This window comes from Coregonus clupeaformis, unplaced genomic scaffold (genome assembly GCF_020615455.1).
Source record: "Coregonus clupeaformis isolate EN_2021a unplaced genomic scaffold, ASM2061545v1 scaf0991, whole genome shotgun sequence".
NCBI classification, from domain to species: domain Eukaryota; kingdom Metazoa; phylum Chordata; class Actinopteri; order Salmoniformes; family Salmonidae; genus Coregonus; species Coregonus clupeaformis.
The window spans coordinates 16,408-88,496 of NW_025534445.1; the positions used below are offsets into that span (position 1 = coordinate 16,408).

At 43.7% G+C, this 72,089-nt stretch overlaps 20 non-coding genes across 20 annotated transcripts; 10 read left to right on the forward strand and 10 right to left on the reverse strand.

Annotated features, from left to right (window-relative positions):
- Positions 1–20,781: 20,781 nt before the first annotated feature.
- Positions 20,782–20,853, reverse strand: trnag-ucc. Its single transcript has one exon. It is a non-coding gene; the product is annotated as a tRNA-Gly (tRNA).
- Positions 20,854–21,797: 944 nt separating this feature from the next.
- trnap-ugg lies at positions 21,798–21,869 on the forward strand. The gene has a single exon. It is a non-coding gene; the product is annotated as a tRNA-Pro (tRNA).
- A 312-nt stretch (positions 21,870–22,181) lies between these two features.
- Positions 22,182–22,253, reverse strand: trnag-ucc. Its single transcript has one exon. It is a non-coding gene; the product is annotated as a tRNA-Gly (tRNA).
- Positions 22,254–23,196: 943 nt separating this feature from the next.
- On the forward strand, positions 23,197–23,268 carry trnap-ugg. Its single transcript has one exon. It is a non-coding gene; the product is annotated as a tRNA-Pro (tRNA).
- Positions 23,269–23,580: 312 nt separating this feature from the next.
- On the reverse strand, positions 23,581–23,652 carry trnag-ucc. Its single transcript has one exon. It is a non-coding gene; the product is annotated as a tRNA-Gly (tRNA).
- A 951-nt stretch (positions 23,653–24,603) lies between these two features.
- trnap-ugg lies at positions 24,604–24,675 on the forward strand. The gene has a single exon. It is a non-coding gene; the product is annotated as a tRNA-Pro (tRNA).
- Positions 24,676–24,987: 312 nt separating this feature from the next.
- On the reverse strand, positions 24,988–25,059 carry trnag-ucc. Its single transcript has one exon. It is a non-coding gene; the product is annotated as a tRNA-Gly (tRNA).
- Positions 25,060–26,022: 963 nt separating this feature from the next.
- On the forward strand, positions 26,023–26,094 carry trnap-ugg. The gene has a single exon. It is a non-coding gene; the product is annotated as a tRNA-Pro (tRNA).
- Positions 26,095–26,406: 312 nt separating this feature from the next.
- Positions 26,407–26,478, reverse strand: trnag-ucc. Its single transcript has one exon. It is a non-coding gene; the product is annotated as a tRNA-Gly (tRNA).
- A 950-nt stretch (positions 26,479–27,428) lies between these two features.
- trnap-ugg lies at positions 27,429–27,500 on the forward strand. The gene has a single exon. It is a non-coding gene; the product is annotated as a tRNA-Pro (tRNA).
- Positions 27,501–27,812: 312 nt separating this feature from the next.
- Positions 27,813–27,884, reverse strand: trnag-ucc. The gene has a single exon. It is a non-coding gene; the product is annotated as a tRNA-Gly (tRNA).
- A 939-nt stretch (positions 27,885–28,823) lies between these two features.
- Positions 28,824–28,895, forward strand: trnap-ugg. Its single transcript has one exon. It is a non-coding gene; the product is annotated as a tRNA-Pro (tRNA).
- A 303-nt stretch (positions 28,896–29,198) lies between these two features.
- trnag-ucc lies at positions 29,199–29,274 on the reverse strand. Its single transcript has one exon. It is a non-coding gene; the product is annotated as a tRNA-Gly (tRNA).
- A 943-nt stretch (positions 29,275–30,217) lies between these two features.
- Positions 30,218–30,289, forward strand: trnap-ugg. Its single transcript has one exon. It is a non-coding gene; the product is annotated as a tRNA-Pro (tRNA).
- A 312-nt stretch (positions 30,290–30,601) lies between these two features.
- Positions 30,602–30,673, reverse strand: trnag-ucc. Its single transcript has one exon. It is a non-coding gene; the product is annotated as a tRNA-Gly (tRNA).
- Positions 30,674–31,801: 1,128 nt separating this feature from the next.
- On the forward strand, positions 31,802–31,873 carry trnar-ucg. Its single transcript has one exon. It is a non-coding gene; the product is annotated as a tRNA-Arg (tRNA).
- Positions 31,874–32,185: 312 nt separating this feature from the next.
- Positions 32,186–32,257, reverse strand: trnag-ucc. Its single transcript has one exon. It is a non-coding gene; the product is annotated as a tRNA-Gly (tRNA).
- A 1,128-nt stretch (positions 32,258–33,385) lies between these two features.
- On the forward strand, positions 33,386–33,457 carry trnar-ucg. Its single transcript has one exon. It is a non-coding gene; the product is annotated as a tRNA-Arg (tRNA).
- A 312-nt stretch (positions 33,458–33,769) lies between these two features.
- trnag-ucc lies at positions 33,770–33,841 on the reverse strand. The gene has a single exon. It is a non-coding gene; the product is annotated as a tRNA-Gly (tRNA).
- A 1,128-nt stretch (positions 33,842–34,969) lies between these two features.
- Positions 34,970–35,041, forward strand: trnar-ucg. The gene has a single exon. It is a non-coding gene; the product is annotated as a tRNA-Arg (tRNA).
- The last annotated feature ends 37,048 nt before the right edge of the window (positions 35,042–72,089 follow it).

Genomic DNA, 72,089 nt, shown 5'->3' on the forward strand with positions numbered 1-72,089 from the left:
ATACAAGGACTACATGGCGAGTAAACCGTGCCGATACTTCGATGAAGGCCGTGGGACGTGCCGCTCGGCTCAACCTGCTTCTACCAACACCACTGTCGGTTGGGTTCCAATCCCCAGAGTAATTTGACCTACACAATGCCGATGATCTGGAGCTGTGCGGTTCCCAGGACACCTACACCAGAGCCGGAATAGGGGTATGTGTATCCCCTTGCCCTGTCAGAGATGTTGGTCAGCATTATGGAAGAAGATTGTTGACACATTCAGAAGGCTACAGGACTGGGCTGAAGTGCTATAGCTCCACACTCCCCCCCCAGGGATGGACTGTCTTTCTCTGTGATAGGCAGTTAGATAGGCAGGTTTGATGTCCTCTTTTGTCAATGTCAATTTAGAATATACATGTTGAATACACACCTTTATATACACCACTTTTGACCGTGTGTAGTGAGTGGAGATTTGGTATATCTATCCCTATGTAGTGTACTGTCGAGTATTGCATTGACATGTAAAGAATGAATTGAAATAAATAAACTGCTCACAGTCACACCTCTGTGTAGACATCATTTTATTTTCACATATTGTCACATTACAAGGACCCGATCACACATACGCATATGCCTGCCTGAGAGCTGCGCCCTCAGTCAGCCATTATCAGGTCAGTCATTGTAGTTGTTTCTGAATCTCAACATGTTAGCTCTGTGCCCAGGGTATCCGCCTCGACGTGAACGTTCTCTATGAGGGTGAGGTCGATGAGGGTGAGCTCTATGGCTACTGTGTCTGCCAGTGACCATGTTGGTACCAGTACACTCAGAGTGCTTGTTACCCATCCTGTGCACCGGTCTCAATCTGAATCCTCTCTCTCGCCTCCAGTTGTTGGCTCTCCACGGGACCCCCATTCGGTCCCTTGCGGAGACACGTCGCTCACAGTTGGTGACAGTGGAACCCATGTCTGTGTCACGGGGTGAAGAGTTGAATAATATTCTCCTGACGCCCAGTCGATCCTTGACCGATAGTCTCTTTATGGTCGACGCTAGACCGCTGGGATCTGTGCCTGTACTTTTCCATGGCGTTGGTGTAACAGCGTCTGTCCGATCTACCAACAGTTTCTGCATCAGCGCTTTTCGTAGAGTATCGCAAAGGTTCCGATGGTGCTTAGCGAAAACTTCTCCGTATGCAGCCATCACCTGTTTGTTTGGGATGGCTAGGAACCTATAGAATGTGACATCCTTGAGTTTGTCACTCAGGTGACATTGATTCCATCTCTTGAGATATACGTGTACAGCCATGACTTGCAGCTGTGGGTAGTCTACATGAACCTAGGTTGAGATGTATAAAATGGTAAGTAACAGCATCTATGGGACCTCTAGACTTTGTCCACTTTCCACTTTGTCTCTCACCATGCGGTAAGGTCTGGATGTATTACACAGGGTTGGAGGACCGATACAACGATATAACAGGATCACATACAGTATTTACACAGTTGCATGTCCAGCTCTCTGAGAGGCCAGAGCAGACACACAGAATGGAACTGACTCAGAAGTTCAAAATGGCCAACTACCTAATGAGACATAAAGATGTCTATGATAAAGTAGTGGCAGCTATACAAGACCACAAAGGTCTTGGCCTAGATGGTAAACTGACAGACAGCATTGCCATGATGAAAAGGAAGCTGAGGACTGATATGAAACACCCCGAGAAGCTGATCCATATGATGGAGGCCTACCTGAACAATAATGTAGCCTGGGATGTTCTGGTCCACATACTCAAAAGGCACAACCCTGACTTCAAAGTGTCGGATCTCGAGGCTCACGGCCTTGAGAAACTTGTGAAGTATGATATGCTTTGGAACCCGGAGATAAAGACATCATTTGAAGACACAATGTGGAACCTCAGTGATGCTACTGTGAAACGAGTGAAACTGTTGCTGACATGGGAAATCATCAAGGGGTATGAGCGTATTCCCTACGGACGTAGTGAGAGGCTAGACGTTTGTAACCTAGCAGACATGATTGTATCCCATCACCATAAACGCACATTGGTTGTGATGAGTCTGATCTTCACCTATCTCGAGGAAATTGACCTGGTTGTGGAACTGACCTCAGCTGCGGACAGATCAACAACACAGTGATCCCGGGTGACTACACTGATTTTAATGGAGCTGCAACGACACCGCACACTGTTTAAAACATGGACAACACTGAAGGCTATTTGCTTGCAATGCGGTTCCAATGTACTGTCACGATGTATGTGCCACCTGTGTATATTAAAATGAAATAATTCTTTATATACTAATAGTGTGTGGCGAGTGGTCATTGTCAAAGCGGACATAAAAGAAACAACTGTCAGTGCAGGTGTGGGGTTGTCTAAACTACTAACAATCTGTGATTTAAAAAAAAATGTATATGTCTAGGGCATGAAATTTGGATTCAAGTAAGCTACACAAAGTAGTGGGCTCTCAGCTCTTCACAATAGTTGACACAATGGTTGACTACTACGACTACTACAGTACTAAGTCTTGGTGGAGTAACAACAAAGACGTGTGGCTCAAAATTAGCTTGATCGGGGCTCCATTGTTAATTGTTTTTGGGCTGGTGTTGATCACCTACTGGACCCGTAGCAGACGGTCCCGTATTTATAAACCATGTTCGAGTCCACATTCACCTTTGTACCACCCTGTGTACGTTCCCCACGACTTGTTCGTTTGGCGATACGAGGTATGATGTGACAAACATGCAGGAGGACGTACATGTCATCTGCGCTACAGATGTGTCGGTGATCGGAGCTGTGGAAAGGGGTAAGGACATCTTACGTTCGTACATATAAAAGCAGCAACTGTGACCAGTGGTCAGGTTACGGTTGTCTCACTCCCACTCTGTGTTTCACTCTACAGAACCTGAAAAGATCGTGTGACACCGGGACCCGTGGTTAGGAAGACAGCGTTCGGCCTAGCCCTTCTACACCCTGGGACTTTCTTCTTGTTCTTCTTCTTCTTCTCACCAACACAACTGTCGGATGTACATACAATACACTATATACAACATATATCTGTAATCATCATGTCATTGCTGTGTTTATATGTGTGAGACAAAATAAATGATGGAATACCTCACTACACATAATGCCTGTGGATGTTTATTAGCCGATGATGCATTGAGTAACCACAAACATTATACAAGTATGCAATTGGTAAAGGTGCTGATATTTCAGCAGAGGTTGGGTACATCCAAGATCATGGCTCTTGTATCCAAACAGGGGTACCTCTACTAGACCATTCATCCAGACATGGGGTATATATATATGAAGGAGTAACGCATTACCACATATACATTCACAGTCACACATATATGAAGGAGTAACCCCTTTACCACATATACATTCACGGTGACAAACAACATCAGCCTGTATAATGGAGTATCGTAATACATTGGAGCGGTTCAAGGATGACATAGCAGAGAGGCATACAGTGATCGGAGGTACCGTTGAACAACTCCTCACGCGATACCCGGATGGTGGGGATACACTCAGGCCATATGACAGTAAGACCAATACGGTCACGACGATGTACAAGTTAAGCGACCACTGCCTCAAGACCAAGGAACGGGTGATTCGATTCCTCGAGGTTATACGTGAGAGAGATCCCTACCTATATGGTGACCTGTCAGTGTACGGACCAAGGGGAAAGTCGGTGAGTGCAAACAACTGTACTGTGAAGTCAAGGCCTGGATATGTTGATCATGACTCGCTCTTAACTTAAGGTACTCTATGTGTCTGTGTGTCTGTTTCAGTCAGGACGGATCCTCCCGAATATAACTTCACAACCCAGGTGCGACGGGTAAGGACATCTTACGTTCGTACATATAAAAGCAGCAACTGTGACCAGTGGTCCGGTTACGGTTGTCTCACTCCCACTCTGTGTTTCACTCTACAGAACCTGAAAAGATCGTGTGACACCGGGACCCGTGGTTAGGAAGACAGCGTTCGTCCTAGCCCTTCTACACCCTGGGACTTTTCTTCTTCTTCTTCTTCTTCTTCTTCTTCTTCTTCATCTTCTTCTTCTTCTTCTTCTTCTTCTTCTCACCAACACAACTGTCGGATGTACATACAATACACTATATACAACATATATCTGTAATCATCATGTCCTTGCTGTGTTTATATGTGTGAGACAAAATAAATGATGGAATACCTCACTACACATAATGCCTGTGGATGTTTATTAGCCGATGATGCATTGAGTAACCACAAACATTATACAAGTATGCAATTGGCAAAGGTGCTGATATTTCAGCAGAGGTTGGGTACATCCAAGCTCACGGCTCTTGTATCCAAACTAGACCATTCATCCAGACATGGGGTATATATATATGAAGGATTAACGCATTACCACATATACATTCACAGTCACACATATGAAGCAGTAACCCCTTTACCACATATACATTCACGGTCACAAAACAACATCAGCCTGTATAATGGAGTATCGTAATACATTGGAGCGGTTCAAGGACGACATAGCAGAGAGGCATACAGTGATCGGAGGTACCGTTGAACAAGTCCTCACGCGATACCCGGATGGTGGGGATACACTCAGGCCATATGACAGTAAGACCAATACGGTCACGACGATGTACAAGTTAATCGACCACTGCCTCAAGACCGAGGAACGGGCAATTGGATTCCTCGAGGTTATACGTGAGAGAGATCCCTACCTATGTGATGACCTGTTTATGTACGGACCAAGGGGAAAAGTCGGTGAGTGCAAACAACTGTACTGTGAAGTCAAGGCCTGGATATGTTGATCATGACTCGCTCTTAACTTAAGGTACTCTATGTGTCTGTGTGTCTGTTTCAGTCAGGACGGATCCTCCCGAATATAACCTCACAACCCAGGTGCGACGCGCACTTGGTGGTAGAGTCAACGATTTACTGTCTATGCCTGCGATGTGTTCCTACATCCAGAGGATCACTAGTATCATGCCCGCAATAGAAGTACTGATTGATCATGGTCAACTGCTTCCTGAAGAAGAATCAGAGTTCCGTGTACACCGAAAAGATCAAATGGCATTGATTAATACACTGGAACAACTGTTCAGGGGCAATACACCCTTCACTACGGTCCCTGAGGCCAATAGGTGTTTCATCTCCTTGGTAGTGTTTTCGTTTAACATGCATGTGTTTGATATGCCAACAATGTCTATGGAAGATGTCTTTGTGTTATGTAGTGCCTGACTAGTAGAGCTGAGTCCTTTACCAAACCAACCAAGATCTGTGTACTACAAACGAAATAAACACCTGTGAGTGGAAAGAGTGAAACACCTGTGTCTCCTTGTTCATTTCAAGGCCATAGGGTTACATCCATACAATTATTCCATTGTCAAAAGCAGTCTAACAGTGGTAAGTGGTCTGATATGCCAGCCTATCTTGGGTCCATCCTCGCTCATATATCCAAGCATGGGTATGTGTGCATCTACTACACCATTCAGACCATTCAGAGAAGATGTTATTGCATGTGCACGTATACCTTAGCGAGTATAGTATATCCTATACATATTGTCATATGTATGTTATCGTATGTTGTCCTCATTACTGTCCACATTAGGGCACATGTGGTGCACATTGACAAGGGCCCCGTGATGTTCCAGACCTTATCAAATGACAAGCTTTATAAGTAAGAGACTAGAGTAAGAGACTAGATGTATTTCAGTCAGATAGGTATGATAGACTTTATTGTATACAGCATAACACACTTCGTACAGACAGACCACAGTCACCTCACATCCTCTGCTGTCCATATAGAACAGCATGTAAAACATCATCATCACGGCCTCAAGGTTCCATTTCATTAGAGGTGTCACAGTCAAAGCGGACTATGCCACCGCCGTCGTGTACAGAGAACCCATATTTGGGTCCGGGTCTAGGCCTCTCCAGGTTCCACAATTCCCAGACATATTTCATGGTCTTAGCCATTAATCCGCAATTCAACTCTGTCCAGTACCTAGACCGGGTCTTTGTTGGGATCTTTGTGATATCAGCCAGCTTCATACCCATAGTGTGATAGTCACACTCCCGAGGAGATCCTGCTCCCCACAGTAGCATATTCACCTCTTTGCACCAAGACGAAAATGACTGGTAGTTGGTCACCACTCCGGTCAGCAATCTCTTCATCCCTAGTCCCATAGGAACGATGTTATAATCGGTCCCACATAGAATCATGAAAACCAGCTTTTCCGTTCGGTCTGTCTCGTCTCGGAGTACATCTCCTTTCACGCGCATGTAAAAGTGGGGCCCTGATCGGTTCAACCTCAAGAAACGTCCGTAACTGCCCCTCGGTATCATCCCGTTCATGTACGCTTTACTCAACCGCTTGAGGCAATTCATTACATGTTTCTGTTCTTTCATCAGGACCACCTTATATTCTGCGTCTTTGTCTAGGTAGAGGTCGGGGACTTGGTGTCCCTCGACACAGGAGATCGTCCTCTTCTTGCCGGTAGACGGGGGGTTATCCGATTCGGATCTCGATAGCTGACTCTCGTCAGATGTGGGGCACAGGGTTTCGAAGATATAACAGGCTGTTTCGGCACAGAGACGGCCGTTGTTTACAGCCAGGGCCAAACCGTGCAATCTGTTCCGTGCGGTTGACTCAAAGAACCTATACAGAAAGGTGCAGTAGAGAGATCCCCTGATCCCGCCTAGGTAAAGGTACCTAGCTAGTTTCTCTTTAAAGTTGACATTGCCGTGATCATCCAGAATGACCTCCAAAGCGTCGTGTTGTTTTCGAGGCGCCGGGAGCAGGTATTCTTCCTCGGCTGAGATGTCGGAAAGCACTCGGAACCTATTCTCGCTCGAACCCAGCTCCCCAAACGCCATGTTTCTTTGGGTGCTGTGTTCGGGAATGGCAAACAGCAGCTCTCCAAAGGTTGACATGTGCATGTCTCGATCCTCGTGGTAGCTCTTGTTGTCTAGCCTCATGGTAATGCCCTCGCGGCCGCAAGCCGTCAGCACGGCCACCACATCTGAATCTCCGGTGCACACGGTCACACTACCCTTCAGAATGTTTGCCAACTCCACGAGCAGCGTGTCGGCCTCTGTGGTGGTACACCGTAGACACGCGTCCCGCAATACAGACACTTGTATAGTCTCGGGGTCCGCGAAGGTCGCCACAAAGACGCCCTCGAGTCCCTCGGGTCTGTCTATCGAGCCGTCTGCGGGATCTACGGCGGAGAGTTGACACTCTGCGGGATTCAGATCTTCGAAACGGTCGAGCATGTTTGCGAATAACATGTCGTCCTGGCACTCCCGGTACTCCAGGTACTTCTGGTGGAAAGACACCAGGTTATCGACCGAGGTTCCCTTTAGGAGCTCGCCCTCGGAGGAGTCTCCCTTGGCACCGGTCACTAGAAACAAGTCGTTTTTCATACCCATGTCGGCCAACAGCTTCATCATGGTGTATTCTATGGCGCACAGATTACGCTTACAGAACTCTATGTGAGGTACAGGGGTTCGGTTGAGTCTGAGCTCCCTCACGGATGGTTTCTGGGCCACGGAGCCGTCTTTACGAGCACTACACACAGGCTGGCTGCAGTCTCAGAGATGTAGCAAAGTGCCAGAGTTCTGGCCATGTTCACTATGGACGCCTGAGAATCACCCTCGATGTAGTCACTTTCCTTCACTTTGTGGATTACCATGAGATGGTCTATCAGAGTCCAATCCTGTCGCTTGCAGGGTCTGTCGATCAATTCGAACGGTGCCAGGTGAGGGTTTGCGAGCATTGCGTGGATAGCCTTGTGTTTCAACCCCATTTCGGTTCAAAGCGTTATCCGATCGAGTAACAGCCAAATGGAGTAGGTCTATAGTCTGTGCACACGGACAGTCTAACCTGGCCCACATTTAAGCCCAGTGCACACCTTGGTTGGATGTGGTTATGCACCCTTTGACAAATGCTCTAGGCTAGGGGCCCGGGGTTGGTCAAATGAGCCCTAGTTGGGCTACACGCTCTACGTGTGGAGACGTTAGTCCTGGTTCGGTAAGTGTTTTCCTTGGTGCTTGGTTGCTGCTGTGGTGTTGTGGCGTAGGGAGAGTCCTGCTAAAGGACTATACAAAGAGAACATGTAAAATGTACACCGCATGTACGTTTTTTATTCCTCTTAGCCGTGATCTTCCTTGTCGTGATCTTGGTCGATGTCAACACGAGAGACATCATCCGAAACCCAGGTCAATGGCCCATCTACAGTCTTCCTGTTTTTAATTTTTTCCTGGTTGAACATTATGTTCCTATAACACAGGTCTTTAGGGTCTACCCAGGATACCCGTCTACTTGCCGAGGAGGCCAGCTGAGTTTCGACTCTCATGTTCACACACATAGGGGCTAGACAATTAAGCACCTGGGTGCAGAAACAGTTGAGCCACGGGAACTTGCTGCGTATACTTTTAGATATCGTGGGCTTTAAACAACTCCGTATGGTAACCTGGTTGGTCCCCGGTCTGATTATCACAAGGTATGCGGCTGACCGCTCTGCCATGCTCGGGTACGTGAGCGAGAACATCACCCAGGTCAGCCACAGCTGAGTGTTGTATCGCCACAGGGTAGTCTGGTCGATAATGTCGTTGTTCCTGGTCTTGAGCTCCAGCAGCGCTATGTTGTCATTTACTGTGTCGTGGGCAACAAGGTCCACCTCGGTGTAGGAGCCCCATGTGTCACGGATGGCCTTGCAGCCTCGCGTACAGCCGTTGTGATACGTGTAGGATCCGGGTTCACCGAACATATCGGGCGTGGGCAAACCGGCAACCTTGAGGCCTGCGCAAATGGGAGTCAGGCACAGGGCCTCGAGCTGTGTGAGAATGAGGCGAGACACGGGCCCCACGTCACTTATCTTCTTCTTTCCGTTGAACACGTCCTTGCACTGTGCGTCTACCACAACGCCTATACCGGTGGACATACGGCTCCTGTCCCACAGGCGTCTGCAGGCATCTGGGGTCAGGGCTTTAGACCTCACCAGTTGCAGCAGGTCTTCCGTGAACTTGGTGCCCTTGGACTCGGGAGCATTCAGGTTTCTTACATACTCAGGCACCCACTGGAGCGAGCTCTCCGGGTTGGCGTTCAGGTCCTTTACAACCCTGGTGAACAGATCCATGCTTATCATGTTGTGACCGGATGACCGCTTCCTGCAGTACACCATGGAGTGTATGGTTTTGGTGATACCCTGAACCTTGTACCAACGGTGGTCGCCTGTAGACTTCGCACATCGTTCACCTCCTGAGCCTAAGAACTCGATCACGGGGTCTTGGAGCTTCATTGTATTAAATGTTCAAGGATTGGTAGGCTGATACTATAACCGGATCCCATTGATAAACAAAACCACAGAAAAGAGGACCGTTCGGGTACTCCCAATCTTGCAACGTGAGTAAATAAGGAAGGACAAAGAGAACCCGGGTAACCTAGGAACCCAGGGAGGAGGCCAGCGATTCCTAAAACAGATATGAATCGCAAGAAACCAAGCCTTGGAGGCTTCGAGTCATTGATATCCAAGAGCAAAGATCTGTTTAACAGCAGAATGTCAGCGATACCTAACGGCCCCATGCTGAGCAAGGTCCGTTTCAGGGGCAAGCTGGGAGGTGCCATTGCAGTCATCACCTCTCTCATCGTGGGATTTCTCACCATTCCCAACAACGTTCTCTACTTCATTGACAACAGGCACGTTACCAGGACCACGGGCCGGCTGGACTCAGCCGCAACGCAGTCGCCTCCTTCCGAAGGCAGACCCGAATACCAGCACGCTTACATCCACGCGGGGATAGCCCTCATCACGCTCAGTTGCCTGGCCATGGTGGTGAGCATAGTGCTCAGCTACTTCGCAGCCAAGAGCAAAAGGAAACTGGACGACTCCGAGGGCTCCTACGGGGGTCCGGAGTCTACCAATAGCACCAGGACCGTGCTGACGTGCCTGATCATGATGAACATTGAGCTGTTCATGGCCGTGATCGCAGGCTGCATGGAGTTGCTGTACCGACCTCTGATCAGCAACCAGCAGAGGTTGCATAACATGGAGTGCGCTATCGCCGTGTTCAATATCATAATCTACCTCATGTACGTGGTGACCATGGTGCTGACATCTACCATCCTAAAGGGGAAGCACGAAAGGATCCCGGTTGATTGTCAGAGAGACATCCCGGATGTGGTGACCATACCCTCCTCAGCTCGAGACTACATGAGCAGCAGAAACGTCAACCCTTACAATTCGCAGTCCAGCTTCATGTAAGGACCTCCATCCATCGTCTCTGTAATCTCCACCTCTGTCTGAGCTGAGAACCGAGGGGATGGTAGCGCTAGACCTTACCCAGACCGTTTGGTATGGCTATAGTAGTGATATTGTCATGGAACCCAGAGTATGTTGAGCGTTGTGCACGGTGTTGTACGTTGTGTTTACAGCCCCAGTCCCCGGTGTAAAGATCTGCATCGCCCGAAACACAAAGCTGTCTACAAGACCCGGAGCTTCAGAAGGAATGCATAACAATCTTGACACTGTCCCTCATGGATAGACCCTAGGTCTCCTTACAATGTAAAATCAGTTGTGTAGCTTAACACATGTTGTCCCTATTGTGCCTTTGTTACTTGGTTGTTGGCGATGAACATTACGTGTCCCACTAGTGGACTACCCTCCCGTGTGCATTTCAACCTGAAATATATATGTGATTTTTTGTGGTGTAAATGTGAGTAAATGACAGTGAATAAATGACAAGGAACAAATCGTCTTAGCCTCTGGTGTATCCTTTATTGACACAGGTTCATCACTTCAACATAACAATACTATGCATAGGAACACAGACAACATTCACAGGTGTAGGTAGGGATGATATGAAAGCGTACATGAGCTGGGTACATATTACCGACTCACGCCACTTCTTTATTCCAACCGGACAAGCGTGGCAGATAGGATAGTGGTAGACTGTGTAAAGACCTTCACTATAGGGCTATGCGTGCAGTGTGTACGGACATATATATTTACATGCGAATGGCACATATTAATACATCTCACACCACACTACATTACCCATATACACACACACACACACACACACACACACACACACACACACACACACACACACACACACACGGATCCCATAGACGCTACAGTATAATAATCATAGAACCGAGTCATTAGGTTTCGAACAGCATACATGATGTCTCACGAGGCCAATATCGATACACACAGACCTAAACCCAGACCGATTACCAAGAAACGGTGCTCGGGGCACAACGATCACAACCTCTCTACCGAGACAGCCCAATCCTCCATGACATCCCAATGCAATGCCCTGTGTGACGTGCTAAACGAGTGCTCAAATCACGAAACTCGTCCACGACGCAGACGCAGACGCAGAGGCGGAAGCAGACGCAGACGCAGACGCAGACGCAGACGCAGACGTTACCCGGTACCGGGCGAGGATCAAGTGGAGACAACCGTGAATGAGAAGAACAACAAGAAGCAACAAGACCAACACCGCAGTGTACATTTCAGCAAGCCCATAGCCCAGGTACAGTTCGTGTCCATGTCGGAAGACTCCAGGGAGGCACGCTCATTATATTGGTGGCGGGTTGCAGTCAATACCAAACTGCTCCGAAGGAGGATACGTCAGTTAGAGCCGTCAATATCTAGATGTCTAGACGAAAATCACCGGGACCGCATGAGGAACTATATACGGGTTAGGCTCGAGAGCGATTATCACTGAGCGCTCCTCTGGGGAAACCTTATCTGGGCACAGCAAACTCTGCCCAGTCGATCACTGTGACAACAACTCGCTCTGCGCTCTCATCAAACCCACCTCGGATAACCCAAGCAGGCCTTCCTATACACTCCTACATCGCCACCAGTAATCTACACCAGGATCACCCACCGAATCGACTAACGCAATGGCCTCGTGGTACAACTGTCTCCTGTTGAAGAACAGGACCCTGACAGATCACGAGAAGGAAACCCTGGACCGTGTCAATGTGAAATCCCTCAGCCGTGACGGAGTCAATGCAATGATAGGACCCAAGGACAGTCCCTTCACAAGACCCATGTACCTAGAGTTGACACACTACCACCGTCTCGACTCTCTGTTAGCCATGCTTGCGAGCTACGTTCGACCCGTCAGTGAAAAGCTTGTCTGACTACCCCCTTGAGACACGTGCAATTTGCAGCACCGCAGCAACTCCTAGTCCAACCTTCACAAGACTCAAAGTAAAGAAGATGACAGGGCAACAGTCATCGTTGGAAACAACCAACACCACAAGATTTCCTGGACCCTGGATCTAGCACCAGCTGAGGCCGATCACTAATACCAACCCCAATTCCATACCCTCCTCAGCTCGAGACTACATGAGCAGCAGAACCGTCAACCCTTACAATTCGCAGTCCAGCTTCATGTAAGGACCTCCATCCATCGTCTCTGTAATCTCCACCTCTGTCTGAGCTGAGAACCGAGGGGATGGTAGCGCTAGACCTTACCCAGACCTTTTGGTATGGCTATAGTAGTGATATTTTCATGGAACCCAGAGTATGTTGAGCGTTGTGCACGGTGTTGTGCGTTGTGTTTACAGCCCCAGTCCCCGGTGTCAAGATCTGCATCGCCCGAAACACAAAGCTGTCTACAAGACCCGGAGCTTCAGAAGGAATGCATAACAATCTTGACACTGTCCCTCATGGATAGACCCTAGGTCTCCTTACAATGTAAAATCAGTTGTGTAGCTTAACACATGTTGTCCCTATTGTGCCTTTGTTACTTGGTTGTTGGCGATGAACATTACGTGTCCCACTAGTGGACTACCCTCCCGTGTGCATTTCAACCTGAAATATATATGTGATTTTTTGTGGTGTAAATGTGAGTAAATGACAGTGAATAAATGACAAGGAACAAATCGTCTTAGCCTCTGGTGTATCCTTTATTGACACAGGTTCATCACTTCAACATAACAATACTATGCATAGGAACATAGACAACATTCACAGGTGTAGGTAGGGATGATATGAAAGCGTACATGAGCTGGGTACATATTACCGACTCACGCCACTTCTTTATTCCAACCGGACAAGCGTGGCAGATAGGATAGTGGTAGACTGTGTAAAGACCTTCACTATAGGGCTATGCGTGCAGTGTGTACGGACATATATATTTACATGCGAATGGCACACATTAATACATCTCACACCACACTACATTACCCATATACACACACACACACACACGGATCCCATAGACGCTACAGTATAATAATCATAGAACCGAGTCATTAGGTTTCGAACGGCATACATGATGTCTCACGAGGCCAATATCGATACACACAGACCTAAACCCAGACCGATTACCAAGAAACGGTGCTCGGGGCACAACGATCACAACCTCTCTACCGAGACAGCCCAATCCTCCATGACATCCCAATGCAATGCCCTGTGTGACGTGCTAAACGAGTGCTCAAATCACGAAACTCGTCCACGACGCAGACGCAGACGCAGAGGCGGAAGCAGACGCAGACGCAGACGCAGACGCAGACGCAGACGTTACCCGGTACCGGGCGAGGATCAAGTGGAGACAACCGTGAATGAGAAGAACAACAAGAAGCAACAAGACCAACATCGCAGGGTACAGTTCAGCAACCCCATAGCCCAGGTACAGTTCGTGTCCATGTCGGAAGACTCCAGGGAGGCACGCTCATCATATTGGACGCGGGTTGCAGTTAATGCCAAACGGTTCCAAATGAGGTTACTTCAGGTAGAGCCGTCAATATCTAGATGTCTAGACGAAAATCACCGGGACCGCATGAGGAACTATATACGGGTTAGGCTCGAGAGCGATTGTCACTGAGCTTTCCTCTGGGGAAACCTTATCTGGGCACAGCAAACTCTGCCCAGTCGATCACTGTGACATCAACTCGCTCTGCGCTCTCAGGGGCAACAGTCATCGTTGGAAACCACAAGATTTCCTGGACCCTGGATTTAGCACCAGCTGAGGCCGATCACTAATACCAACCCCAGTTCCCCGTACAGCATGTTGTATGTCAATGACACCGAATAAACGTAAACAACTAAACATGTCATTGAACACGTCTGTGTCTCTCATTTCATTGGTTATGTGTATTTATCCTTTAGATCTGTCTCTCCGTTATTGCTATCATATCCGAACTAGCATATTCATTACACTTGTATCAGATCATTGCAGCCGCTATTGCCTATGCCTGAATAGGTAAGGACACTATAGGAACGCTATGGGGAGACGATGAGAATGCACACACAAGCACACCTAGATAAACGTGCTCACGATCATTGCAAGGCTCAGTGAAGCCTAATCTAGGTTCCATTCAACTGTCCAAGGACAGCGTGTTAGAGTGAAGTTATTAGAAAAGCATCGTTGCAGCCGCTATTGCCTATGCCTGAATAGGTAAAGACACTGTAGGAACGCTCGGGGGAGACAATGAGAATGCACACACACAAGCACACCTAGGTAAATGTGCTCATGATCATTGCAAGGCTCAGTGAAGCCTAATCTAGGTTCCATTCAACTGTCCAAGGACAGCGTGTTAGAAAAGCTATTAGTTAAGCATCGTTGCAGCCGCTATTGCCTATGCCTGAATAGGTAAAGACACTGTAGGAACGCTAGGGGGAGACAATGAGAATGCACACACACAAGCACACCTAGGTAAATGTGCTCATGATCATTGCAAGGCTCAGTGAAGCCTAATCTAGGTTCCACTCAACTGTCCAAGGACAGCGTGTTAGAAAAGCTATTAGTTAAGCATCGTTGCAGCCGCTATTGCCTATGCCTGAATAGGTAAAGACACTGTAGGAACGCTAGGGGGAGACAATGAGAATGCACACACACACAAGCACACCTAGGTAAATGTGCTCATGATCATTGCAAGGCTCAGTGAAGCCTAATCTAGGTTCCATTCAACTGTCCAAGGACAGCGTGTTAGAAAAGCTATTAGTTAAGCATCGTTGCAGCCGCTATTGCCTATGCCTGAATAGGTAAAGACACTGTAGGAACGCTTAGGGGAGACAATGAGAATGCACACACACACAAGCACACCTAGGTAAATGTGCTCATGATCATTGCAAGGCTCAGTGAAGCCTAATCTAGGTTCCATTCAACTGTCCAAGGACAGCCTGTTAGAAAAGCTATTAGTTAAGCATCGTTGCAGCCGCTATTGCCTATGCCTGAATAGGTAAAGACACTGTAGGAACGCTAGGGGGAGACAATGACAATGCACACACACAAGCACACCTAGGTAAATGTGCTCATGATCATTGCAAGGCTCAGTGAAGCCTAATCTAGGTTCCATTCAACTGTCCAAGGACAGCGTGTTAGAAAAGCTATTAGTTATTAGAAAAGCACAGTCCACAAGCCGGTGAAGCCCCCTGGCGGTTATGCGTTGTGTTTGCATGTGTTTTCGTTCACCCTGTATGTTGTATGACCACTAGATGTCGGCATTGTACCGCTGTAAAATGATAGGTCTTTGATAACCCTCCCGTTGTCCTGTCCGGGTCAAAAAGACCCAGGCTACGTGTTAGAGTGAGTGGCTGTGTAACCCCTAGCGTTGCCCTGTCTTGTCCGGGGTCAAAAAGACCCAGGCTATGTGTCAGTGCCTATGTGTTAGAGGGAGTGGCTGTATATCCCGTGCCGCTGTCCTGTCCTGTCCTGTCCTGTCCTGTCCTTTCTTGTCCGGGGTCAAAACGACCCAGCCTACGTGTCAGTGCCTATGTGTTAGAGCGTGTGGCTGTATATCTCCTCCCGCTGTCCTGTCCGGGTCAAACAAACAACAACAAAAAAGACCCAGGCTACGTGTCAGTGCCTATGTGTTAGAGCGAGTGGCTGTATGACCCCTAGCGTTGTCCTCTCGTGTCCTGGCTGGGGTGAAAACGACCCAGGCTACGTGTTAGAGTGTTAGAGCGAGTGTGTGCTGTGCTGTGAACGGGACCCTTGCAAATGAAATTAAATCAACTTTTATTGGTCACATTGTAGGTACAGACATTACAGTGACATTTTTACTTGGTAAAAGAATCTGGTGATTTCCTTGTAATATTGTAGGTGTGTGTCACTAGTCGAGGACAATGCTGGAAACCCAAGATAACCATTTCCTCGACAAGTGAATATATGTCATCTGCTCTTCGGCTTGCTGACAATTGAACATCTCCGCACGTGTTTCATTCTGACAGTCTGTCAACTTGTATACTTGCGGTACAACATTTTGGGTTTTCGTGAAATCACAAGGTATGCCTAGGCTCGAACGAATCCCCATCATGGCGTGTTGTTTGGGGCCAACAGAAAAGCCTTGAAATATCCAGGCGACTTTCTTCATCAGAAGTGTCTGTTCCTCATCTGAGAGATCTGTCATGTGGACACCGCTACACACGGATGAGATGTCGCATGGCATTTGCCGATATGTCCGATAATATGTCAACAAATGGTCTCGGACGTGGCTGTGACGAACGTCCATGTCCCACATGTCGTAGTACAAAGCACAAGTACAAGACTCGCTGTCGCCGAAACCGGTCAACGTTGCAGCACAGGGACACCATCCCACAGCTTCACGGTGTATCTTCTGCACATGGTCCCGGTGTGTCACCATGATGTGTGACACTGCACCGTGGTAAAACCACAAGAGCAGAGCCTGTCCTACGACCCGAACGAGCCACAGCTCATACCTCAACAGACTATATTTGGGTTCGGCAAATAGTCTCACCTCCAGTTTGTTGTTGGGCATGACCGAGAGGCTTTTCACCGTGTACCCGAGAAGTATGGGTATGTTGTTCACTACTCGATTGAACGCAGAATAGATGTCGTTGAAGTTGATGGTGCTCAGATTCAGTCGAGTCGACCCTCCGATGCCCAGACCGATCACGGTGCCGACGACGGTGGTGGTGGTTGTGGTGGTGGTGGTGGTGGTATTGTCGGTAGTAGTAGTTACGTGACTGGAGTCCGACGTGTGTATGTCAAACACTGCAGTGATGCAGCGAGAATCGCCCTTTGCCTTTTCTGTGTTCTGGAAAGTCGACATAGCTTCGATGGATGTTGTTTGTCTGTGAGACACGAACCTGTTATATTGTGGATTCAATGACCACTCCCATAAAAATAATAAATTATATTATATTCATTTATTTAATTTATTTTGTTTGGTTAATGTTAGAGCCTAGGTGTTACAGCGAGCCACTCGCTGTATATCTCCTCCCGCTGTCCTGTCCTGTCCTGTCCTGTCCTGTCCTGTCCTGTCCTGACCGGGTCAAAAAAGACCCAGGCTACGTGTTAGAGCCTAGGTGTTAGAGCGAGTGGCAGTATATCTCCTCCTGCTGTCCTGACCGGGTCAAAAAGACCCAGGCTACGTGTTAGAGCCTAGGTGTTAGAGCCAGTTGCTCTATGTCTCCACCTGCTGTCCTGACCGGGTCAAACAGACCCAGGCTACGTGTCAATGCCTAGGTGTTTGAGCTAGTGGCTGTATAACCCCTAGCGTTGTCCTGTCCTGTCCTGTCCGGGTCAAAAAGACCCAGGCTACGTGTCAGAGCCTAGGTGTTTGAGCTAGTGGCTGTATAACCCCTAGCGTTGTCCTGTCCTGTCCTGTCCGGGTCAAAAAGACCCAGGCTACGTGTCAGAGCCTAGGTGTTAGAGCTAGTGGCTGTATATCCCCTCCCGCTGTCGTGACCGGGTCAAAAAGACCCAGGCTACATGTCAGAGTGTTAGAGCGAGTTGCTGTATAACCCCTAGCGCTGTCCTGTCCTGTCCTGTCCTGTCCTGTCTGGGTCAAAACGACCCAGGCTACACATTAGAGGCATAAGCTCTGAGCCAGAGGTACTAGGTAAGCTGTAAACAAACACCAACAACACCAATAACACCAATAACAACAACTACTACTACTACTACTACTACTACTACTACTACTACTACTACTACTACTACTACTACTACTACTACTACTACTACTACTACTACTACTACTACTACTACTACTACTACTAATATTGCCTCCATGGCATGTCCGGACACGTGCCGAAGAGAGAGGTCTTGGGGACTTCCCCAGCCTGGGTGCCGAAGCTATTATGAGTGCTGTGCGATTCACGGCCAAACAGGTCCTAGAACAGATATTTTCCAATGACTCTGACTGCGACGAGGATGCGGACGAGGAAGCGTCCGAAGAAGAAGACGGGGAGGAATACAACCCAGAGGACGAGGAGTCCACAGAGGACGACGACGACGACGACGACGACAACGACTACGACGCCGCAGCCGCTGCCGCTGCCGACGACGAGGACAATGTCCAAGTAGAACAAGGTCAAGGCGTAGAAGACGAACGAGACGATGAAGACGACGACGACGACGACGACGACCAACAAGAAGAAGAAGAAGAAGAAGAAGAAGAAGAACAAGAACAAGAACAAGAACAAGGGGAAGAACAAGGGGAAGGTGAAGGAGAGCGAGGAGAGCGAGGACACCTCCGCCGCTGCCGCAGCCGCCGCCGCCGCAGCATCAGCCAGAGAACACAAAACGATATCCCTTGAGTGGAAAGAGAGACATTCGTGTCGAGAAACGGCCAAATCCAATGGTGCTCGGTGCCCTGTGACAACAATCGGGGCGTTGGAGGGGCGGCGGCAAAAAGTAACAGGCCGGTTGCTGAGGTGCCGGAGGACATGAGGCCCGGGCCTACTAGGCAGGCCGTAGGCCAAGCCCGCGACATCCTCTCCACGTTTCGCTTGTTTTTCACACCCGAGATAGAAGACATCATCCTGGAGATGACCAATCTGGAGGGCGTTCGAAAATACGGAGCCCGAGGCGACGGCGGCGACGACGACGACGACGACCACCGCCACTACGCCGACGACCACGAAGACCACGAAAACCACGAAGACCGTGACCGCGGCGGCGGCGGCGGCCGCTGGAAAGCGATGGACTCCACAGACCTGCGAGCCTACGTAGGGCTGCTCATCCTAGCCGGCGTGTACAGGTCCCGAGGCGAAGCGGCCTCTAGTCTCTGGGACGCCGAGAGCGGAAGGACCATTTTCCGCGCAACCATGCCGCTCAAAGTCTTTCACGCTTACTCGAGACTCCTTCGCTTCGACGACTGCCAGACCAGAGCCGAGAGACGCGCAGCAGGCGGCGGTGACAAACTTGCGGCCGTGAGAGAGGTCTGGGACAAGTGGGTCGAGAGGCTGCCGCTCCTCTACAACCCCGGGCCCGACGTGACGGTGGACGAGCAACTGGTCCCTTTCAGAGGTGTGCCGGGGCCAACAACACCGTACAAGAGCACAACAACAACACTGAACACAACACTGAACACAACACAACACAACACAACACGCTAAAGCTAATCTCTTGTCTCTCCTCTCTCCTCTCTCCTCTCTCCTCTCTCCTCTCTCCTCTCTCTCTGTCTCTCTCTCTCTCTCCTCCAGGCCGATGTCCTTTCCGCCAGTATATCCCAAGCAAGCCGGCCAAATACGGCATCAAGACATGGGTGGCCTGCGACTCCAAATCCAGCTACGCCTGGAAGATGCAGGTCTACACCGGCAAGGCCACATGCGGAGGCCCCGAGAAGAACCAGGGGATGAGGGTCGTGCTCGATTTGACGCAGGGACTCAGGGGTCACAACGTCACCTGCGACAATTTCTTCACCTCATACGAGCTCGCGCGCCAGCTCCTGACCAGGAACGTCACCGTGGTCGGCACGGTCAGAAAGAACAAGCTAGAGCTCCCGCAGGCGCTGCTCGCCTCAAAGGACAGGCTCCTCTTCTCCTCCAAGTTCGCCTTCACGCCCACCACCGCTCTAGTGTCCTACCTGGCAAAGAAAAACAAGAACGTCTTACTCCTGAGCACGCTGCACACCGAGGCTCACGTTAGCCGTCGCCAGGACAAGAAGCCGGCCATCGTCCTAGACTACAACAGCAACAAGGGAGGTGTGGACAACCTAGACAAGGTGATTGGAACCTACAGCTGCAGGAGGATGACCGTGCGCTGGCCCCTGGTCATCTTCCACAACATCCTTGACGTGTCCTCTTACAACGCTTTTGCCATATGGCGAGAGCTCAACCCCACTTGGATGCCTGGCAAGCAAAACAAGAGGAGGGTGTTCCTCGAGCAACTGGGAAAGGCACTAGTGACTCCGTTCATACAAAGAAGGGCCCGTCTCCCTCGCACCGAAGCCTCTGCGGCGCTCGTCAAAGCTGTTCAGAGGGCTACGTATCGTGATCAGCCCAGGCGGGATCACGCCCCCGCAGCACCGGACCACGCAGCACCGGCCCAAGCACCCAACCCCGCACAACCCAGTAAGAGGAAGAGGTGTCAGGTCTGCCCCACAAAGAAGGACTGTAAAACACACACGGTGTGCACCAGGTGTAACAAATACATCTGCAAAGGCTGTTCGCACCCATACTGTCCCACATGTTCCAACTGGGCCTTTAGTGAGAGGGGGACAGTTCGACCCGGAGGGCACGGCGTGTGTACAGAATACCAGGACAACGGGAGGGTTAATAAGCTGAGATAGGCGGATCTCGGGACACTGGTAGGAGGGGCAACTGCCAGCACAAGAGCGCCTGACGAGGGGGCTGAGTGGTTAAGGTGATGGACTGCTAATCCATTGTGGTCTGCACCAGCGGGTTCAACGTCGCACAACATTTATTAATTTCATCCTTGAAGGACTCTAAATGAATATCGACATGCTAGAGTAAAGCAGACTTTGAATACTTACACAAACAAGGATATTGATTCGAACCCACGCGCTGGAGATTAAATGCAGCACCTAAAATCAGTAAATGCTTGCTGCTTTGCATTGGCCGGGAATCGAACCCGGGTCAACTGCTTGGAAGGCAGCTATGCTCACCACTATACCACCAATGCAATATACTTTAATACGGCAACATGGAGAATGAAATAATATCCTGACCGTCATTTCTATGGCAAGCCAAAATTCTTTGACCAAACGGCTTTTTGGTCTAGTTGTATGATTATGGCCTAGGGTGCGAAAGGTCCAAGGTTAAAAAATCTCTCATTTTAACCAGTACCGGTTACCTTCAGACGACTCCCGTGACACTTGTGGGAACGTAGGGCAAAACGTAGAACATTGTGACAAGTGGGGTCAAAGTAGCTTGAAGGCTAATCTGCTCTGACGCTACAAACAGAAGTTGGCATGTAGACAGTACCGACTTTAGACGAGCCCCCTGAGACTTGTGGGGGTCATAGAGCAAAACGGAGAACACCATCATGTCTGTGAGAGTATCCCCTTTCCATAGAGTGGTCAAAAAAATGTGTAGGTTAAATAGTTCAGAAGCTAAATACATTATTGTGAGAAGATTGATTATCGGGATGTCTCATGGTTTGACAAACAGCGCTCTTGCTCTGCCGCCGTTCACAGCAGAAGCGGAGGTGTGACATCAGCGGTTATAGAGGATTGAGATTCATAGAACAAAAATCGGATATCTCTAGTGTAAAACTGACAGATTTTAATGGGGATTTAAAAAACATTTGACTTCGATTCACGCACTCGGTCAATCGACTCAAAATAAATGTATTCTTTTTAAAAATCTTCATTTATCTCTTTCTTCATTTGTCTACACACATGGTAATTGTTTTGCTGTTATGGCTGAAAGAGATGATATCAGAAAGACGCAGCAGATGAATTACAGATGATTTGAACTGAACCCTGGTCTACTACTTGGAAGATAGCTACGCTCACAGGTATACCACCAACACTCACATGTAAGTCTTTCCTGGCACCATGGACACGTCAATCCATATACTCACCGTCATTGCTGGGGAAAGCAAAACACTCAAAAGGCTCAAAAGGCTCGTTGGTCTAGGGGTATGATTCTCGCTTTGGGTGCGAGAGGTCCTGGGTTCAAATCCCAGACGAGCCCTTTTGTGGAGCCTTTAATAAGATGAGATAGGCGGATCTCGGGCCACTGGTAGGAGGGGCAACTGCCAGCACCAGAGCGCCTGACGAGGGGGCTGAGTGGTTAAGGTGATGGACTGCTAATCCATTGTGGTCTGCACCAGCGTGTTCAACGTCGCACAACATTTATTAATTTCATCCTTGAAGGACTCTAAATGAATATTGACATGCTAGAGTAAAGCAGACTTTGAATACTTACACAAACAAGGATATTGATTCAAACCCACGCCGCTGGAGATTAAATGCAGCACCCAAAATCAGTAAATGCTTGCTGCTTTGCATTGGCCGGGAATCGAACCCGGGTCAACTGCTTGGAAGGCAGCTATGCTCACCACTATACCACCAATGCAATATAATTTAATACGGCAACATGGAGAATAAAATCATATCCTGACCGTCATTTCTATGGCAAGCCAAAATTCTTTGACCAAACGGCTTTTTGGTCTAGTTGTATGATTATGGCCTAGGGTGCGAAAGGTCCAAGGTTAAAAAATCTCTCATTTTAACCAGTACCGGTTACCTTCAGACGACTCCGTGACACTTGTGGGGAACGTAGGGCAAAACGTAGAACATTGTGACAAGTGGGGTCAAAGTAGCTTGAAGGCTAAACTGCTCTGACGCTACAAACAGAAGTTGGCATGTAGACAGTACCGACTTTAGACAAGCCCCCTGAGACTTGTGGGGGTCATAGAGCAAAACGGAGAACACCATCATGTCTGTGAGAGTATCCCCTTTCCATAGAGTGGTCGAAGAAATGTGTAGGTTAAATAGTTCAGAAGCTAAATACATTATTGTGAGAAGATTGATTATCGGGATGTCTCATGGTTTGACAAACAGCGCTCTTGCTCTGCCGCCGTTCACAGCAGAAGCGGAGGTGTGACATCAGCGGTTATAGAGGATTGAGATTCATACGATACAAAATCGGATATCTCTAGTGTAAAACTGACAGATTTTAATGGGGATTTTAAAAAACATTTGACTTCGATTCACGCATCAAAGGTCAATCGACTCAAAATAAATGTATTCTTTTTAAAAATCTTCATTTATCTCTTTCTTCATTTGTCTACACACATCGTAATTGTTTTGCTGTTATGGCTGAAAGAGATGGTATCAGAAAGACGCAGCAGATGAATTACAGATGATTTGAACTGAACCCTGGTCTACTACTTGGAAGATAGCTACGCTCACAGGTATACCACAAACACTCACATGTAATTCAGTCTTTCCTGGCACCATGGACACGTCAATCCATATACTCACCGTCATTGCTGGGGAAAGCAAAACACTCAAAAGGCTCGTTGGTCTAGGGGTATGATTCTCGCTTTGGGTGCGAGAGGTCCTGGGTTCAAATCCCAGACGAGCCCATTTGTGGAGCCTTTAATAAGCTGAGATAGGCGGATCTCGGGCCACTGGTAGGAGGGGGAACTGCCACCACCAGAGCGCCTGACGAGGGGGCTGAGTGGTTAAGGTGATGGACTGCTAATCCATTGTGGTCTGCACCAGCGGGTTCAACGTCGCACAACATTTATTAATTTCATCCTTGAAGGACTCTAAATGAATATTGACATGCTAGAGTAAAGCAGACTTTGAATACTTACACAAACAAGGATATTGATTCAAACCCACGCCGCTGGAGATTAAATGCAGCACCCAAAATCAGTAAATTCTTGCTGCTTTGCATTGGCCGGGAATCGAACCCGGGTCAACTGCTTGGAAGGCAGCTATGCTCACCACTATACCACCAATGCAATATAATTTAATACGGCAACATGGAGAATAAAATCATATCCTGACCGTCATTTCTATGGCAAGCCAAAATTCTTTGACCAAACGGCTTTTTGGTCTAGTTGTATGATTATGGCCTAGGGTGCGAAAGGTCCAAGGTTAAAAAATCTCTCATTTTAACCAGTACCGGTTACCTTCAGACGACTCCCGTGACACTTGTGGGGAACGTAGGGCAAAATGTAGAACATTGTGACAAGTGGGGTCAAAGTAGCTTGAAGGCTAATCTGCTCTGACGCTACAAACAGAAGTTGGCATGTAGACAGTACCGACTTTAGACGAGCCCCCTGAGACTTGTGGGGGTCATAGAGCAAAACGGAGAACACCATCATGTCCGTGAGAGTATCCCCTTTCCATAGAGTGGTCAAAAAAATGTGTAGGTTAAATAGTTCAGAAGCTAAATACATTATTGTGAGAAGATTGATTATCGGGATGTCTCATGGTTTGACAAACAGCGCTCTAGCTCTGCCGCCTTTCACAGCAGAAGCGGAGGTGTGACATCAGCGGTTATAGAGGATTGAGATTCATACGATACAAAAATTGGATATCTCTAGTGTAAAACTGACAGATTTTAATGGGGATTTAAAAAAACATTTGACTTCGATTCACGTACCGGTGCGTCAATCGACTCAAAATAAATGTATTCTTTTTAAAAATCTTCATTTATCTCTTTCTTCATTTGTCTACACACATGGTAATTGTTTTGCTGTTATGGCTGAAAGAGATGATATCAGAAAGACGCAGCAGATGAATTACAGATGATTTGAACTGAACCCTGGTCTACTACTTGGAAGATAGCTACGCTCACAGGTATACCACCAACACTCACATGTAAGTCTTTCCTGGCACCATGGACACGTCAATCCATATACTCACCGTCATTGCTGGGGAAAGCAAAACACTCAAAAGGCTCAAAAGGCTCGTTGGTCTAGGGGTATGATTCTCGCTTTGGGTGCGAGAGGTCCTGGGTTCAAATCCCAGACGAGCCCTTTTGAGGAGCCTTTAATAAGATGAGATAGGCGGATCTCGGGCCACTGGTAGGAGGGGCAACTGCCAGCACCAGAGCGCCTGACGAGGGGGCTGAGTGGTTAAGGTGATGGACTGCTAATCCATTGTGGTCTGCACCAGCGTGTTCAACGTCGCACAACATTTATTAATTTCATCCTTGAAGGACTCTAAATGAATATTGACATGCTAGAGTAAAGCAGACTTTGAATACTTACACAAACAAGGATATTGATTCAAACCCACGCCGCTGGAGATTAAATGCAGCACCCAAAATCAGTAAATTCTTGCTGCTTTGCATTGGCCGGGAATCGAACCCGGGTCAACTGCTTGGAAGGCAGCTATGCTCACCACTATACCACCAATGCAATATAATTTAATACGGCAACATGGAGAATAAAATCATATCCTGACCGTCATTTCTATGGCAAGCCAAAATTCTTTGACCAAACGGCTTTTTGGTCTAGTTGTATGATTATGGCCTAGGGTGCGAAAGGTCCAAGGTTAAAAAATCTCTCATTTTAACCAGTACCGGTTACCTTCAGACGACTCCCGTGACACTTGTGGGGAACGTAGGGCAAAACGTAGAACATTGTGACAAGTGGGGTCAAAGTAGCTTGAAGGCTAATCTGCTCTGACGCTACAAACAGAAGTTGGCATGTAGACAGTACCGACTTTAGACGAGCCCCCTGAGACTTGTGGGGGTCATAGAGCAAAACGGAGAACACCATCATGTCCGTGAGAGTATCCCCTTTCCATAGAGTGGTCAAAAAAATGTGTAGGTTAAATAGTTCAGAAGCTAAATACATTATTGTGAGAAGATCGATTATCGGGATGTCTCATGGTTTGACAAACAGCGCTCTAGCTCTGCTGCCTTTCACAGCAAAAGCGGAGGTGTGACATCAGCGGTTATGGAGGATTGAGATTCATACGATACAAAAATCGGATATATCTAGTGTAAAACTGACAGATTTTAATGGGGATTTAAAAAACATTTGACTTCGATTCACGTGATCAAAAGGCCAATCGACTCAAAATAAATGTATTCTTTTTAAAAATCTTCATTTATCTCTTTCTTCATTTGTCTACACACATCGTAATTGTTTTGCTGTTATGGCTGAAAGAGATGGTATCAGAAAGACGCAGCAGATGAATTACAGATGATTTGAACTGAACCCTGGTCTACTACTTGGAAGATAGCTACGCTCACAGGTATACCACAAACACTCACATGTAATTCAGTCTTTCCTGGCACCATGGACACGTCAATCCATATACTCACCGTCATTGCTGGGGAAAGCAAAACATGTCAACACTCAAAAGGCTCAAAAGGCTCGTTGGTCTAGGGGTATGATTCTCGCTTTGGGTGCGAGAGGTCCTGGGTTCAAATCCCAGACGAGCCCTTTTGAGGAGCCTTTAATAAGATGAGATAGGCGGATCTCGGGCCACTGGTAGGAGGGGCAACTGCCAGCACCAGAGCGCCTGACGAGGGGGCTGAGTGGTTAAGGTGATGGACTGCTAATCCATTGTGGTCTGCACCAGCGGGTTCAACGTCGCACAACATTTATTAATTTCATCCTTGAAGGACTCTAAATGAATATTGACATGCTAGAGTAAAGCAGACTTTGAATACTTACACAAACAAGGATATTGATTCGAACCCACGACGCTGGAGATTAAATGCAGCACCTAAAATCAGTAAATGATTGCTGCTTTGCATTGGCCGGGAATCGAACCCGGGTCAACTGCTTGGAAGGCAGCTATGCTCACCACTATACCACCAATGCAATATAATTTAATACGGCAACATGGAGAATAAAATCATATCCTAACCGTCATTTCTATGGCAAGCCAAAATTCTTTGACCAAACGGCTTTTTGGTCTAGTTGTATGATTATGGCCTAGGGTGCGAAAGGTCCAAGGTTAAAAAATCTCTCATTTTAACCAGTACCGGTTACCTTCAGACGACTCCCGTGACACTTGTGGGGAACGTAGGGCAAAACGTAGAACATTGTGACAAGTGGGGTCAAAGTAGCTTGAAGGCTAATCTGCTCTGACGCTACAAACAGAAGTTGGCATGTAGACAGTACCGACTTTAGACGAGCCCCCTGAGACTTGTGGGGGTCATAGAGCAAAACGGAGAACACCATCATGTCCGTGAGAGTATCCCCTTTCCATAGAGTGGTCAAAAAAATGTGTAGGTTAAATAGTTCAGAAGCTAAATACATTATTGTGAGAAGATTGATTATCGGGATGTCTCATGGTTTGACAAACAGCGCTCTTGCTCTGCCGCCTTTCACAGCAGAAGCGGAGGTGTGACATCAGCGGTTATAGAGGATTGAGATTCATACGATACAAAAATCGGATATCTCTAGTGTAAAACTGACAGATTTTAATGGGGATTTAAAAAAACATTTGACTTCGATTCACGTACCGGTGCGTCAATCGACTCAAAATAAATGTATTCTTTTTAAAAATCTTCATTTATCTCTTTCTTCATTTGTCTACACACATCGTAATTGTTTTGCTGTTATGGCTGAAAGAGATGGTATCAGAAAGACGCAGCAGATGAATTACAGATGATTTGAACTGAACCCTGGTCTACTACTTGGAAGATAGCTACGCTCACGGGTATACCACCAACACTCACATGTAAGTCTTTCCTGGCACCATGGACACGTCAATCCATATACTCACCGTCATTGCTGGGGAAAGCAAAACATGTCAACACTCAAAAGGCTCGTTGGTCTAGGGGTATGATTCTCGCTTTGGGTGCGAGAGGTCCTGGGTTCAAATCCCAGACGAGCCCATTTGTGGAGCCTTTAATAAGCTGAGATAGGCGGATCTCGGGCCACTGGTAGGAGGGGCAACTGCCACCACCAGAGCGCCTGACGAGGGGGCTGAGTGGTTAAGGTGATGGACTGCTAATCCATTGTGGTCTGCACCAGCGGGTTCAACGTCGCACAACATTTATTAATTTCATCCTTGAAGGACTCTAAATGAATATCGACATGCTAGAGTAAAGCAGACTTTGAATACTTACACAAACAAGGATATTGATTCGAACCCACGACGCTGGAGATTAAATGCAGCACCTAAAATCAGTAAATGATTGCTGCTTTGCATTGGCCGGGAATCGAACCCGGGTCAACTGCTTGGAAGGCAGCTATGCTCACCACTATACCACCAATGCAATATAATTTAATACGGCAACATGGAGAATAAAATCATATCCTAACCGTCATTTCTATGGCAAGCCAAAATTCTTTGACCAAACGGCTTTTTGGTCTAGTTGTATGATTATGGCCTAGGGTGCGAAAGGTCCAAGGTTAAAAAATCTCTCATTTTAACCAGTACCGGTTACCTTCAGACGACTCCCGTGACACTTGTGGGGAACGTAGGGCAAAACGTAGAACATTGTGACAAGTGGGGTCAAAGTAGCTTGAAGGCTAATCTGCTCTGACGCTACAAACAGAAGTTGGCATGTAGACAGTACCGACTTTAGACGAGCCCCCTGAGACTTGTGGGGGGTCATAGAGCAAAACGGAGAACACCATCATGTCCGTGAGAGTATCCCCTTTCCATAGAGTGGTCGAAGAAATGTGTAGGTTAAATAGTTCAGAAGCTAAATACATTATTGTGAGAAGATTGATTATCGGGATGTCTCATGGTTTGACAAACAGCGCTCTTGCTCTGCCGCCGTTCACAGCAGAAGCAGAGGTGTGACATCAGCGGTTATAGAGGATTGAGATTCATACGATACAAAAATCGGATATCTCTAGTGTAAAACTGACAGATTTTAATGGGGATTTAAAAAAACATTTGACTTCGATTCACGTATCGGCCAATCGACTCAAAATAAATGTATTCTTTTTAAAAATCTTCATTTATCTCTTTCTTCATTTGTCTACACACATCGTAATTGTTTTGCTGTTATGGCTGAAAGAGATGGTATCAGAAAGACGCAGCAGATGAATTACAGATGATTTGAACTGAACCCTGGTCTACTACTTGGAAGATAGCTACGCTCACGGGTATACCACCAACACTCACATGTAAGTCTTTCCTGGCACCATGGACACGTCAATCCATATACTCACCGTCATTGCTGGGGAAAGCAAAACACTCAAAAGGCTCGTTGGTCTAGGGGTATGATTCTCGCTTTGGGTGCGAGAGGTCCTGGGTTCAAATCCCAGACGAGCCCTTTTGTGGAGCCTTTAATAAGCTGAGATAGGCGGATCTCGGGCCACTGGTAGGAGGGGCAACTGCCAGCACAAGAGCGCCTGACGAGGGGGCTGAGTGGTTAAGGTGATGGACTGCTAATCCATTGTGGTCTGCACCAGCGGGTTCAACGTCGCACAACATTTATTAATTTCATCCTTGAAGGACTCTAAATGAATATCGACATGCTAGAGTAAAGCAGACTTTGAATACTTACACAAACAAGGATATTGATTCGAACCCACGCCGCTGGAGATTAAATGCAGCACCTAAAATCAGTAAATGCTTGCTGCTTTGCCGGGAATCGAACCCGGGTCAACTGCTTGGAAGGCAGCTATGCTCACCACTATACCACCAATGCAATATACTTTAATACGGCAACATGGAGAATGAAATAATATCCTGACCGTCATTTCTATGGCAAGCCAAAATTCTTTGACCAAACGGCTTTTTGGTCTAGTTGTATGATTATGGCCTAGGGTGCGAAAGGTCCAAGGTTAAAAAATCTCTCATTTTAACCAGTACCGGTTACCTTCAGACGACTCCCGTGACACTTGTGGGGAACGTAGGGCAAAACGTAGAACATTGTGACAAGTGGGGTCAAAGTAGCTTGAAGGCTAAACTGCTCTGACGCTACAAACAGAAGTTGGCATGTAGACAGTACCGACTTTAGACAAGCCCCCTGAGACTTGTGGGGGTCATAGAGCAAAACGGAGAACACCATCATGTCCGTGAGAGTATCCCCTTTCCATAGAGTGGTCGAAGAAATGTGTAGGTTAAATAGTTCAGAAGCTAAATACATTATTGTGAGAAGATTGATTATCGGGATGTCTCATGGTTTGACAAACAGCGCTCTTGCTCTGCCGCCGTTCACAGCAGAAGCAGAGGTGTGACATCAGCGGTTATAGAGGATTGAGATTCATACGATACAAAAATCGGATATCTCTAGTGTAAAACTGACAGATTTTAATGGGGATTTAAAAAAACATTTGACTTCGATTCACGTACCGGTGCGTCAATCGACTCAAAATAAATGTATTCTTTTTAAAAATCTTCATTTATCTCTTTCTTCATTTGTCTACACACATCGTAATTGTTTTGCTGTTATGGCTGAAAGAGATGGTATCAGAAAGACGCAGCAGATGAATTACAGATGATTTGAACTGAACCCTGGTCTACTACTTGGAAGATAGCTACGCTCACGGGTATACCACCAACACTCACATGTAAGTCTTTCCTGGCACCATGGACACGTCAATCCATATACTCACCCGTCATTGCTGGGGAAAGCAAAACAGCTCAAAAGGCTCTTTGGTCTAGGGGTATGATTCTCGCTTTGGGTGCGAGAGGTCCTGGGTTCAAATCCCAGACGAGCCCTTTTGTGGAGCCTTTAATAAGCTGAGATAGGCGGATCTCGGGCCACTGGTAGGAGGGGCAACTGCCAGCACAAGAGCGCCTGACGAGGGGGCTGAGTGGTTAAGGTGATGGACTGCTAATCCATTGTGGTCTGCACCAGCGGGTTCAACGTCGCACAACATTTATTAATTTCATCCTTGAAGGACTCTAAATGAATATCGACATGCTAGAGTAAAGCAGACTTTGAATACTTACACAAACAAGGATATTGATTCGAACCCACGCCGCTGGAGATTAAATGCAGCACCTAAAATCAGTAAATGCTTGCAGCTTTGCATTGACCGGGAATCGAACCCGGGTCAACTGCTTGGAAGGCAGCTATGCTCACCACTATACCACCAATGCTATATACTTTAATACGGCAACATGGAGAATGAAATAATATCCTGACCGTCATTTCTATGGCAAGCCAAAATTCTTTGACCAAACGGCTTTTTGGTCTAGTTGTATGATTATGGCCTAGGGTGCGAAAGGTCCAAGGTTAAAAAATCTCTCATTTTAACCAGTACCGGTTACCTTCAGACGACTCCCGTGACACTTGTGGGGAACGTAGGGCAAAACGTAGAACATTGTGACAAGTGGGGTCAAAGTAGCTTGAAGGCTAAACTGCTCTGACGCTACAAACAGAAGTTGGCATGTAGACAGTACCGACTTTAGACAAGCCCCCTGAGACTTGTGGGGGTCATAGAGCAAAACGGAGAACACCATCATGTCCGTGAGAGTATCCCCTTTCCATAGAGTGGTCGAAGAAATGTGTAGGTTAAATAGTTCAGAAGCTAAATACATTATTGTGAGAAGATTGATTATCGGGATGTCTCATGGTTTGACAAACAGCGCTCTTGCTCTGCCGCCTTTCACAGCAGAAGCGGAGGTGTGACATCAGCGGTTATAGAGGATTGAGATTCATACGATGCAAAAATCGGATATCTCTAGTGTAAAACTGACAGATTTTAATGGGGATTTAAAAAAACCTTTGACTTCGATTCACGTACCGGTGCGTCAATCGACTCAAAATAAATGTATTCTTTTTAAAAATCTTCATTTATCTCTTTCTTCATTTGTCTACACACATCGTAATTGTTTTGCTGTTATGGCTGAAAGAGATGGTATCAGAAAGACGCAGCAGATGAATTACAGATGATTTGAACTGAACCCTGGTCTACTACTTGGAAGATAGCTACGCTCACGGGTATACCACCAACACTCACATGTAAGTCTTTCCTGGCACCATGGACACGTCAATCCATATACTGGTCCTCTGTAGCTCAGCTGGTAGAGCACGGCGCTTGTAACGCCAAGGTAGTGGGTTCGATCCCCGGGACCACCCATACACAAAAAAAATAAAATAAAAAATAAAATGCATGCACGCATGACTGTAAGTCGCTTTGGATAAAAGCGTCTGCTAAATGGCATATTATATTATTATTATTATTATACTCACCGTCATTGCTGGGGAAAGCAAAACACTCAAAAGGCTCGTTGGTCTAGGGGTATGATTCTCGCTTTCGGTGCGATAGGTCCTGGGTTCAAATCCCAGACGAGCCCTTTTGTGGAGCCTTTAATAAGCTGAGATAGGCGGATCTCGGGCCACTGGTAGGAGGGTCAACTGCCAGCACAAGAGCGCCTGACGAGGGGGCTGAGTGGTTAAGGTGATGGACTGCTAATCCATTGTGGTCTGCACCAGCGGGTTCAACGTCGCACAACATTTATTAATTTCATCCTTGAAGGACTCTAAATGAATATCGACATGCTAGAGTAAAGCAGACTTTGAATACTTACACAAACAAGGATATTGATTCGAACCCACGCCGCTGGAGATTAAATGCAGCACCTAAAATCAGTAAATGCTTGCAGCTTTGCATTGACCGGGAATCGAACCCGGGTCAACTGCTTGGAAGGCAGCTATGCTCACCACTATACCACCAATGCTATATACTTTAATACGGCAACATGGAGAATGAAATAATATCCTGACCGTCATTTCTATGGCAAGCCAAAATTCTTTGACCAAACGGCTTTTTGGTCTAGTTGTATGATTATGGCCTAGGGTGCGAAAGGTCCAAGGTTAAAAAATCTCTCATTTTAACCAGTACCGGTTACCTTCAGACGACTCCCGTGACACTTGTGGGGAACGTAGGGCAAAACGTAGAACATTGTGACAAGTGGGGTCAAAGTAGCTTGAAGGCTAAACTGCTCTGACGCTACAAACAGAAGTTGGCATGTAGACAGTACCGACTTTAGACAAGCCCCCTGAGACTTGTGGGGGTCATAGAGCAAAACGGAGAACACCATCATGTCCGTGAGAGTATCCCCTTTCCATAGAGTGGTCGAAGAAATGTGTAGGTTAAATAGTTCAGAAGCTAAATACATTATTGTGAGAAGATTGATTATCGGGATGTCTCATGGTTTGACAAACAGCGCTCTTGCTCTGCCGCCTTTCACAGCAGAAGCGGAGGTGTGACATCAGCGGTTATAGAGGATTGAGATTCATACGATGCAAAAATCGGATATCTCTAGTGTAAAACTGACAGATTTTAATGGGGATTTTAAAAAACATTTGACTTCGATTCACGTACCGGTGCGTCAATCGACTCAAAATAAATGTATTCTTTTAAAAAATCTTCATTTATCTCTTTCTTCATTTGTCTACACACATCGTAATTGTTTTGCTGTTATGGCTGAAAGAGATGGTATCAGAAAGACGCAGCAGATGAATTACAGATGATTTGAACTGAACCCTGGTCTACTACTTGGAAGATAGCTACGCTCACGGGTATACCACCAACACTCACATGTAAGTCTTTCCTGGCACCATGGACACGTCAATCCATATACTGGTCCTCTGTAGCTCAGCTGGTAGAGCACGGCGCTTGTAACGCCAAGGTAGTGGGTTCGATCCCCGGGACCACCCATACACAAAAAAAATAAAATAAAAAATAAAATGCATGCACGCATGACTGTAAGTCGCTTTGGATAAAAGCGTCTGCTAAATGGCATATTATATTATTATTATTATTATACTCACCGTCATTGCTGGGGAAAGCAAAACACTCAAAAGGCTCGTTGGTCTAGGGGTATGATTCTCGCTTTCGGTGCGATAGGTCCTGGGTTCAAATCCCAGACGAGCCCTTTTGTGGAGCCTTTAATAAGCTGAGATAGGCGGATCTCGGGCCACTGGTAGGAGGGTCAACTGCCAGCACAAGAGCGCCTGACGAGGGGGCTGAGTGGTTAAGGTGATGGACTGCTAATCCATTGTGGTCTGCACCAGCGGGTTCAACGTCGCACAACATTTATTAATTTCATCCTTGAAGGACTCTAAATGAATATCGACATGCTAGAGTAAAGCAGACTTTGAATACTTACACAAACAAGGATATTGATTCGAACCCACGCCGCTGGAGATTAAATGCAGCACCTAAAATCAGTAAATGCTTGCAGCTTTGCATTGACCGGGAATCGAACACGGGTCAACTGCTTGGAAGGCAGCTATGCTCACCACTATACCACCAATGCTATATACTTTAATACGGCAACATGGAGAATGAAATAATATCCTGACCGTCATTTCTATGGCAAGCCAAAATTCTTTGACCAAACGGCTTTTTGGTCTAGTTGTATGATTATGGCCTAGGGTGCGAAAGGTCCAAGGTTAAAAAATCTCTCATTTTAACCAGTACCGGTTACCTTCAGACGACTCCCGTGACACTTGTGGGGAACGTAGGGCAAAACGTAGAACATTGTGACAAGTGGGGTCAAAGTAGCTTGAAGGCTAAACTGCTCTGACGCTACAAACAGAAGTTGGCATGTAGACAGTACCGACTTTAGACAAGCCCCCTGAGACTTGTGGGGGTCATAGAGCAAAACGGAGAACACCATCATGTCCGTGAGAGTATCCCCTTTCCATAGAGTGGTCGAAGAAATGTGTAGGTTAAATAGTTCAGAAGCTAAATACATTATTGTGAGAAGATTGATTATCGGGATGTCTCATGGTTTGACAAACAGCGCTCTTGCTCTGCCGCCTTTCACAGCAGAAGCGGAGGTGTGACATCAGCGGTTATAGAGGATTGAGATTCATACGATACAAAAATCGGATATCTCTAGTGTAAAACTGACAGATTTTAATGGGGATTTTAAAAAACATTTGACTTCGATTCACGTACCGGTGCGTCAATCGACTCAAAATAAATGTATTCTTTTTAAAAATCTTCATTTATCTCTTTCTTCATTTGTCTACACACATCGTAATTGTTTTGCTGTTATGGCTGAAAGAGATGGTATCAGAAAGACGCAGCAGATGAATTACAGATGATTTGAACTGAACCCTGGTCTACTACTTGGAAGATAGCTACGCTCACGGGTATACCACCAACACTCACATGTAAGTCTTTCCTGGCACCATGGACACGTCAATCCATATACTGGTCCTCTGTAGCTCAGCTGGTAGAGCACGGCGCTTGTAACGCCAAGGTAGTGGGTTCGATCCCCGGGACCACCCATACACAAAAAAAATAAAATAAAAAATAAAATGCATGCACGCATGACTGTAAGTCGCTTTGGATAAAAGCGTCTGCTAAATGGCATATTATATTATTATTATTATTATACTCACCGTCATTGCTGGGGAAAGCAAAACACTCAAAAGGCTCGTTGGTCTAGGGGTATGATTCTCGCTTTCGGTGCGATAGGTCCTGGGTTCAAATCCCAGACGAGCCCTTTTGTGGAGCCTTTAATAAGCTGAGATAGGCGGATCTCGGGCCACTGGTAGGAGGGTCAACTGCCAGCACAAGAGCGCCTGACGAGGGGGCTGAGTGGTTAAGGTGATGGACTGCTAATCCATTGTGGTCTGCACCAGCGGGTTCAACGTCGCACAACATTTATTAATTTCATCCTTGAAGGACTCTAAATGAATATCGACATGCTAGAGTAAAGCAGACTTTGAATACTTACACAAACAAGGATATTGATTCGAACCCACGCCGCTGGAGATTAAATGCAGCACCTAAAATCAGTAAATGCTTGCAGCTTTGCATTGACCGGGGAATCGAACACGGGTCAACTGCTTGGAAGGCAGCTATGCTCACCACTATACCACCAATGCTATATACTTTAATACGGCAACATGGAGAATGAAATAATATCCTGACCGTCATTTCTATGGCAAGCCAAAATTCTTTGACCAAACGGCTTTTTGGTCTAGTTGTTGATTAAGCTGGGTAAACAGTGCATTATATTCAAGTCGTTTTCATTCAGATTTTTTCATTGTGAAATAGTGCAACAAACATCTTAGTTAGATGTAAAATTGCATGACTAAGATCTCCAAAAACATCAACATTAAAGACGGAATTCTTGAGTTATCTGACTATTTTGAGGAAGTGGCTATAGACGCTTTTCCAGTACATGACACACTGACGTCACAAACAGATGCTCAGCAACAAATTGACTGGAGGCCTAGTCTAGCTGCCAACCCCCGTTGTATATTGTAAATTCAATCTGGTTGGTATAAGATTGAAATGGGAAAATAATGTACAGTGGGGAAAAAAAGTATTTAGTCAGCCACCAATTGTGCAAGTTCTCCCACTTACTCAGAATAAATTAGAGGAAAAACTAAAAGAAATGGAGAAACTTTTTCAAGAAAGATCAAGTGTAATATATTATAAAAATAAAGCAAACTGGATGGAATATGGCGAAAAATGCACAAAATTATTTTTTAATATTCAACATGGGAATGCTACCAAAATAACTTAATGAAACTGGTTACAATTGACGGAGTCACCCATAATTCACCAAATGATATTTTGAAGGAAGAAACAAAGTACTTTAAGCATATGTTTTCTTTTCAGTCGCCTCCCATCTCCTCTAACTGAAGCTAATTGTAGAGATTTTTTTTCTATTGATAATGTCAAATTAACAGCCACACAGAAAGACTCATGTAAAGGTGAAATTACAGAGGAGGAACTTCTGGATGCAATTAAAGACTTTAAGTCCGGGAAAACTCCAGGGTTGGATGGCATACCAGTCGAGGTATACAAACCTTTTTTGATATACTAAGAGGACCGTTATTAGCATGTTTTAACCATTCCTATGTAAATGGTAGATTATCTGACACTCAAGAAGAAGGTCTGATCTCATTATTACTGAAACAGGATACAAGTGGAAAATATAAAGATCCAGTCCATTTACAAAATTGGAGGCCCCTTACACTTCAGTGTTGTGATGCAAAAATCCTAGCAAAATGTATAGCGCATAGAATTAAAAAGGTATTGTCGGATATTATTCATTCTAATCAGACAGGTTTTTTACATGGAAGATACATTGGAGATAATATAAGGCAAGTATTGGAAACAATAGAACACCATGGAAAATATGGGGAAACCAGGCCTGCTATTCATAGCAGACTTCGAAAAGGCATTTGATAAAGTTCGACTGGGGTTTATATATAAATGCCTGGAGCATTTCAATTTTGGAGAATCTCTTATAAAATGGGTCAAAATCATGTATAGTAACCCTAGGTGTAAAATAGTAAATAATGGCTATTTCTCAGAAAGTTTTAAACTGTCAAGAGGAGTGAAACAAGGTTGTCCACTATCGGCATATCTATTTATTGTGGCCATCGAGATGTTAGCTATTAAAATCAGATCCAATAATAATATCAGAGGATTAGAAATACAGGGCTTAAAAACAAAGGTGTCATTGTACGCTGATGATTCATGTTTTCTTTTAAATCCACAACTAGAATCCCTCCACAGCCTCATAGAGGATCCAGATACATTTTCTAACCTCTCTGGATTACAACCAAATTATGACAAATGTACTATATTACCTATTGGATCCCTAAAAAATAAAAATTTTACCTTACCATGTAGTTTACCAATAAAATGGTCTGATGGTGATGTGGATATACTCGGAATACATATCCCAAAGGAAATAAATGATCTCACTTCAATACATTTTAATAGAAAGTTAGCAAAAATAGATAAGATCTTACTACCATGGAAAGGAAAATACCTGTCAATTTGTGGAAAAATCACCCTGATTAACTCTTTAGTATTATCCCAGTTTACCTATTTGCTTATGGTCTTGCCTACGTCTAGCGAACAGTTTTTTAAAATTATATGAGAAAAAAATATTCAATTTTATTTGGAACGGCAAGCCAGACAAAATTAAAAGGGCATATTTATATAATGACTATGAATTCGGAGGACAGAAATTATTAAATATTAAAGCATTAGACCTATCACTAAAAGCTTCAGTCATACAAAAGTTATACTTAAATCCGAACTGGTTCTCAAGCAAATTAGTAAGATTGTCTCACCCAATGTTCAAGAAAGGCCTTTTTCCCTTTATTCAGATTACAACAACTCATTTGCAGTTATTTGAAAAGGAAATCATCTCCCAAATATCACAATTTCTAAAACAAGCCATAGAAAGTTGGTTGCAATTTCAATTTAATCCTCCAGAAACGACAGAACAAATAATGCAACAAATATTGTGGTTAAATTCAAATATACTAATTGACAAAAAACCTTTATTTTTTGACAGAATGTTTAAAAAAGGTATAATCTTCGTCAATTATATCATCGGTAGGACTGGTGGAGTTATGTCGCACATGCAGCTAACAAAAACATATGGAAATGTCTGCTCTACCCAAAATGACAACCAAATAATTGCAGCCTTGTGGAAGAGGAAAAAGTGGAAGAGGAAAGTGGAAGGGGGAGAAAGTAAGGAACTTGTCTGTCGGCCTTGCATTAAAGAACATAATTGGTTAAGGAAAACTGTGATAAATAAAAAAGTATATCAGTTTCACTTAAGGACCAAAGGATTGACAGCCGTCCCATATAGATTGCAAAATAGTTGGGAAGAGATCTTTGACGTACCGATCCCATGGCATAGTGTTTATGAACTGACACGCAAAACGACACCGGATTCAAAAATTAGAATCTTTCAATTTAAATTATTATATAAAATTCTTGCTACCAATAGAAGGTTATTTATATGGGGGAATACAATCTTCCCAGCTCTGCAGATTTTGCTGTGAAGAGACAGAATCATTAGATCATTTGTTTTGGTTCTGTCCATTTGTAGCTTGTTTTTGGACACAGGTCCAGGAATGGCTAAAGGATTGCAATATTTACCTGGAACTAACCTTGCAGATAGCATTACTGGTTGATCTGAAAAGTCATAGTCAATCAATCAATAATATAAAAATACTTTTAGCAAATTATTTTATTTTTTATTCACAATCTGTAGAAACAATGAGAATAGAAAGGTTCTGAACTTTTGTAAAACATCACAGTACGGTTGAAATATATATGGCAAATAGAAATCCTACAGTGGAGAAAAAAAGTATTTAGTCAGCCACCAATTGTGCAAGTTCTCCCACTTAAAAATATGAGAGAGGCCTGTAATTTTCATCGTAGGTACACGTCAACTATGACAGACAAATTCAGATTTCTTTCTCTCCAGAAAATCACATTGTAGGATTTTTAATGAATTTATTTGCAAATTATGGTGGAAAATAAGTATTTGGTCACCTACAAACAAGCAAGATTTCTGGCTCTCACAGACCTGTAACTTCTTCTTTAAGAGGCTCCTCTGTCCTCCACCTGTTTGAACTTGTTATCAGTATAAAAGACACCTGTCCACAACCTCAAACAGTCATACTCCAAACTCCACTATGGCCAAGACCAAAGAGCTGTCAAAGGACACCAGAAACAAAATTGTAGAGCTGCACCAGGCTGGGAAGACTGAATCTGCAATAGGTAAGCAGCTTGGTTTGAAGAAATCAACTGTGGGAGCAATTATTAGTAAATGGAAGACATACAAGACCACTGATAATCTCCCTCGATCTGGGGCTCCACGCAAGATCTCACCCTGTGGGATCAAAATTATCACAAGAACGGTGAGCAAAAATCCCAGAACCACACATGGGGACCTAGTGAATGACCTGCAGAGAGCTGGGACCAAAGTAACAAAGCCTACCATCAGTAACACACTACGCCGCCAGGGACTCAAATCCTGCAGTGCCAGACGTGTCCCCCTGCTTAAGCCAGTACATGTCCAGGCCCGTCTGAAGTTTACTAGAGTGCATTTGGATGATCCAGAAGAGGATTGGGAGAATGTCATATGGTCAGATGAAACCAAAATATAACTTTTTAGTAAAAACTCAACTCGTCGTGTTTGGAGGACAAAGAATGCTGAGTCGCATCCAAAGAACACCATACCTACTGTGAAGCATGGGGGTGGAAACATCATGCTTTGGGGCTGTTGTTCTGCAAAGGGACCAGGACGACTGATCCGTGTAAAGGAAAGAATGAATGGGGCCATGTATCGTGAGATTTTGAGTGAAAACCTCCTTCCATCAGCAAGGGCATTGAAAATTAAACGTGGCTGAGTCTTTCAGCATGACAATGATCCCAAACACACCGCCCGGGCAACGAAGGAGTGGCTTCGTAAGAAGCATTTCAAGGTCCTGGAGTGGCCTAGCCAGTCTCCAGATCTCAACCCCATAGAAAATCTTTGGAGGGAGTTGAAAGTCAGTGTTGCCCAGCGACAGCCCCAAAACATCACTGCTCTAGAGGATATCTGCATGGAGGAATAGGCCAAAATACCAGCAACAGTGTGTGAAAACCTTGTGAAGACTTACAGAAAACGTTTGACCTGTGTCATTGCCAACAAAGGGTATATAACAAAGTATTGAGAAACTTTTGCTATTGACCAAATACTTATTTTCCACCATAATTTGCAAATAAAATCATACAAAATCCTACAATGTGATTTTCTGGATTTTTTTCCTCATTTTGTCTGTCATAGTTGACGTGTACCTATGATGAAAATTACAGGCCTCTCTCATCTTTTTATGTGGGAGAACTTGCACAATTGGTGGCTGACTAAATACTTTTTTCCCCCACTGTATAGTGCTTGAGCTCCTGTTCCTCTTATAGAATATTAGCTCAACAGTATTGTGGAGCTCCTGCACCTAAATATAAACAGTATTAGAATTAGATAATTTAACAAGAAGACATATAATATATTTTTAGAGAATAAAGAAAGTGCCAGAACTGTCAAGACAACTTTTTGTGTCTGTTTCTCATTGTTACTACAGGACGACTATAATTAAATCTGAGGCCGGTAACATCAATAGTGAGGACAAACCCAGCCTGCCTCTCTCCTTCCACACTGAGTCCAAACCTACAGTCACTGGGTCCTGATTGTGACAGTGGAGCCCAGTGGAGCCCAGTTTGCTAAGCAGGATCCAGAGATGGCATCAGTGAAGCTGGAAGACTGCAGTCAAACACTGGAGCTGAATGTCAACATTAAATATGAAGAAGAGGAGGAGAAGATTGGGAAATCTGTTTCTCATGGTAAGAGCAGGTTCTATCTAACTAAGTTTGTGTTATTCATTCCAACTTCCCGCTGTGCATGAAAAGTTGCAGTATAACTGTTTCATGATGAACTGTTTCAATGATTAGGTAGATATTATTTCATGCTACTGACACTTACAAGGTTTGACACCAGTATTGCCAGCATTTGTTTTATTCGCTGGGCTATATGGAGTGATCAGAGTGTAGACTAAAGAAGTGAAGTAGACAAACTGCCAATGTTTTAAAGTTCTATTAAATGAGTCTGTGTAGTTACTAACCCTTGTGATAGTGAGTGGAGGATGATATGGCTTCTACATCTGCATTGCTTGTTCTTGGGGTTTTAGGCTGGGTTTCTATAAAGCACTTTGTGACAACTTCTGATGTAAAAAGGGCTTCATAAAATACAGTTGATCGTCATGTATATCACACCAACTGATTGGTTCTTCTGATGTTGTTGACACAGGAGACCATGTTGAGACATTCTCTATATCCAGAGAGCAACAGCAGGAAGATCACAGAGCTAAGAGGTCTCACCACTGCCCACATTGTGAGGCGAGTTTCTCAATTCTATCAAAGTTAAAAATACACCTACAAATACACACAGGAGAGAATCTGAATTCCTGTACTGACTGTGGGAAGAGTTTCACAACATCAAAGGCTCTGACAGTTCATCAGAGAGTGCACATAGGAGAGAAGCCTTACTCCTGCTCTGACTGTGGGGCAAGTTTCTCTCAACCTGGCAACTTAAAACAACATGATCGTATACACACAGGAGAGAAGCCTTACTCCTGCTCTGACTGTGGGGCAAGTTTCTCTCAACCTGGCAACTTAAAACAACATGAACGTATACACACAGGAGAGAAGCCTTACTCCTGCTCTGACTGTGGGAAGAGTTTCTCTCAACTAGGCAACTTAAAAACACATGAACGGATACATACAGGACAGAAGCCTTACTCCTGCTCAGACTGTGTAAAATGCTTCATGACATCAACTGACCTAAAACGTCATCAGAGAACACACACAGGAGAGAAGCCTTACTCCTGCTCTGACTGTGGGGCAAGTTTCTCTCAACTGTACAGCTTAAAAACACATGAACGTATACATACAGGAGAGAAGCCTTACTCCTGCTCTGACTGTGGGAAGAATTTATCTCGACAGGAAAACTTAACATTGCACCAAAGGATGCACACAGGAGAGAAGCCTTACTCCTGCTCTGACTGTGGGGCAAGTTTCGCTCAACTGTGCAAGTTAAAAATACACAAACGTATACATACAGGAGAGAAGCCTTACTCCTGCTCTGACTGTGGGGTAAGTTTCTCTCAACTGTGCAGCTTAAAAACACATGAACGTATACATACAGGAGAGAAGCCTTACTCCTGCTCTGACTGTGGGAAGAATTTCTCTCGACAGGAAAGCTTAAAATTGCACCAAAGGATACACACTGGAGAGAAGCCTTACTCCTGCTCTGGCTGTGGGAAGAGTTTCTCTCAACTGGGCAACTTAAAACAACATGAACGTGTACATACAGGGGAGAAGCCTTACTCCTGCTCTGACTGTGGGAAGAGTTTCTCTCAACTGGGCAACTTAAAACATCATGAATGTGTACATACAGGAGAGAAGCCAACCTACGCAGATATTTTTCAGAGGCAGGGACTGGGAGACTAGTTAGGATCGAGGGAATAATGAACGGAGCAAAGTACAGAGAGATCCTTGATAAAAACTTGCTCCAGAGCGCTCAGGACTTCAGACTGGGGCGAAGGTTCATCTGGCCCAGCCAGAGCCCAGACTTGAACCCGATTTAACATCTCTGGAGAGACTAGAAAATAGCTGTGCAGCAACGCTCCCCATCCAACCTGACAGAGCTTGAGAGGATCTGCAGAGAAGAATGGATGAAACTCCCCAAATACAGGTGTGCCAAGCTTGTAGCATCATACCCAAGAAGACTCGATGGTGTAATCGCTGCCAAAGGTGCTTCAAGAAAGTACTGAGTAAAGGGTCTGAATACTTAGATATTTCAATTTTTTTATTAATAAATTAGGAAAAATGTCTAAAAACCTGTGTTTTGCTTTGACATTATGGGGTATTGTGTGTAGATTGATGAAGGGGAAAATGATTTAACCAACTTTAGAATATGGCTGTAACGTAATAAAATGTGGAAAAAGTTAAGGGGTCTGAATACTTTCAGATTGCACTGTATATAGCCAAGCTACCATTGACTAGGTATTGGCACCCCATGTATATAGCCAAGCTACCATTGACTAGGTATTGGCACCCCATGTATATAGCCAAGCTATCATTGACTAGGTATTGGCACCCCATGTATATAGCCAAGCTACCATTGACTAGGTATTGGCACCCCATGTATATAGCCAAGCGACCATTGCTCATCGTGTATTAATTCCTCGTACTACAATATTTTTCCTATTATTATAATTGTTTAATTGTGTTCTCCATTGTTTGTCAACATTTCACTGTTAGTCTACACCTGTTGTTTACCAAGCATGTGACAATTAAAATGAAATGACTACTTATTTAGTTAATTGTCTTCTAAAACTATACTGAAAAAATATATAAACTTGACATGTAAAGTGTTGGTCCCATGTTTCATGAGCTGAAATAAAAGATCCCAGATATTTTCCATACGCACAAAAAGCTTATTTCTCTCACATTTGGTGCACAAATTTGTTTCCATTTCTGTTAGTGAGCATTTCTCCTTTGCCAAGATAATCAATCCACCTGCGAGTTGTGGCATATCAAGAAGCTGATTAAACAGCATGATCATTACACAGGTGCACCTTGTGCTGGGTACAATAAAAGGCCACTCTGAAATGTGCAGATTTGTCACACAACACAATGCCACAGATGTCTACATTTAGAGGGAGTGCACAATTGGCATGCTGACTGCAGGAATGTTCACCAGAGCTGTTGCCAGAGAGTTGAATCTAAATTTCTCTACAGAGAATTTGGCAGAACGTCCAACTGGCTTCACAGCCGCAGACCACGTGTAACCGTGCAAGCCCAGGACCTCCACATCTGGCTTCTTCACCTGCAGGATCATCTGAGATCAGCCACCCGGACAGCTGATGAAACTGAGGAGTATTTCTATCTGTAATAAAGCCCTTTTAGTGGGGAAATCATTCTTATTGGCTGATGGGTGGGCCTGGCTCCCAAATGGTTGGGCCTATGCCTTCCCAGGCCCACCCATGGCTGCGCCCCTGCCCATTCATGTGAAATCCATAGATTAGGGCCTAATGAATGTATTTCAATTGACTGATTTCCTTATATGCACTGTACCCCAGTAAAATTGTTGAATGTTGTGTTTATATTTTTGTTCAGTTAAAATCGTACAAAAAAACTGATTATGAATATGTTTGGAAAACTGCATTGATCTGCCAATGAAAAATGTTTGTACATGAATTTGTACTGGTCAACCTCTCCTCCTCTTTTGTATTCAGTTCTTCCATGTTAGATCTGACAGTATGAATGGTTCTTATGGTTGTATTCAGTTCTTCCATATTAGATCTGACCGTATTAATGGTTCTTATGGGCTGAGTGCCTGGAGTGACTACAGTCATACCAAGTTTTCTTTGACCCTGTGATCTCACCAGGACAGAACCACCAGATGGTGGCACTGATGTACCTTTCATTGATATGAATGCTCAGAGTGAAAGACCTGAGGACTCACATGTGATGGCCCACATAAACCCCAACCTTTCCTATTGACTAGTAAGGACCACAGCATATTAGGCAGCCATTGTTAAAAATGTGTTCATACATACAGTACAATGGGAGGGGGTGTGGCATTCACAGGGGACCAGGAAGTTGATCTCAGACTTCTATTTAGGACTGGGATCCTATCCAGAGTTGACAGATTAACAGTGAGGACAAACCCAGCCTGCCTCTCTCCTTCCACACTGATTCTAAACCTATAGTCACCTAGTCCTGATTGTGACAGTGGAGCCTAGTTTGCATCGCAGGATCTAGAGATGGCATCAGTAGACAGTTTTCCATTGGCCTAGGTTTATTTGACAAAAAAACATTTAGCAAAGAAATCATTGCAACATGATGGAAACGGCAGATACAGGATACATTTTCTAAAGATCCACAAATGTTTTATCTTTTCAACAGGGGCAGGAAAACATTGAAGAACCACAGTGCAATGTCGCGAAGGTGTAAAAATGGCGCTGCTAAAATCAGAGATTCTTCTCCTGAGTACATACCTTCGAATCTTGAGTACACACCGACGTCCCCTGTATACAAACCTTACATATAGGACTTCAAGTTGTAAAATAGTGAACTACTCCTTTAATGGAGTGGTAGGTGCTATGAAAGGGATGTAAAAAAAAAAAAACGATAATGTTGTATTTTGTTCATTAGTCCACTGTTAATACAACGGCAAAAATGTTGCATGTTAGCAATTAAGTTTTCAAGATTTCAGTACAGAGAAACAAGTGTGATGATGCAAATAAGGAAAATGATAATTGCATACAATTTGCATCATCACACTTGTTGCAATGTACTACAGTGTTTCCCAATCCTGGTCCATGGGACACAAAGGGGTGCACTTTTTAGTTTTTGCCCTAACACTCACACAGTGGACTCAACTAAGCAACTCCAGCCTTTGAATGGAATAAGGTATGTGAGGGCAAAAACAAACAAGTCCACCCCTTTGGGACCAGGATTGGGGAACACTGCTGTACTGAAAGTCTTCTATCTTTTTTATTTATTTTTGGTCATTTAGCAGACGCTCTTATCCAGAGCGACTTACAGTTAGTGAGTGCATACATTATTATTATTTTTTCATACTGACCCCCGTGGAAATCGAACCCACAACCCTGCTCTACCATCTGAGCTACAACCCTGCCGGCCATTCCCTCCCCTACCCTGGACGACATTGGGCCATTTGTGCGCCACCCCATGGGTCTCCCGGGCGCGGCCGGCTACGACAGAGCCTGGATTCCAACCACTGCGCTACTGCTGACGAGCACATTTTTGGAATTGTTATTATTATTATTATTGTTATTACAGGGTGAGGAAACCAATGTGTACATTTTGTAATTTGATTGAACAATCCCTTTGATTAGAGATCCTTTGGAGGTGCATTTGCTCTAAGCATGTGCTATAAATAAATATTATTTTATAAAGAAAACGTATTTTGTCATCTCTTAAGAAGGATAGGCCAACTGAATGAGTGTTCTTCCACACTCCCTTAAAATACCTTCACTTGAAACATTTGGAAAAAAGTGGCAGTAGTACTGTTTGTCCATTTTGAAACGCCATAGACCGCTTTGTGGGTTTACTAACATTCACGCAAGAGGGCAATGTGCAAGTAGGTGGCAGAACAAGGGGGGAGTTCTTATAGAACACCAGCAAAATAAGCCTCTATTTACATGTTGCTTATGAGTGCATTTCACACTACCTTTGGATTTTAAGGCTCGAATGAATGTCCTGCTTAATATAATGTTTGTGTCTTCATCACAAATCAACTGCATTATACTTAAAATACACTTAAACTTCAACCAGTAAAATTGCTATTTGGCTATCTTTTGCTATAGCATATATCAATGAGTGTTAGCATTCTAGCTAACAATACTGCATCCAAAATAGTTATTTGGCAAAGATCACAACCAAATATAATCATAGCGATTGTTCAAGCAAGAATCAAAACATAATTGTAAGTGTATGAGAACCCCAAAAAGTTATTTTGTTTAGAAGTAATAAAAACGTAAATCTAGACTACTGCCGCCAAGAGTCGCACGCATCTGTTTGTGACGTCAGTGTGTCATGTACTGGAAAAGGGTCTATAGCCACTTCCTCAAAATAGTCAGAAAACTCAAGAAATCTGTCTTTAATGTTGACGTTTTTGCCAAGATTTTAGTCGTGCAATTTTACATCTAACTAAGATGTTTGGTTCAGTATTTCTCAATGAAAAAACCTGCATGAAAACAAGTCTTCTCAAGTTTAATGACAACAAAGACTTTATTGAAGAATCCCTACTGTTGACCAATCACCAACAAAAGGGCGAAGACTTCAGCTAGTGACTTCGGAGGTGCCAGTTACCCTGGTAGAAGATTATGGCATAGGGTTTTAATCCATTTTATTTAGAAATTCTTTAGCAAGTAACACTTAAAAGCTAAGCCTAGTTGTCTTATTGATATATATTTTATTGGATAGAGACAATGGGAAAGATAGAGAGTTTTGTGTAATTAGCATAGGGCAGGATTCGAACCCATGATGCAGCGGTATACAGTGGGGGGAAAAAAGTATTTAGTCAGCCACCAATTGTGCAAGTTCTCCCACTTAAAAAAGATGAGAGAGGCCTGTAATTTTCATCATAGGTACACGTCAACTATGACAGACATATTGAGAAAATGTTTTCCAGAAAATCACATTGTAGGATTTTTAATGAATTTATTTGCAAATTATGGTGGGAAATAAGTATTTGGTCAATAACAAAAGTTTCTCAAAACTTTGTTATATACCCTTTGTTGGCAATGACACAGGTCAAACATGCACTAACTTGCACAATTGGTGGCTGACTAAATACTTTTTCCCCCACTGTATACAGTCACAGTGAACGTCTACACACCTCTTTACAGTTTGCAAGCTTAAATCTTAATAGGGATAAAAAAACATTCCACATTTTCAAAGTGTAAGAAAATTGTAGAACAATTTTCCTTCTAAAGATATCCAGTAGTTTTGATTACATATATTTTCACACCCCATGAAACAGTTCTACAGCAACTTTACATGTGTGTTGTGGCTTGTAACTTGCTAGCTAGCGGTTTAAGACCTGGTTTGAATCCTAATCAACCCATCCAATGTGAGTACATGTTGAAGTACAGTAGATTAATAAAGCTACAGTACTGCAGCTGGTGACAAAGCTGCGTATATTGAAAAAGCTTGTTAGTGCATAGGTCAAATGTATCTTTGTGATGCTCATTTCAAGTCTTTTTTCCAGCTTCAAACACTATCTTTTTCACTTAAAACATAGTTTTGTTGTATTTAATGATAGAGCAGAGAAGAGTTTGACCAACACATATTCATGTCCAATCTTTGAGGACGTGTCTACATTGTTAGAGTGGTCACATGCCAATCTGTTCCATATAATAGACAGTCTTTGGGACAGTGGAAAGATGCATGGCCCCTTGGTTGTTGCTAAGCAGGCATTCTTCTTCTATGGTGTTTATTGGTGGTGTTCAGACCAACGTTAAAGGTGCATCACTGCCACCTTCTGGGCTGGAGTGTGATAGAGACATGTGGTTCTGTCCTGGTGAGATCACAGTGTCAAAGAAAACTTGGTATGACTGTAGTCACTCCAGGCACTCAGCCCATTAGAACCATTCATACTGTCAGATATAATATGGAAGAACTAAATACAACCATAAGAACCATTCATACTGTCAGATCTAATATGGAAGATCAAAATGTAGACATCTGTGCCATTGTGTTGTGTAACAAAACTGCACATTTCAGAGTGGCCTTTTATTGTACCCAGCACAAAGTGCACCTGTGTAATGATCATGCTGTTTAATCAGCTTCTTGATATGCCACAACTGTCAGGTGGATTGATTATCTTGGCAAAGGAGAAATGCTCACTAATAGAGATGGAACCAAATTTGTGCACTAAATTTGAGAACAATAAGCTTTTTGTGCGTTCGGAAAATTTCTGGGATCTTTTATTTCAGCTCATGAAACATGGGACCAAGATTTTACATGTCAAGTTTATATATTTTTCAGTATAATTCTATAAGACAATTTACTAAACATGTAGTAATTTCATTTTAATTGTCACATGCTTGGTAAACAACAGGTGTAGACTAACAGTGAAATGTTGACCAACGATGGAGAACACTATACAACAATAATAATAATAGGAAAAAAGATTGTAGCACAAGGAATTAATACACGATGAGCAATGGTAGCTTGGCTATATACATGGGGTGCCAATACCTAGTCAATGGTAGCTTGGCTATATACATGGGGTGCCAATACCTAGTCAATGGTAGCTTGGCTATATACATGGGGTGCCAATACCTAGTCAATGGTAGCTTGGCTATATACATGGGGGTGCCAATACCTAGTCAATGGTAGCTTGGCTATATACATGGGGGTGTCAATACCTAGTCAATGGTAGCTTGGATATATACATGGGGTGCCAATACCTAGTCAATGATAGCTTGGATATATACAGTGCATTCTGAAAGTATTCAGACCCCTTGACTTTCCCCAAATTTGATTATGTTACAGCCATATTCTAAAATTGATTAAATAGTTTTTCCCCTCATCAATCTACACACAATACCCCATAACGTCAAAGCAAAAGAAAGGTTTTCATACGTTTTTCATAATTTCTTAATAAAAAAAGGGAAATATAAAATGTACATAAGTATTCAGACCCTTTCCTCAGTACTTTCTTGAAGCACCTTTGGCAGCGATTACAGCATCGAGTCTTCTTGGGTATGATGCTACAAGCTTGGCACACCTGTATTTGGGGAGTTTCATCCATTCTTCTCTGCAGATCCTCTCAAGCTCTGTCAGGTTGGATGGGGAGCGTTGCAGCACAGCTATTTTCTGGTCTCTCCAGAGATGTTCAATCTGGTTCAAGTCTGGGCTCTGGCTGGGCCAGGTGAACCTTCGCCCCAGTCTGAAGTCCTGAGCGCTCTGGAGCAGGTTTTCATCAAGGATCTCTCTGTACTTTGCTCCGTTCATTATTCCCTCGATCCGGACTAGTCTCCCAGTCCCTGCCTCTGAAAAACATCCATGCTTCACCGTAGTGGTGCCAGGTTTCCTCCAGACGTGACGCTTGGCATTCAGGTCAAAGAGTTCAATCTTGGTAACATCAGAACAGAGAATCTTGTTTCTCATGGTCAGAGTCCTTTAGGTGCCTCTTGGCAAACTCCAAGCGGGCTGAACTCTGGAGCTCTGTCAAATTGATCATCGGGTTCTTGGTCACCTCCTGACCAAGGCCCTTCTCCCCGATTGCTCAGTTTGGCCGGGCGGACAGCTCTAGGAAGAGTCTTGGTGGTTCCAAACTTCTTCCATTTAAGAATGATGGAGGCCACTGTATTCTTGGGGACCTTCAATGCTGCAGACATTGTTTGGTACCCTTCCCCAGATCTGTGCCTCAACACAATCCTGTCTCGGAGCTCTCCGGACAATACCTTTGACCTCATGGCTTGGTTTTTGCTCTGACATGCAATGTCAACTGTGGGATCTTTATATAGACAGGTGTGTGCCTTTCCAAACCATGTCCAATCAATTTAATTGATCTCAGGTGGACTCCAATCAAGTTGTAGAAAAAATCACAAGGAAGATCAATGGAAACAGGATGCACCTGAGCTAAATTTCGAGATTCATAGAAAAGCATCTGGAATACTTATTTAAATAAGGTATCTGTTTTTAATTTCGAATAAATTTGCAAAAATGTCTAAACCTGTTTTCGCTTGTCATTATGTGGTATTGTGTGTAGATTGATGAGGGATTATACTGTATATACATTTTGAATTAATTTTACAATAACGCTGCAACGTATTTTCTTGTAGAAAAGTCAAGGGGTCTGAATACTTTCAGAATGCACTGTATAGACACTAACTATGTCACTTTAAACACTTTGTTATATTGATGCACAAGAGAAAAGGTTGACCAGCACAAACTCATGTACAAACATCATTTTTCATTACATATTTGTAATTTAGCAGATGCTCTTATCCAGAGCGACTTATTGGACCAATTGGGGTTAATTGCCTTGCTCAAGGCCACAATGACAGATTTTTGACCTAGTTGGCTCAGGATTCAAACCAGCGACCTTTCAGTTACTGGCCCAACACTCTTAACCGCTAGGCTACCTGTTAAATACATAACACAATACGTGACATAAGTAGAATACAGAACACTTGAAACATTACAGGACATTTTTCATGATGGAAATTGAAATATTAAAATGTGATTAAAAAAAAAAAAGTTTTGGGGGAAAACCATTTAAGAGCTGGAGTTATTATGCAGTCTGATAGCAGTGGGTAGAGTGGCGTTTCTGCAGGCGGTTTGTACGGGCAGTTAGACAGGACAGTTTGTGGCTGTTTCTCAGGAGCCTGCTGGTGCAGTTACCTCTTTTTGGAGGGAGCTGGTCATTCAGTGGATGGTCAAGAGTGTGCATGTCCTTCACCAGGTGCACTGCAGCCTGTTCTCGCCTGCTCTGCAGTGACGGGAGCTGTGGTTGGACTGCTCCACCTCTGGAGATGATCCTCAAGGCCCTCCTCTGCACCCTGTCTAGTTGGGCCTGCTGCTTTTTACTGCATCCAACTAACAGCACTCCACCGTATTCCAGACAAGGCCTGGCCAGTGTAGTATAGACTGTGAACAGATCTTCAGTAAGACATTACTGGCAAGAAATGTCAAAAAGGCGTTTTGAGGCCTTTCTCACTGGCTGCTCCACTTGTCACCACTGAGGTTAGAGTCTAGATGAAAACCAATATACTTGGTTGTTGTTACCACTGGTACTTCCTGTCCTCCTAGGATTAGTGGTGCAGGTTGTGGATGGTCCTGACCAGGGACTGTAGCTGTCAGCAGTCTGTAGCTGTCAGCAGAAGTGTGTGGTTTTCACAAGGGCGGTAGTAGTGCTGGACTTTGGGAGGTAGTCATACTGAATCGTGCACTCAGATAACACCTCCTACTGGCAGGGGACAGTTTTAACAATGTGTTTGATGACAGGGGCTTGATCTTCTGCATGCTCTTTAGTAGCCAGGCTGGAATTCCATCAGGCCCACATGCTTTACTTGCTCTGAGTCTGGTCAGAGCTTGCTTTAACTAGCCAATGCTGCACAGCTCAACCTGCCTTGTAGACATGGGCAGGGGGAAGATGGCAAGAGATGTGGTGCTTGTCCATGCCTCAGCAAATATGTTTTCTTTGGTCCCAGTCCATTGAAGTCCTGGATTTCAGTTTTGTAGTAGTTTGTCTTTGCTTCCCTGATAAGCATTTGCACTGTGTTTCTGTATTTTCTCCATGTCATTGTTTCTCCCCATCTATTGAAAATATTCTGTATTTTCCTGATGGCAGTTGATATGAAGAGTGTTTGATCCAATATTATAAAGATTGTAAATTGTATGTAGAGAGGATAAGAAAACCATGTGTTAGTGGTAACAAGAGTGATGAGCAGAGGGTCGGTGTGCCAAGATAGATTGGGGTCCACTAGTGCTAATCTTAGGATTGGTGCGTGATGGAATGGACTGGCTAGGGTGAGATATGACACCAGGGAGAGGAATGATATGTAGGAAGTGAGTGGCAGCTAGTAATAGTTAGCAACTGGGAAGGATAAAAGTAGACTTGAAGAGCACTATATAGGCTGAGAGAGAGTCTATGTAAGTCAGTCATATGATAAGAGGCAAAGCGCATTCGTCTTATTATGTGATCCAGTACTGAAATAAATGTACATCAAACTTCCATCTGAGTGTCTGCTACTTTCTCTTACATCATGACCTTTTAGCTCAGCTGTTGTTTTAAAACATTTTCTACAGTCAGAGCAGTGGTAAGGCTTCTCTCCTTTATGTTTACCTTGGTGTCTTTTAAAACAGGGCCATTTGAGAGAAAATCTTTCCACAGTCAGAGCAGTAAAACGGCTTCTATCTCGTGTGTGTTCTCTGATGAACTTTTAGCTGAGATGATGTTCTGAAGCATTTTACACAATCAGAGCAGGAGTAAGGCTTCTCTCCTGTGTGTGTTCTCTGATGAACTTTTAGCTGAGCTGATGATGTGAAGCATTTTACACAGTCAGAGCAGGAGTAAGGCTTTTCTCCTGCATGTATACGTTCATGTTGTTTTAAGGTGCCCAGTTGTGAGAAACTTGCCCCACAGTCAGAGCAGTAGTAAGGCTTCTCTCCCGTATGTATACGTTCATGTGCGTTTAAGTTATCCAATCGGGAGAAACTCGTCCCACAGTCAGAGCAGGAGTAAGGCTTCTCTCCTGTGTGTGTTCTCTGATGAACTTTTAACTCAGTTGATCTTGTGAAGCATTTTACACAGTCAGAGCAGGAGTAAGGCTTTTCTCCTGTATGTATAGGTTCATGTTGTTTTAAGTGGCCCAGTTGAGAGAAACTTGCCCCACAGTCAGAGCAGAAGTAAGGCTTCTCTCCTGTGTGTATACGTTCATGTGTTTTTAAGCTGCCCAGTTGAGAGAAACTTGCCCCACAGTCAGAGCAGAAGTAAGGCTTCTCTCCTGTGTGTATACGTTCATGTGTTTTTAAGCTGCCCAGTTGAGAGAAACTTGCCCCACAGTCAGAGCAGGAGTAAGGCTTTTCTCCTGTGTGCACTCTCTGATGAACTGTCAGAGTCTGTGATGTTGTGAAATTCTTCCCACAGTCAGTGCAGGAATACAGATTCTCTCCTGTGTGTATTTTTAGGTGTATTTTTAGCTTTGATAGAATTGGGAAAATCTCCTCACAATGTGGGCAGTGGTGAGACCTCTTAGCTCTGCGATCTTCCTGCTGTTGCTCTCTGGATGTAGAGAATGTCTCAATGTCACCTGTGTGAAAAGCATTTTAAAAAAGTCAATTGGTGTGATATGCACTGATTGTACAAAAACATTATGAACTCTTTCCAGGACATGACCAGGTGAGAGCTATGATCTCTGATGCCACTTGTTAAATCCACTTCAGATCAGTGTCGATGAAGGAGAGGAGACAGATTAATGAAGGGCTTTTAAGCCTTGAGACAATTGAGACATGGACTGTGTATGTGTGCTATTCAGAGGGTGAATGGTGTTTTTTATCAAATCAAATACAAAAGCTGAAGAATATACGCACATTCAGGTAATCAAATCCACCATATGCACTGAGCTTGTCTGACAGGTTGAAGCGCACTAAATAGTAAATAAATGATAAGCGTACCAGAGAGTCTGTTGTAACGTTTTATTGTTAAGCCTTTATTACAGCAAAGACTAAAAACAGTTGCATTGATTCGTGAATGCAATTTCCGAAATGGAACGGTTTATTTATTGTTTACGCTAATGAATCAAGGGTTGCTTTGTTATTTTAAAACCAAAAATGCTTGATTGCATTTCAATGACTTGCATGCTGTGTGATGACATAAACAAATGAATGATTGATACAGTAGCCTATATACAGTGTGTAAGAGTATTCCAAGATAAATATACAACACAGGGAATTAACGATCAATGGAAACAGTTGTTTTTCAGTTCAACATCTGTTTAGTATCTATGTAGGGGTTCCAGTCCGGGACTCATAGCTACATGTGGCAAGTTCACATTGGTCCAAATGGTCTATACATTGAGCCTGAAATGGGATACTTGGTATTTGGCTATTAGCCCAATTTTATTGCAAGGAATTCTAATTGGTCAACCATAGGCAAGGCTTGGGTATAAACTACATCCTGTCTCTTTGTTCAGTGGGAAAACACTGAGGACAGGGAAGAATAAACATCTACAATCTACTTTCAAGCATAACAATGATTGGTTCTCTTTGAATAAATATATTTTTCTTCCCCTGATTTGCTTTGGGGTCTGTGTTATTGAAGAATAACATCAACTGCTAACAAGTGCATTCGGAAAGTATTCAGACCCCCTTGACTTTTTCCACATTTTGTTACGTTGCAGCCTTATTCTAAAATGGATTAAAAACGAAATAATACTCAGCAATCTACACACAATACCCCTTAATGACAAAGCGAAAACAGTTTTTTTTGAAAATGTATTTAAAAAAAAACAGAACTACCCTATTTACATAAGTATTCAGAACATTTGCTATGAGACTCGAAATTGAGCCCAGGTGCAACCTGTTTCCATTCATCATCCTTGAGATGTTTCTACAACTTGATTGGAGCCAATCCTTGGTAAATTCAATTGATTGGACATGATTTGGTAAGGCACACACCTGTTTATATAAGGTCCCACAGTTGACAGAGCATGTCAGAGTAAAAACCAAGCCATGAGGTCGAAGGAGTTGTCTGTAGAGCCCCAAGACAGGAATGTGTCATGGCACAGATCTGGGCAAGGGTACCAAAACATGTCTGCAGCATTGAAGGTCCCCAAGAACACAGTGGCCTCCCATCATTCTTAAATGGAAGAAGTTTGGAACCCCCAAGACTCTTCCTAGAGCGGCCGCCCGGCCAAACTGAGCAATCGGGGAGAAGGGCCTCGGTCAGGGGAGGTGACCAAGAACACGATGGTCACTAACAGAGCTCTAGAGTTCCTCTGGAGATGGGAGAACCTTTCCAGAAGGTCAACCATCTCTGCAGTACTCCAGCAATCAAGCCTTTATGGTAGAGTGGCCAGGTGGAAGCCAATCTTCAGTAAAAGGCACATGACAGCCCGCTTGGAGTTTGCCAAAAGGCACCTAAAGACTCTCAGACCATGAGAAACAAGATTCTCTGGTTGGATGAAACCAAGATTGAACTCTTTGGCCTGAATGCCAAGCGCCATGTCTGGAGGAAACCTGGCACCATCCCTACGGTGAAGCATGGTGATGGCAGCATCATGCTGTCGGGATGTTTTCAGCGTCAGGGACTGGGAGACTAGTCAGGATCAAGGCAAAGATGAGCTGAGCAAAGTACAGAGAGACATCCTTGATGAAAACCTGTTCCCGAGTGCTCAGGACCTCAGACTGGGACGAAGGTTCACCTTCCAACAGGACAACGACCCTAAGCACACAGCCAAGACAACGCAGGAGTGGCTTCGGGACAAGTCTCAATGTTCTTGAGCAGCCCAGCCAGAGCCCGGACTTGAACCCGATCGAACATCTCTGGAGAAACCTGAAAATAGCTGTGCAGCAGCGCTCCCCATCCAACCTGACAGAGCTTGAGAGGATCTGCAGACAAGAATGGGAGAAACTCTCCAAATACAGATGTGTCAAGCATGTAGCGTCATACCAAAAATACTCTATAATCGCTGCCAAAGATGCTTCAACAAAGTACTGAATCCATTTTTGCAGAGCATTTAGCACATTGTAGACTGTTAACTTAATAGTTAAGATATCTAGCTGGCAAACATTTAGTTGTGAATTCCATACTGTAATTAGATCACCCGGCGCATGCTGCACGACAGAGAGTGACTCACAAGGCTCCGGTCTCTTCGTTGACTGGGGACTACCGTAAGCTACATAATAATGTGACGTAATGTTCTTTAACTCATAACGTATTGCACAAGTTGACTGCAGGTATTTACTAAAAAGTAGCTACAAATATTCAAATGAATTAAAAAAAACTTCAAAGAAACAGTTTCAACTGTACTGAAAACCCATCCAGTGGCTTTTTCCAAATTCCCTGGTATCCAGTATACCACCCAAGCCTAGTAACTACACAGACTCATTTCATAGAAGTTCTAATTACTGGCAGTTTGTCTACGTCCCTTCTTTAGTCTACCCTCTGAGCACTCCAGATAGCCCAGTTAATAAAACACATGCTGGTATTTGTGTATTTTGGTTCTTTGGTATTTTATTAGGATCCTGATAAGCTGTTGCAAAAGCATCAGCTACTCTTCCTGGGGTCCACACAAAAAATGACATAATACATCAAAATAATAGACAAGAACAGCTCAAGGACAGAACTACATAAAAAACATTTTAAAAGGCACACATAGCCTACATGTCAATACATACAAAAAACTATCTAGGTCAAATAGGGGAGAGGCGTTGTGCCGTGAGGTGTTGCTTTATCTGTTTTTGAAAGCAGGTTTTCTGTTTATTTGAGCAATATGAGATGGAACGGAGTTCCATGCAATAGCGGCTCTATATAATACTGTACACTTTCTTGAATTTGTTCTGGATTTGGGGACTGTGAAAAGACCCCTGGTGGCATGTCTGGTGGGGTAAGTGTGTGTGTCAGAGCTGTGTGTAAGTTGACTATGCAAACAATTTGGCATGCATTGGCCCTCTGATGACAATGAAGAGCAAGACATGCCGCTCTGTTCTGGGCCAGCTGCAGCTTAAATAGGTATTTTTATTTATTTATTTTTATACCATTTTTATTTTAGGGGGGTAGATCAGCTTTAATATTGCAGATAGATTGTAACTTCCATCAATCTAATTGTCTGCATCACTTCCAATCCCCCATTTTTTTTCACATACATATATACAGTGGGGAGAACAAGTATTTGATACACTGCCGATTTTGCAGGTTTTCCTACTTACAAAGCATGTAGAGGTCTGTAATTTTTATCATAGGTACACTTCAACTGTGAGAGACGGAATCTAAAACAAAAATCCAGAAAATCACATTGTATGATTTTTAAGTAATTAATTTGCATTTTATTGCATGACATAGGTATTTGATCACCTACCAACCTGTAAGAATTCGGCTCTCACAGACCTGTTAGTTTTTCTTTAAGAAGCCCTCCTGTTCTCCACTCATTACCTGTATTAACTGCACCTGTTTGAACTCGTTACCTGTATAAAAGACACCTGTCCACACACTCAATCAAACAGACTACAACCTCTCCACAATGGCCAAGACCAGAGAGCTGTGTAAGGACATCAGGGATAAAATTGTAGACCTGCACAAGGCTGGGATGGGCTACAGGACAATAGGCAAGCAGCTTGGTGAGAAGGCAACAACTGTTGGCGCAATTATTAGAAAATGGAAGAAGTTCAAGATGATGGTCAATCACCCTCGGTCTGGGGCTCCATGCAAGATCTCACCTTGTGGGGCATCAATGATCATGAGGAAGGTGAGGGATCAGCCCAGAACTACACGGCAGGACCTGGTCAATGACCTGAAGAGAGCTGGGACCACAGTCTCAAAGAAAACCATCAGTAACACACTACGCCGTCATGGATTAAAATCCTGCAGCGCACGCAAGGTCCCCCTGCTCAAGCCAGCGCATGTCCAGGCCTGTCTGAAGTTTGCCAATGACTATCTGGATGATCCAGAAGAGGAATGGGGAGAAGGTAATGTGGTCTGATGAGACAAAAATAGAGCTTTTTGGTCTAAACTCCACTCGCCGTGTTTGGAGGAAGAAGAAGGAATGAATACAACCCCAAGAACACCATCCCAACCGTGAAGCATGGAGGTGAAAACATCATTCTTTGGGGATGCTTTTCTGCAAAGGGGACAGGACGACTGCACCGTATTGAGGGGAGGATGGATGGGGCCATGTATCGCGAGATCTTGGCCAACAACCTCCTTCCCTCAGTAAGAGCATTGAAGATGGGTCGTGGCTGGGTCTTCCTGCATGACAACGACCCGAAACACACAGCCAGGACAACTAAGGAGTGGCTCCGTGAAGAAGCATCTCAAGGTCCTGGAGTGGCCTAGCCAGTCTCCAGACCTGAACCCAATAGAAAACCTTTGGAGGGGAGCTGAAAGTCCGTATTGCCCAGCAACAACCACGAAACCTGAAGGATCTGGAGAAGGTCTGTATGGAGGAGTGGGCCAAAATCCCTGCTGCAGTGTGTGAAAACCTGGTCAAGACCTACAGGAAACTTATGATCTCTGTAATTGCAAACAAAGGTTTCTGTACCAAATATTAAGTTCTGCTTTTTTGACCCCCACGGTGTGAGATCATGCGTGGAGCCCCAGATCGAGGGAGATTATCAGTGGTCTTGTATGTCTTCCATTTCCTAATAATTGCTCCCCACAGTTGATTTCTTCAAACCAAGCTGCTTACCTATTGCAGATTCAGTCTTCCCCAGCCTGGTGCAGGTCTACAATTTTGTTTCTGGTGTCCTTTGACAGCTCTTTGGTCTTGGCCATAGTGGAGTTTGGAGTGTGACTGTTTGAGGTTGTGGACAGGTGTCTTTATACTGATAACAAGTTCAAACAGGTGCCATTAATACAGGTAACGAGTGGAGGACAGAGGAGCCTCTTAAAGAAGAAGTTACAGGTCTGTGAGAGCCAGAAACTTGCTTGTTTGTAGGTGACCAAATACTTATTTTCCACCATAATTTGCAAATAAATTCATTTAAAATCCTACAATGTGATTTTCTGGAGATTTTTTCTCAATTTGTCTGTCATAGTTGACGTGTACCTATGATGAAAATGACAGGCCTCTCATCTTTTTTAGGGGGAGAACTTGCACAATTGGTGGCTGACTAAATACTTTGTTTCCCCACTGTATATATTTTGACCATGACAGTTTACAATCAAAGGTAATGCCAAGTAATTTACTCTCCTCAACTTGTTCAACAACCACACCATTCATTACCAGATTCAGCTGAGGTCTAGAATTTAGGAAATGATTTTTTACCAAATACAGTGCTCTTAGTTTTAGATGTTCAGGGCCAGTTTATTACTGGCCACCCATTCCAAAACAGACTATACTGGTGTCATCCATGCAAGTCTCAGTAGCATGAAATAACATCTACCTTCTCATTGAAACAGTTCATGATGAAACAGTTCTACTGCAACTTTTCATGCACAGTGGAAAGTTGGAATGAACCTGCTCTTACCATGAGAAACAGATTTCCCAATCTTCTCCTCCTCTTCTTCATCTTTAATGTTGACATTCAGCTCCAGTGTTTGACTGCAGTCTTGAAGCTTCACTGATGCCATCTCTGGTACCTGCGGTGCAAACTGGACTCGACTGTCAATCAGGACCCAGTGACTGTAGGTTTGGACTCAGTGTGGAAGGAGAGAGACAGGTTGGGTTTGTCCTCACTGTTGATGTTACAGGCCTCAGACTTAATCCTAGTCGGCCTGTAGTAATAAAGAGAAACAGACAACAGTCTTGACAGTTCTGGAACTTTCTTTATCCTCAAAAAAGATATTATATTTATTCTTGTTCAATTACCTAATTTCAACAGATCAGGTAGCTAAACAATGACAAAACAATATTCATTCACATTAGACAAGTGCACAAAAATTACACAAAGCAACTGCAGAAATGAATAAATGACTCAAAAACTATTTAGACAAGGTTACAGTTTGTTTTAGGCAGCACTATGAGCTATTTTCCTTAATAACCTTATCTTCACTGTATTTTTTCACTCAAAAATAATAATATTCACGGATGGCCAGGGGACACACTCCAACACTCAAACGTCATTTACAAACGCAGTATTTGTGTTTATTGAGATTGCCAGATCAGGTGCAGTAGGGGTGACAATGCGTGATATTGATAGGTGAGTGAATTGGATCATATTGCTGTCCTGCCTCAGCATTCGAAATGTAACGAGTACTTTTGGGTGTCAGGGAAAATGTATGGGAGTAAAAAGTACAACTTTTCTTTAGGAAGGTAGTGGAGTAAAAGTTGCCAGAACATATAAATAGTAAGTACAAATCCCCCCAAAACGACTTCAGTACTACTTCAAAGCCTTTTTACTTTACATTTCAGTCATTTAGCAGAAGCTCTTATCCAGAGTGACTTACAGTAGTGAGTGCACACATTTTTCATACTGGTCCCCAGTGGGAATCGAACCCACAACCCTGGCGTTGCAAGCGCCATGCTCTACTAACTGAGCCACACAGGACTACTTAGTTACTTTACACCACTGCCAACTGTATTTCCCGTTCACACCATAGTAACAATTATAGATAAAGATAGAAACAACTGAACGTGTCTGAATATTAGTACACATGTAGAAAACTGATAAACATTACATTCAGCTTCAAAACAGTAGTGCAACCGTGAAATTGTCTCTCTCTAATGCACCTGCACTGCTCCCCATTCATAGATGCTAACTGCTTTAGCGCCTCTTGACGATAGTATCTTCTGACTGGGGGAGTTTTGTTAAGAGCCTCAACATTAACACGCACGCTGTGTACGTTTTTGTTGGCAATCACAGAGGTCAGACGTTTCTTGTAGTTGGCCACCAGGTTTGCACACATCTCAGGAGGGATTTTGTTCCACTCTCTTTGCAGATCTTCTCCCAGTCATTAAGGTTTCGAGGCTGACGTTTGGCAACTCGAACCATCAGCTCAATCCACAGATTTTCTATGGGATTAAGGTCTGGAGACTGACTAGGCCACTCCAGGACCTTAATGTGCTTCTTCTTGAGCCACTCCTTTGTTGCCTTGGCCGTGTGTTTTGGGTCATTGTCATGCTGGAATACCCATCACGACCCATTTTCAATGCCCTGGCTGAGGGAAGGAGGTTCTCACCCAAGATTTGATGGTACATGGCCCCGTCCATTGTCCCTTTGATGCGGTGAAGTTGTCCTGTCCCCTTAGCAGAAAAACACCCCCAAAACATAATGTTTCCACCTCCATGTTTGACGGTGGGGATGGTGTTCTTGGGGGTCATAGGCAGCATTCCTCCTCCTCCAAACACGGCGAGTTGAGTTGATACTAACTGTAAGTCGCTCTGGATAAGAGCGTCTGCTAAATGACAAAAATGTAAATGTAATGCCAAAGAGCTCCATTTTGGTCTCATCTGACCACAACACCTTCACCCAGTTCTCCTCTGAATCATTCAGATGTTCATTGACAAACTTCAGACGGCCCTGTATATGTGCTTTCTTGAGCAGGGGGACCTTTGCGGGCGCTGCAGGATTTCAGTCCTTCACAGCGTAGTGTGTTACCAATTGTTTTCTTGGTGACTATGGTCCCAGCTGCCTTGAGATCATTGACAAGATCCTCCCATGTAGTTCTGGGCTGATTCCTCACCGTTCTCATTATCATTGCAACTCCACGAGGTAAGATCTTGCATGGAGCCCCAGGCCGAGGGAGATTGAAAGTTATTTTGTGTTTCTTCCAGTTGCGAATAATCGCACCAACTGTTGTCACCTTCTCACCAAGCTGCTTGCCGATGGTCTTGTAGCCCATTCCAGCCTTGTGTAGGTCTACAATATTGTCCCTGACATCCTTGGAGAGCTCTCTGGTCTTGGCCATGGTGGAGAGTTTGGAATCTGATTGATTGATTGCTTCTGTGGACAGGTGTCTTTTATACAGGTAACAAGCTGAGATTAGGAGCACTCCTTTAAGAGTGTGCTCCTAATCTCAGCTCGTTACCTGTATAAAAGACACCTGGCAGCCAGAAGTATTTCTGATTGAGAGGGGGTCAAATACTTATTTCCCAATTTATAACATTTTTGACATGCGTTTTTCTGGAATTGTTATTCTGTCTCCCACTGTTCAAATAAACCTACCATTAAAATTAGACTGATCATTTCTTTGTCAGTGGGCAAACGTACAAAATCAGCAGGGGATCGAATACTTTTTTCCCTCACTGTATGTTTGTGAAAGTGATGAGTATTGACGTTTCTCAATGTTAAAACAGAGCATCGGAATTGTAGTTTACACATGTGGACAAATGTAATGTCTGAAAACTCTACATACGGAGAAGGGATTTAGAGAGCTACTGCACTGAAGTCTGTTAAAGGGGGCATATAGCAGCTATTTCTCAATGCTTGAAACACATTTAATAGTAACTTAGAGCACCCCCAGAAAACATTCACAAATTACAAACTCATAAATACATTTTTATAATACTGTAATATTGTTCTAAAAAGTTGGGTTTGAGGTTCTCCAAATCAAATACTAAAACGTATAGTCCAACTTGAGTGCGCACCAGTTTACCATGGACTGTAGGCTACAGTAGGCTCACCGTTTACGATCTTGCTTTAGGGCCTTTCCGGCCGTCTTCGTGGTTATATGCGGGAAGCATAAATTGTACCATTGTAAGCTAATAAATACTTTTCCAAGTTAGAACTCATGTATATTTATGCAATAAGGCCAGAGGAGGTGTGGTATATGGTCAATATACCACGGCTAAGGGCTGTTAGGCACGATGCATTGCCTCAGTCGCCTAATTGCTATTATAAACTGGTTACCAACATATGTATAACAGTAGAAAAAATATATATATATTTTGTCATACCTGTGGTGTACGTCTGATATACCACGGCTTTTCAGCCAATCAGCATTCAGGGCTCGGACAACCCCGACCACCCAATGTATATTTACTACAGTAAAATAATATACTGCACCAACTACATAAATATCTGATAGGGGCCATTATCTTCTACGTGGACTTTAAACGAACATCAAAATGGACGACGCCATTTTAACAGCTCGTAAGATTATACATTTTACACAAAACCAATAACATGTCAAACGAACACATTAATCTCAAATTGATCCTTTATTAAATTACATTGACTAAAGTATTTACATTGACGAAAGTATTTACATTCACTCAGACAAATACCAAATCTCTAGCTATGTGACTTTTTTTTTTTATCACGTTCTTTCACTCATTCGGTTTGACACAAAAATAACACATAACTTTACCAAATGGGTTAATACCTTGACGTATTTGTTAACTAGCATGTTATGACATGTTCTTTCGACATTAGAAAGTTTAAACGTGCTATTACATTTGAAACAGACACAAAGTTGTCGTCTTGACAGCACGTCTGGCGCATTCTTTATTCTGAATAATGGGGCGCGCCAACCCGGAACTTCCTGTTCCCCCACTACCACAGTGCAACATCGCCATCTATTGGACTGATGGACTAACTACCTCTTCTTATTATTATTTAGTATAATGACTTTCACGTAATGTGTATGCCGCCAGCTACTGTTCGGTTAGTATCCTGGATAAAAAAATGAATGTCCATTGAGGAAAAGGGGGACAAACTACATCACACAAAATAAACACATTTAAAAAAGTCACAGTCCAATCCAAATCACATCCCTACACAGGCCATCCTCCTCAGGTAATTTCATTAAAAAAATTAAAATAGTGAATCATTTAAAAAGTTTTTGTTTTTAGATAAAACTATAAATATATATTAATATGTCACCAAATAATTGATTAAAACACACTGTTTTGCAATGAAGGTCTACAATAGCCTCAACAGAACTCTGTGGGTAGCACAATGGTGTAGCTGGATGACAGCTAGCTTCCCGTCCTCCTCTGAGTACATTGACTTCAATACAAAACCTAGGAGGCTCATGGTTCTCACCAGTGGCGGTTCTAAACACATTTTACTAGGGGGGCGCAAGGAGGGGCCAGTGTTTAATCAGGGGGGCACATATAAAAACTGGCAACACATGATATTCAAAGATTATCAACTTTATTTTACTTTAAAATCATATGACATTTATTATAACACGTATTTTGTACAAGAGTGCAGATGCAAGAGAGATAGTGCCATAAAAATGAAAAAAAAAAAAAAAAAATTTTTTAAAAAGTACAGGGTACAAATACAGGGTTCATATTCAATGTGAACAAAACTCCAGGATACAACAAAGGGTACAACAATGTGCCATTTCCTATTTATGGAAGCCCCACTACTGTGGACAGTTGATTCCACATTTTGTTTTAAGAAAGAAAACTTTCTGAGTGATTTATAAACAAAACACACTACCCTGTATCCATTTAGGTAAAATAAACCAAATCAGAAAAGAAATTCAATTCAAAGAGGCTTTACTAGCATGACCATATTGACATACAGTATTGCTAAAGCACATAAACAGGGAAACGTGTTACACATTAACATCCAGTAGTCCAATAGGATGCAGACAATAAACATTAAGTTAACATTCGTTTAAAAGCAACAATCATGTCAACACAATGTAGCAATATGAACAACACTGATGGATATCAGCAACAACATGAAAACAAGAATATTACAGGTGTCTGTGTGTGTGTGTGTGTGTGTGTCTGTGTCTTTGTGTACTTCACTGTCAGTTGATGAGCAGGTGTACAAAAAAAGGCTTTACAACATATATGGGCAAGTCCATTTAGGACAGCACATTTCCACCATAGTTCACATTAGGAAAAAATGACAGCATGAATGCTCACTAAACAAACATATACAACATATACCTTTTTATACACTTTTTTTTCAGTAATTTTTTTAAGAGTGAAAGGGAAGTAAGCAATCGCTCATCATAGGATCATACATATTTCAGTTACAATATTAGTTACAATATTAGTGTTAGTTAGATCATCATGTCAAAGCTGGACCTGCAAAGTCTGAACGACACAAGTGTGCAATGATTGGAGTGATTTTGTTTCTTTTTTTCTTGCTTTGCTTGTTTTCAAAAGGAAAAATCATAGTTGGTAAAAAATAAAATAAACTTTCGTTGAAAGGTATCACACTGTATAATTTACAAATATCTAAAGAGGGTTAGTGGATGCCATAAAACATCTGTGGAGCTTGAAGATTTGTAGTACATAGATGTTTGGCAGAGATAATTCAAAAGAATAAAATCATAAACTCTATCTATCTATCGAAGAGAGAGAGAGAGAGAGAAGTGTTTCCTTAGAGCAGTACATGCAGCAATCACTTAATGGAGTGATGTCATAATGGGCCACAAAACTTTGGGGATGTGGATGGAAAGTTACAGGCAGGAGAGGGGAACCAACAGAAGCAGGTCTTGAGACATGAGTTTGCCCCTTTTTGAAAACCTCTTGAGAGAGGATTGGTGGGATATATATACATACATACAAACATACATACACTCTAGTAGTGTGTGGAACTACTGGTACTGTGAGGAAAAAAAGATAGATGATGTAAAATGAAAAAATAAAACAAGCTTCAGCTTCTTAAGACACGGTGGGGTTCATCTAAGTAGACACATGTAACTTCATGTGGACACCAGACTGTCTTTGTCTACACATCTAACTTCATATGGACCCCAGACCGTCTCTGTTTACACATGTAACTTCATATGGACACCAGACTCTTTGTCTACACATGTAACTTCATATGGGCACCAGACTGTCTTTGTCTACACATCTAACTTCATATGGACCCCAGACCGTCTCTGTTTACACATGTAACTTCATATGGACACCAGACCGTCTCTGTTTACACATGTAACTTCATATGGACACCAGACTGTCTTTTGTTTACACATTTAACTTCATATGGGCACCAGACTGTCTCTGTCTACACATGTAACTTCATATGGACACCAAACTGTCTTTGTTTACACATTTAACTTCATATGGGCACCAGACTGTCTCTGTCTCACATGTAACTTCATATGGACACCAGACTGTCTTTGTTTACACATTTAACTTCATATGGGCACCAGACTGTCTCTGTCTACACATGTAACTTCATATGGACACCAGACTGTCTTTGTTTACACATTTAACTTCATATGGGCACCAGACTGTCTCTGTCTACACATGTAACTTCATATGGACACCAGACTCTTTGTCTACACATCTAACTTCATATGGACACCAGACTGTCTCTGTCTACACATGTAACTTCATATGGACACCAGACTGTCTTTGTTTACACATTTAACTTCATATGGGCACCAGACTGTCTCTGTCTACACATGTAACTTCATATGGACACCAGACTGTCTTTGTTTTACATTTAACTTCATATGGGCACCAGACTGTCTCTGTCTACACATGTAACTTCATATGGACACCAGACTCTTTGTCTACACATCTAACTTCATATGGACACCAGACTGTCTCTGTCTACACATGTAACTTCATATGGACACCAGACTGTCTTTGTTTACACATTTAACTTCATATGGGCACCAGACTGTCTCTGTCTACACATGTAACTTCATATGGACACCAGACTCTTTGTCTACACACGTAACTTCATGTGGACACCAGACTAACTCCATTCATTTTACCGGTGGTATTGAGAACAGATAAACCCACCGTGTCTTAAGAAGCTCAAGCTTGTTGTTTTATTGTTCATTATATCTCTTTTTCCTCACAGCGGCACTCATACGCTACTAGCGTATATATCATATAGATACACTACAGCAACAGGATACGGCGGTTGTGCTGTCTGGCAAAACGGTCCACAAATACATCAAGATCCAGAGCCTTGGCCCTTCTGGACTCTATGCTCAGGACACCAAGATCACTGAGTCTCTCATCACTAGTGGTGGACCGCAGGAAGGTTTTTATCAGTTTCAGTGTGGAGAAACTGCGTTCGCAAGAGGCTGAGCTTACAGGAAGGGTTAAGCATTCCCTGTATGGCTCAATAAAACAAACCAGCTCAACTGTACTGCATGGCTTTTTGACTTCACCACTCTGTATTTTTCTGTCCAAAACTCTCTTAAATTGATGGAGCTCATGCCCTAAATCATCAATGTCTGCATTATACAAACGGCCAAATGAAAAACATTGCTCTCCTTTAAAAAGGTATCACTCTGGGGACTGAGAGCTGTATGCTTCTCATGAGCTCACAGTTTGTATTGGAGAAACGTCTGTTCAACTCATTGAGCATGCTGTCAATTACAGGATAGAAAAATGATGTGAGAAACATATCTTTGTCACGTTCTACCCCCCTCTGACCAACAGTGCTTAGCGTGCAGTAGCCACTGAGTCTAGAGCTCAGCATTTTCTGACGTTTCGCCACTGACCTTGTTGCAGAATCACACTGCTCACAAATATTCAATGCTTCATCCCACAACTCATCAAAGAAAGACTCCTGCCTGTGGTCTTTCAATGTCAGGACTAAAGCATTTACTAAGTCAACAGCACTTGACAGATCAACAGTTTGTGACTGTAACATGTCAGACAATAGCTTTGTCTCCCCAAACAACTTACGCAGAGTAACAAGATGCACAACAAATTCTAGGTCAATTTGAGCAAGAAGACCTCGGGCCTCAACAGTTCTTTCACCATGACGTTCTTGAGCAATCTCTTGCAGTAGTCGTTTAAGGGCAGGTAGAGTGTCCATGATATTACGTAGGGCTAGAAATCGGCATGACCAACGTGTGTCGCTTAAACGTTGCAGCTCTCTGGTTCTGCCATACATTTCTCTTTGGAGAGACAGCCATTTTGGGTGCACATATGAGGAAGAAGTAAACATATAAAGACTCTGTAACAAAGAAAAAAACTCCTCCGTTTCTGGGACACTTTTGACTACATCAACTAACACTAAATTCAGACAATGAGCACTACAATGGACGTAGAAGGCAAATTTAGCCTGTTCTTTGATCCTTGCCTGAACCCCTGAATGCTTACCGCTCATAACGGCAGCGCCATCGTACGCTTGGCCTACGAGGTTATTTTTGTAGTCCAGGCCATAACGTTCCAGTAAGTGTACTATTTTTCCAGTAAGCCCTGCTGCATCTAACCTCTCTGCAGATTCAAAATGGAGAAAACTCTCCTTAATGGCCCCATTGTAATAGTACCTGAGTGTGAAGGACATCTGTTCTTTTTTTGAAATATCCTTTGTTTCATCTGCCATGACGCTAAAAACCTCACTTTTCTTCACTTCTTCTATGATTTCAGACCGAACCATTTCTGTCAAACAACCCAAAACCTCATTCTGGATGATCTTGCTTGTGTACTTTGCATTGTGAATGGAAGTTAATCTTCTCTTAACAAGTTGGTCGTGGTTAGCAACTGTGTTAAGAATTTCCCCTAAAGTTTCCTTTGTTAGTGGACCCTTCAGATTCATCATGTCCTCTTTGTGCTATGTTTTGTGTAGCTGTAAGCAACAGCACTTCCCCAACTGTTTTAATGTATGCCTGATTTTCTTGTACTTGTTTAGTGTGTTCTTTGTCAAGGAGATCTGTTAGTGTTGCGTCAGTTCTAACAGCTCTTTGATAATCCCTCCATGCGATCATTGCACACTTGTGTCGTTCCAGACTTTGCATGTAGTGAAAACCCTGCATTTCTCATAGTTGCCTTTTTCCAGTTTGTAAAACCAGGTGTTGAAACAAAACGGTGTCTGGGGCATTTGGTGTGCTAAAATGTCTACATGCATAGCAACATGTAGAGTCCGTCATTACAGAATACTCAAGCCATGGATGAGTAGTGTACCAGTTTGGTCTGAAGCTTCGTCTTCTGTCCCCATCAGTGTGGTTGGGAATATCTTCAAGTTCGGCTGTACTGGTACGTCATACTTAGACTTGCTGATATCTGAAGAAGATGGACAGTAAACATAGGGCACAACTACAACATTTATTTACTGTATCTGCATGTATTTCAAAATGTAGGCAAAGTATTTACTTTAAAAAAAAACAGAGCCATATTGACACAAAAAAGAATTAACAGCAGAAAGCAGCATTTTAAGGACACCCAGCAGGCCTACCATTACATTGTAATTGCATTGCTTTGCAAATAGTAAGAACCTTCCTCATCACAAACCTGATGGTGCAGTACTTGATCCACATGGATCCACTTGCTGTCCCTCTGGCTGTTCATCTCTCTGTCCCTGTATGCTTTCTTCTTCATGCTTCTCACCCTCTTCTTCATTCTCCTCGCCCTCTTCTTCATTCTCCTCACCCTCTTCTTCATCCTCCTCACCCTCTTCTTCATCCTCCTCACCCTCTGGAATTTCCCTCTCTTTGTCAGACCCCTCACTTTCATCACATGCTGGCTCTCCCTCTTCCTCAACTTTCTCAAAACCTCGATTTGTTTCTCTCACTTTTTTGTTTGCTGGGGCAAAAAATGACTTTATGTCCCTTCCTCGTTTCATGATAACTATTAGAAGAAGAAAAAACGTAGGGGCATGCATTACATTTTGTTACCTAACCATCCCTCCCTACTTAACACTGGCAGATAACCTGTTGATTACTTTACTAAAAATGTATTTGTTATCGCGATGCAACAGCCAAGACGGATGAAGTTACGTGGTTAACATCACAACATTGTGTAGACCTAGCAAGGATAGCCTACTAACATTTGGATATTTGCTTCTGCTTCGATGAGTTTGCTTAGATATGATTACATTTCTAAACAAATCGAGACCAGACATTTTAAAAACTTGATTTGATTTATGTGTGAGGAACAAAAGGAACATGTAGGCTATGTGCAAGAACAACAAGTCACTTATGATATTAAATCGTTTTGCTTACCTTCGACTCCTGCAAATCGTAGCTCCTCTCGCAAATAGTAGTTGCTGAGCTCTCATTCATCGAAGCAGCACCACACGTGGCAGGCAGGCAGATGGCAGGATACAGTTTTTGGGTGCGCCACTCTAATTTACCCGTGTAGAACGTTGCTGTGTAGAGCGTTGCATTAGTTCCGCTTTTGGCGCTCGCGTGTAAAAATAGTTATAAATTCATAATTTTTTATTTGGTCAGCACGGGGGGGCCACAGGGGTGGCCAGGGACATTTCCAGGGAGGCACGGTTCTCCCCAGGCCTCCGTGTAAAACCGCCACTGGTTCTCACCCCCCTTCCATAGACTTACACAGTAATTATGACAGCTTCCGCAGGACATCCTTCAACCTATAAGAGCATTTGAAGCATGAACTGACATGTTGTCCACCAAATCAAAGGATCAGAGAATGAATCTAGTACTGAAAGCATAAGTTACAGCTAGCTAGCACTGCAGTGCATAAAATGTGGTGAGTAGTTGACTCAAAGAGAGAGAAAGACAATAGTTGAACAGTTTTGAACAAATGAATTTCTTCAAAAACGAAGGAGGAGCGAGAGAGATATTTTGTCATTTTTGTTCAGTTTCACTTACTAGCTAGCAAATGCAGCTGGCTAGTTTAGCCTACTCAAACACCCGGCTCAAACAGAGGGATGCTATGTTAGCTAGCTGGCTATGACTATCTAACACTGGAACTCTTCCAAGTCAAGGTAAGCTTTTGGTTTTACTAATTTATTGCCACCGGGGCCCGCCGGTATAACTGCTAAACTGCTTACTGACAGTACACTGTGCTGCATGATTGTAGCAGGTTTACTAACATGTTAGTTCTATTAGCTATGTTGACTATTACATTACTTTAGCTAACATGGTGACAATGATGTAGGCTGTGTGTAGCGGTTATGATATGATGGTTTGGCTTGGAAAGGTTTTTGTGTTGTTCACAAGTGAAGGGAAAAGGTGAGAGGAGGATAGCGTTTAGATGCAAGAAGGAATAGAACAACCTGTTTGGCTCTGAAATTGAACTGTTTGCGTGTGTTCAGGTGTATTCATTCCGCCGATTCTGTTGAAAAACGTTTCTTAAACGGAAGCAAACGGAATGAAACGGGGATAAACATACCTGAATTTGTCCAATATAAACTATTGTTTGCAACTGTTGGACTAATGATTACACCATAGATAAGCTAGATGCAGGCAAGTGTGTGTAAGGCGGTATTGAATGTGCCAATCTTCTCCTCCTCTTCTTCATCTTTAATGTTGACATTCAGCTCCAGTGTTTGACTGCAGTCTTCCAGCTTCACGGATGCCATCTCTGGATCCTGCAGTAAACTGGGCTCCACTGTCACAATCAGGACCCAGTGACTGTAGGTTTGGACTCAGTGTGGAAGGAGAGAGGCAGGCTGGGTTTGTCCTCACTATTGATGTTACCGGCCTCAGATTTAATTCTAGTCGTCCTGTAGTAACAATGAGAAACAGACACAAAAGTTATTGTCTTGACAGTTCTGGCACTTTCTTTATTCTCTAAAAATATACTACATTTCTTCTTGTTAAATTATCTAATTCAGTGCTTGACTTGGGCTGAAATAGGTGCGGTACTGTTTATATTTAGGTGCAGGAGCTCCACAATACTGTTGAGCTAATATTCTATAAGAGGAACATGAACTAAAGCACTAGATTTTTGAGGTGCGGTACTTAACCTATAGCAGATTTTCCCAAATTCACATACAGTACCTGTCAAACGTTTTAGAACACCTACTCATTCCAGGGATTTTCTTTATTGTTACTATTTTCTACATGGTAGAATAATAGTGAACACATCAAAACTATCAAATAAAACATATGGAATCATGTAGTAACCAAAAAAGTGTTAAACAAATCAAAATATATATTTTATATTTGAAATTCTTCAAAGTAAGCAACCTATGCCTTGAAGACAGCTTTGCACACTCTTGGCATTCTCTCAACCAGTTTCATGGAGGTAGTCACCTGGAATGCATTTCAATTAACAGGTGTGCCTTGTTAAAAGTTAATTTGTGGAATTTCTTACTGCGCTTGGACCAATCAGTTGTGTTGTGACAAGGTAGGTGTGGTATACAGAAGATAGGCCTATTTGGTAAAAGACCAAGTCCATATTATTGCAAGAACAGCTCAAATAAGCAAAGAGAAACAACAGTCCATCATTACTTTAAGACATGAAGGTCAGTCAATCCGGAACATTTGAATAACTTTTAAAGTTTATTCAAGTGCTGTCGCAAAAACCATCAAGCGCTATGATGATACTGGCTCTCATGAGGACCGCCACAGGAAAGGAAGATCCAGAGTTACCTCAGCTGCAGAGGATAAGTTCATTAGAGTTACCAGCCTCAGAAATTGCAGCCCAAATAAATGCTTCAGAGTTCAAGTAACAGACACATCTCAACATCAACTGTTCAGAGGAGACTGCGTGAATGAGGCCTTCATGGTTGAATTGCTGCAAGGTAACCACTAGTAAAGGACACCAACAAGAAGAAGAGACTTGCTTGGGCCAAAAAACATGAGCAATGGACATTAGACCGGGGGAAATCTGTCCTTTGGTGTGACGTTACCAAATTTGAGATTTTTGGTTCCAACCGCAGTGTCTGTGTGAGACACAGAGTAGGTGAACGGATGATCTCTACATGTGTGGATCCCACCGTGAAGCATGGAG